The sequence below is a fragment of the Triticum urartu genome, chromosome 1 (assembly GCF_003073215.2).
Source record: "Triticum urartu cultivar G1812 chromosome 1, Tu2.1, whole genome shotgun sequence".
In the NCBI taxonomy this organism is placed as follows: domain Eukaryota; kingdom Viridiplantae; phylum Streptophyta; class Magnoliopsida; order Poales; family Poaceae; genus Triticum; species Triticum urartu.
Window position 1 is genome coordinate 252,256,235 of NC_053022.1, and position 72,089 is coordinate 252,328,323.

Consider the following 72,089-nt stretch of genomic DNA (forward strand, 5'->3'; position numbering starts at 1 on the left):
AATCAAATCCGCCCTCTATGTTCACAAAAAACAACAAATCCATAGAAGCCGCGGAAACCACTCCCGCGGACGAAGAACACAGAACCCAAAATCAAATCCGTTGAAATTAATGACAAATTGTCCACGAAACTCGTACCTACACCAAATTCCCATCATGTTAGAGGTTCTAGAACATCTAGTGAATCCATTAAACTTGTAAACAGAAACAAGTTCATCCGCCCCGAGAGTGATTCCGCCAAAATGCAAAATTACGAATCAAAACGAGCATTTAGATGCAGGTATGGGTATCTGGATTACAGTCACATCCCAAACAACACTACCGACCGGAATAATTCGCGTGGGAAGCCACGGTTGCGAAGATAGCCAAAAGTTCGGGTTCGTACACAGGGAAGTTCAGGCGCGTTACTCGGGAAGTTCAGGTTGTGATCAAAATATTATTTTGATCTCGTGATCAGAATAGTGTTTATGTATGTATATATATATATTCTGTGATGAACTAATAAACAATTAATATATATATATATTATGAATTCCATTTTCTATCTGTTTTTGTATACTAATTTGAATCTAGCTGTTATCATCCACATGTACAGAATGGAAAGCGTATATACACACATTGAAATAGAACATATAAGAATGGAAAACAGAGTACACACATTGAAACAAAGCAATACTATGATTGCTGTGAATAGATTGCTATCCACGTCAAAATGAATTTTCAAAATAAAACGCGTCCATGAGACCATGACCAGCAGCCCTTGCCTACGGTAGCTCTTGGCTCAGCCTGAGCTCGTGCAGGCGTTCGCCCAAGCGGTCGACACACTCGCGGTACATCTAGAGCGCGATCTTGAGCTCCAATTTGGCTATTTCATTGGAGATCACCAGCTCGAGGATGTGACAGCCATGTTTCTCCACTGCGCCCAGGTGGACATCCTGGGCCAAGGAGGCTGTTGAGCCTACGGACCAGCGCGTTGGCATCCAGCGGGCCGCGGACAAGGCAAACGGCGGCACCCATGTGAACGACGCGGCGGGCGTCCGGTGCAAGTATGGCATGGCCAGCCTCTGGTGCAAGTACGGTGCTGAGGGCCTCTTCCCACTCCTGGCGAGGAATGGGGGTACTGACGGGACGTGTACCCAGCTGTGACGCCATGTCGACAGCAGGCAAGCGCCGATGGATCCACTCTTGCTATGCGGCGCACCGCGCCTCTCGCTTTGCGGCACTCCAACGGTCTCGCCGTGCGGTGAGTCGCAGCCTATCGGCGCGGATGCGCCTAGCTTGCTCTGCGGCGTGCCATCGATCATGTGCGCGCACGGTTGTTGGAATAAGACGTGTGCTAACATTGCCTATTGCGGTGCACCCTATGGTGCAAACGCCACGTACGCGGCCAAGAAGGCGTACGTGCCCACATTACGCCTTCCGGGAATAGTGTCGCACTTATAATCATTAGTAAATTTTGAGCATGCGTCCCATCACATTCCAAATTGCAAACCTGTTCACACCGATCAAAACCTAAACGGTTTCCCACTTAGGAGTGTATTACTACTTGGTTATAAATACTACTACTCCAAGATGACTGCACATTCCTCCTCAACTCCTCATCCATAAAAACAAAGTCATTCATCATCGTTCCCTTTGCGTCTGCCATGGCCAGCGTGAGTTCTGGGTCGAGAGATTGCCACCAGGGAGATGCAATCATGGAAGCAGAAGCACGAGAGATGTCCCGCCTCGCTACGAACGCAACCGGCATGTCCCACCACACGGCCGTAGCAGCACAAAGGTCCCACCGTGCCGCTGAAGCAGCACACAGGTCCCGCCGCGCCGACGATGCGGCAGACTGGTCCGGCCGCGCCGTGGAAGTAGAAGAGATGTCCCGCAGCACCGCGAATGCAGCAGAGATGTCCTCTCGTGTCGCGGCAGCCTGGGAAAATGTCTCGCGGGCAGGCGAGGACTCTTACAGGTGCATGCATGTGATCGTCCATAGCCAGATGGATCAGATCTCCAGCTGGGCGAGGTTGCAGGACGACATGAAAACCTCTTTTGCCGGTGTCATCTGGCAACTAAATGAGAGCAATGCGAAGCTGCAGGCCGAGCGCGACCTTCTGAGGGCGAAGATCGTCGGAAGTGCGGAGCAGCAGGAGGAGACCGCTGCCTTGTTGAAGAGGACCGGCGTCATCGTCGAGAAACTTATGGACGAGAATGCCATGTTGCACATCGAGCGTAGAAGGCTGGTGGAGGAATCTGTGGATGCTCTCACGTAGCATCTTGAGGACAAGAAAGAGCTCATCGCCGCTCGCCGCGGAGACTAGTTCGCGCGGCCTGCAGCAACGTAGAGATCAGCGAGCCAGATCGTTGTCTTCCTTCTTCTTTCGCCCTTGTGTATTTCGGGTGTTGCCGCATGTGGCTTTTTTTAATTATGTTCCTAAATATGTAAGACAGTTATTATCCACTGTCATCGTCCTTATATTCATCATGCTTGCTATAAGTCGCAGTCGATGCGATATAGGTCCATCAGATCTTACATCAAGATCCGTGCAAAACTTTCTTTTCAGATTTTCATTTTTCTCTCTTAAATATCAGTCCAGTGAGACACATAGACACGCCGTAGAACAGGGGCTCGGGTGCCATTAATGGAGACGTTGGGATGGAGGTGCGCAGAGGGTAGCGGTCAAAGGGCTCTCCTCCCAATGAGCACGCGCAGGGGTCTGATCACATGCCTCCCGTACTCAAATAGCTACCCCGCACAACACCTCCTAGCCAATAAAAAAGGGGACGCGTGGCGGCACATAAATGGTAAGTAGAACGCCCACGGTTTCAATAATACTTGTGTTTCCGATTTGTAACGTGACAACACTTGTTCCAAAATAACTTTGTTGATTGTTAATGTGTGCGCCTTCGCAAATTGGACAGAAAAATTACCACAGCATGTTGGTGCCATGTCATGACACCATGCCAAGTTTCATGATTTTCAGGCGTGTTTTGGATTTACAGGAATTAAAAAACCAAGTTTCTCAATCTTTCCGGCCGAGCCACGACGCCCAGATGTTTGAATTTCATTCCAATTTCTTGCATGAGACCTAGAAATTCACCCAAGGACACACATGTGATTTTTCAAACAACTTTAGTGCACTGGAGCCTGTGCTGGTAGTTCAAATTTGAATTATGCACATTAAATGCGCAGAAACTCAATTAATGTATAAAAAGGGCCAAACGAACCCGTAATAATTCCAAAATTTAGCATGATACTTCTATTTGGTCTAATTTGCCTGTGTAAAAAAATTAAGGCGGGAGAAGGCAGTGTACGTATCTCGTTTCGCACATGGAGGTGACACATTCCCTCTCGGAACCATGAGCCTTCTTGAGGGAAGCTCCGGTTTATAAGAAGCTTACACCAAAGCTTGTCCCAATTCGGCCTAAAAAATTACCACAGCATGTTGGTGCCATGTCATGACACCATGACAAGTTTCATGATTTTCAGGCGTGTTTTGGATTTACAGGAATTAAAAAAATCAAGTTTCTCAATCTTTCCGGCCAAGCCACGATGCCCAGATATTTGAATTTCATTCCCATTTCTTGGATGGGACCTATAAATACACCCAATGACACACATGTGATAAATTTGAATTATGCACATTAAATGCGCAGAAACTCAATTAATGTATAAAAAAGGCCAAACGAACCCGGAATAATTCCAAAATTTAGCACGATATTTCTATTTGGTCTAATCTGCATGTGTAAAAAATTAAGGCGGGAGAAGGAAGTTGATACGTCTCCGTCGTATCTATAATTTTTGATTTGCTTATGGTGGGCGGTGTGAGTGCTAGAAACACAGACCCGAGTAAGTAGGTTGTTTGCGTATGGGAATAAAGAGGACTTGCTGCTTTATAACGATATGGTTGGGTTTTACCTTAATGATCTTTAGTAGTTGCGGATGCTTTCTAAAGTTCCAATCATAAGTGCATATGATCCAAGAAGAGAAAGTAAGCTAGCTTATGCCTCTCCCTCAAAAAAATTGCAATAATGATTACCAGTCTAGTTATCGATTGCCTAGGGATAAATAACTTTCTTGTGACAAAAAGATCTCTACTTAGACTAACTTAGTTGTTTATTTATCTAAACAGCCCCTACTTTTTATTTACGCGCACTTTATTATCTTGCAAACCTATCCAAAAACACCTACAAAGTATTTCTAGTTTCATACTTGTTCTAGGTAAAGCGAACATTAAGCGTGCGTAGAGTTGTATCGGTGGTCGATAGAACTTGAGGGAATATTTGTTCTACCTTTAGCTCCTCATTGGGTTGGATACTCTTACTTATCGAAAGAGGCTACAATTGATCCCCTATACTTGTGGGTTATCAAGACCTTTTTCTGGCGCCGTTGTCGGGGAGCAATAGCGAGGGGTGAATATTCTCGTGTGTGCTTGTTTGCTTTATCACTAAGTAATTTTTATTTGCTGTTCTAAGTTGTTCTCTATCTTTAGTTATGGATATGGAACACGAAATACCAAAAAAAAATAGGTTTACTTGTTACTCATGGAGATGGTGAACCTCCTAAAACCATTGATGCTCATTATGTGAAAGATATTATGTACTACTTCGATAATCCTGAGAAAACCCCATTCAACTTTATAATGGGAGTAACATTGGATCAACGTGAATACTTTAGGGATTATCGCTTGACTCAAAAAGGAAAACTATTATGTTATCAAATTTATATCTTGCATTGGTATGCTCGGCAACTATGCTTGGATATGATTATACTTGTTGCTCTAGGATGAAGGCTCCACACCTTCCCTTTTCATGTGAATTTAATGATGATGAAAGCTTGGCTTCTTATGCTAATGGTATATATGATTACTATGATGTGGAACAAATACAAGAATTCGTTGCTTTTATGGGTGCTTATGAAATTGAATCTTTGTTTAAAGAGTTCGAAGATTTTGATGATTCAGTTTATAGACCTGAAAATTTAGCTATCCTTAAATAATGCTATGAGAATTATAAATACAATTACGATATTGATGAATTTATTGAGAAAGTCTCCGCTGTCCGAGAACAGACTAATATTTTGCATGAGTCTATGGAAGAAGAAATTGATGAAACTATGAGCTCATTGGATGAGAAAGATGATGAGGAGAGCGAAGAACAAAAGGAGGAAGAGCGGATTAGCTACCCGTTCCCACCTTCTAATGAGAGTAACTCTTCAACTCATACATTGTTTAATTTCCCTTCGTGCTTACCGAAGGATGATTGCTATGATGATTGTTATGATCCCGTTGATTCTTTCGAAATATTCCTTTTTGATGATGCTTGCTATGCTTGTGGCCAAGATGCCAATATGAATTATGCTTATGGAGATGAACTGGCTATAGTTCCTTATGTTAAAAATGAAATTGTTGCTATTGCACCCACACACGATAGTCCGATTATCTATTTGAATTCTCCTGACTACACTATACCGGAGAAATTTGCACTTATTAAGGATTATATTGATGGGTTGCCTTTTACCGCTGCACATGATAATTTTGATGAATATAATATGCATGTGCTTGCTGCTCCTACTTGCAATTATTATGAAATAGGAACTACATCTCCGCCTCTCCATGTTTCCAACACGATAAAATTGCAAGAAACTATTTATACTATGCATTGGCCTTTACTATGTGTGCATGAATTATTCTTTTATGACATGCCGATGCATAGGAAGAGAGTTAGACTTCGTCATTGCTTTATATATGTTGCTTTGTGCTCACTACTAAATCACAAATCATTGTAAATTAAAATTGGCTTTGATATACCATGGGATCCGGGTGGATCCATTACTTGAGCACCTTATGCCTAGCTTAATGGCTTTAAAGAAAGCGTTGCCAGGGAGACAACCCAGAAGTTTTAGAGAGTCATTATTTCTGTTGAGTGCTTTTATATAGTTTAAAAAAATAAAAAATAAAGAGGGGAACCCAAAACTTTTCAAAAAGGAAAGTGAAAGTGAGAGAGACAAGCATTGTTGAAGTGGGGGAGCTCCTTGAACTTTATTCATGCTCACGGAAACTTTGTGAATCTTGATTACAGAAACTTTTCAACAAAAAATAATTATCCCCTTGTACAATTCCATTGTATTATAAAAAATAATGTGCCAAGATTTGCCTTTAGGATGTTTACATTGCTTGTTGGTTTGTGCGGTGTAGAACAGAAACTGTACTACTAAATCACAAATCATTGTTAATTAAAATTGGCTTTGATATACCGTGGGATCCGGGTGGATCCATTACTTGAGCACCTTATGCCTAGCTTAATGGCTTTAAAGAAAGCACTGCCAGGGAGACAACCCGGAAGTTTTAGAGAGTCATTTATTTCTGTTGAGTGCTTTTATATAGTTTTAAAAAATAAAAAATAAAGAGGGGAACCCAAAACTTTTCAAAAAGGAAAGTGAAAGTGAGAGAGACAAGCATTGTTGAAGTGGGGGAGCTCCTTGAACTTTATTCATGCTCACGGAAACTTTGTGAATCTTGATTACAGAAACTTTTCAACAAAAAATAATTATCCCCTTGTACAATTCCATTGTATTTGAAAGTGCTAGTGATCGACTAGAGGGGGGTGAATAGGCGATTTTTATGAAAGTCTTCAAAACATGGAAGTTTCGGAGACAAACGATAGAAATAAACCTATTACCATGCAGCGGAAGGTAGACTACACTAAGCAAGCCATAGTCAAGTATTCAATGAAGTGAAAGCACAACGACTAATAGCAGCTAGGCAATATAGATCAGGTAGGAAGATAGTATGAAGCCAATCAGAACAAGTAGTCACTCAGTGAAGACAAGAGATAATGCAATCATACAATGACTTCACCAGGGCCAACAGTAAGTAAAGGAATGGGAGGGATGAAACCAGTGACTCGTTGAAGACAATGATTTGTTGGACCAGTTCCAGTTGCTGTGACAACTGTACGTCTGGTTAGGGAGGCTGAGATTCAACTCAGAAGACCGCATCTTCACCTTATTCCCCTTGAGCTAAGGACACCTAGTCCTCGCCCAATCACTCTAGTAAGTCTTCAAGGTAGACTTCCAAACCTTCACAGACTTCGTTCACCGGCGATCCACAATGACTCTTGGATGCTTAGAACGCGACGCCTAACAGGCTGGAGGATTCACAGTCCTCAAGTGTAATAAGTCTTCAAATCACACAGACAGGAAGACTTAAGTGATGCCTAACACTCTTTGGCTCTGGGTGTTTAGGGCTTTACCTCGCAAGGAATTCTCTCTCAAAGGCTTCGAGGTGGGTTGCTCTCAAACGACAAAAGCCATGCACTAACTCTGAGCAGCCAACCATTTATGGTTGTAGGGGGTGGGCTATTTATAGCCACTAGGCAACCCAACCTGATTTGTCCGAAATGACCCTGGGTCACTAAGGAACTGACACGTGTTCCAACGGTCAGATTTCAAACACACACGACAACTTTACTTGGGCTACAAGCAAAGCTAACTTATCCAACTCTGAATAAGATTTGCTCTCATAGTCTTCACTCGAAGACATAGGATTTTGGTTAAGCATCACTTCAGTCATTCTGACTGGTTCTCTTGGACCCTACTTAACAGTACGGTGGTTCCTATGACTCAACAAAGAAGAAAAAGAACGACGAAACTGCTAAGTCTTCGCGCTCCATAGTCTTCAAGCGATGTCTTCTCTTGTCATAGTCTTCAATGTGAATGTCTTCACATACCACCTTTGACTTCAATGTCTTCATACATTTTTAGGGGTCATCTCTGGTAGGAAAACCGAATGAATGAGGGACTTCTACCTGTGTTATCCTACAATTCTCACAAATACATTAGTCCCTCAACCAGGTTTGTCGTCAATACTCCAAAACCAACTAGGGGTGGCACTAGATGCACTTACAATCTCCCCCTTTTTGGTGATTGATGACAAACTGGTTGAAGTTTTCAACGGGGAATAAAATATGTGAAATTGTAAAGGATAGGGTATTGTCTTCATAAGTTGTAAAGGCTCCCCCTGAAGATGTGCATATAAGTACTTTGCTCTTGGAATGCAAATGCACATGGCAGGTTGTACTTGTGGAGATCCTCTTCAACCTATGATGACAATTCATCATGCATGATATGATGTAACAAAGATAATGACATGCATAATGGAAAATGGACGTCTGCAAAATGATCTAAGTGCGAAATTTATCACCGCACATGCGGAATTTATCATCGCATCATAGAATAGCAAATAAGTAGCAGACGACCATCGAGTTTAAGTGTTACAACTCAAAGAACCAAATGTATCAAAAACGAGAGTTGTAAGCACTTGGCAAATGTAGCAAAAAGTAAAGCAACCACCCATATGGACCCGCTTGAAGACTATCAACTCATATGCTTCTCCCCCTTTTGTCAGTGAGGACCAAAAAGGTTTGAAGACATAGAGAGCCTACTCGTTCCCATGAGGTGCAGGTGAGGCAGCAGGGTTGTCGTTAAGGTTCGGTGGTGCAGAGGAACTTGGTGCAGTGTCAACATGCGCTGAAGTTGGAGGAGGTGAAGTTGCATCATCTTGGTCATCGATGACTCTGGAATTCACTGTCGCAGCTGAGGACGAGTAGTCAGAGTCTTCAAGTGAGGGAGTCTGACGCAAGTGAGCATTTCTGGGAGGAGTTGAGTCAAACCTGAACCGCTCGGTGAAGCCATCGTCTTGCAGATCAGCTTCAGCACTAAGTAAGGTCAAACTCTTCCACGACCTCCGACAGGTTTCATGAGTGACAAAGGCATTCTTTGTGGCAAGATTGCGAATGCGGTTGACATCCACCAAGAGGCTTTGCATCTGATGCTTAAGCCAGTCGTGATGTTTGTCATGTTTCTGGTGCAGCGCGATGAGAAGCTCTCTGTCATTTAGGACACGAGATCGCCTTCGAGGCCTTTGCGCAATGGTGCTACCAGTGGCGTCAGTTTGAGCGCGAGGGGCACGTGTGTTACCAGCAAGAGGATAAACACGAGAAACTGTCAGAACTCCTTCAATAGGCTGGGTGAAGCTTTGGTGATCAACATTGTGAAGATAAATGGGATCCTTAGCAGGCTCCGAGTAAATAGCTTCAACTGACAGATCAACTTCTGGCAAGAATATAAGATGATTGCGTGCAGATGGCTAATAGTTGAAGGCAGAGTGACGCTTGATAAGACGCATGACCCATGGAGCATATAATTTCAACCCAAAAATGTCCGAGCCAGATGCAGCCAACCGCCTGATGAAGAAGTCTTGAGCATTGAAGCTGATGCCATTGAAGATATAGAAAACCAAAGTCTTCATTGCTCCTTCAAGCTTCACTGCAGATGAATGTCCTTTGACAGGCCATAGAGTCTTCCTGATGATATGGTAAATGGTGCGAGGCAGGTACTCTAGGTCTTCAATAAAGAACTCAGATGGGTATTCAGCGTCGTGTGGCAGAGGCTTCATCATGCTCAGCATTTGACTCATGTTGGGTTATGGCTTCTGAAAGATGCTTTCCAAGGCATTTTGGTGTTGTTGACAACCTGGTTCATAGTATTCACCAGGAGTGGGTAGGCCTGTGAGCTCAATGATATCAAGAGCTTTAGCTTCATGATGAACATTGCCTGTCATCCACTCAAGGACCCAAGTCTTTGGATCCCTGTTGTAGCCTCGAATGTGAAGAGTTGCATAGAACTGTAGCAGAAGCTCTTCATTCCAGTGTTCCTTATCTGTGACAAATTGCAATAGTCCAGCATCTCTGAAGCAATCCAACGCTTCTTCAAGGTAGGGCAGGCCAGCTATAGCTTCAGAGTCGAGGCGCATATGTGGAAATATGCGCCGTTGATTGTATAGGACGCAGGAATAGTAGCTGCACTGCTGATAGCTCCAGAACCGATCTGATGAAATGCGAGGTCTGGTATCACTACAAAAAAAAGACACATCTGTGACATTTTGGGCCGAACGAATTTTTTTTGTCATACATATGACACTTCTATGACGATAATTGTGACAAAACCTGGTATCATCATAGATGTGGTGGGCTCCTACTTCTATGACAAAAAATCATGACAGAAAATGGGCTTTTCCTCCTGGGCGGGCCGGAGACGCAGCTGCATGACATTCTTTGGGCCGTCCATGATGGAAAAAACCATGGTAGAAGCGAGGGGGAGGAAAATTTTGGGGAGTTCCCGGTTACGGTGGGAGGTCGGGGGCCGAGCGATGCGCGTTTCTCTCGTACACGTACGCGCGCGTGTGCAAGGCGTTGGCTCTAACTGAACCCGAGCGAGGCGTTGGGCTCTAACTGAACCCGAGCGATTGCACTGCAGGCTACGCGTTACTGAACCCAAGCGATCGATCGATGGCTGTTAACTGAACCCGATCGAGCGATTCCTTGGCTACTGCTGCTAACTGAAGCCGATCGATGGGATGAACAGTGAGCGTTGCGGGGGGGTGGATGAACAGTGAGCGGTGGCATTGCCTCTGGATGAACAGGACCCCGTGGTGTGGTGGAGGGCTGGATGAACAGTAGACGGTGGAGGGGTGCCCGTGGAGGGGTGGATGAACAGGACCCTGTGGTGTGGAGGGCAGGATGAACAGTAGATGGTGGAGGGGTGCCCGTGGAGGGGTGGTTGAACAGGACCCCGTGGTGTGGAGGGCTAGATGAACAGTAGACGGTGGAGGGGTGGTTGAACAGTAGCCGGTGGAGTAGCGCGCGGTGGAGGCTGGATGAACAGGAGCCCGTGGAGGCTGGAGGAGGTCGACGGTGGATGAATAGTAGCCCGTGGAGGCTGGAGGGGGTCGACGGTGGAGATGAACAGTATCCCGTGGAGTCCCGTTTTGCGGTACGCCACACCCCTCCCGATGAACAGGACCCCCATTTCAACCGTAGCGCTCCAACACAAGTCTGTTTCCTCCGTTTTGCGGTACGCCACACCCCTCCCGATCAACAGGACCCCCGTTTCGACCGTAGGAGGTCCGTTTCCTCCGTTTTGCGGTACGCCACACCCCTCCCGATCAACAGGACCCCCGTTTCGACCGTAGGAGGTCCGTTTCCTCCGTTTTGCGGTGCGCCACACCCCTCCCGATCAACAGGACCCCTGTTTCGACCGTAGGAGGTCCATTTCCTCCATTGTGCGGTACGCTAGGCCTCGTTTCCATTGCCTCTTCCGTCCAACCCTCCCGATGAACATGACCACGCATTCCGTTCCGACCCAGCCGCGTTGCCTGCCGATGAACAAGACGCATTCCGTTGCCTCCCCATGAACACGACGACGACGTTGTTTCTCCGTTCCGACCTAGCCATGTACACGAGCCCTCGCCGTACGTATGCGCGAGTAGGCGTTTGAGACCCCGCCCGTTCGTACACATACGTGGCCATATTTTCTTTCTTGCACCCTGGCCGATGTACGTACGTGTACATGCTACGTGCGCGCCTCTACTACGACACGTGCACGCCTCTACATCCACCAGTATATATGTATGTACACGTTTGCGACCAGAATGACAACGCTACGTACGCTTCGACCAGGTGGGTCTCGACTGTCTGGCACTTCCTTGCGTGCAAAGGTGTAGCTGGTGGGTCCCAGCAGTCAGGGGGAAACGTTTTTTCACGAAATACGGTGGCCCATCCAGTTGGTCCCTGCTGTCAGGTGGAGGAATCATTATTTCCCTCATAATAAGGAGGCACTTCCTTGCTGCCGCCGTGGACCCAGCTGTCAGCCTCTCCACGTACAGTCCACGTCCGATGGAAGTCGTTTCTTGACCACGTTGACCACGCCGCGCCGAGAGCACCAGGGCGGTGGACGACGGTGAGGCCTAGGAAGGGGAGACGGGGAGCCAGGGAAGACACGGCAGTGGAAGCCCCCGCGCGCGCGGAGAGGAGTACGAGGGTTCGCTGGTTCGGCTGTGGTGTGAGGCTGCCGTCGCCGCAGGGCCTGGCCTGCGGTGGGAATAGTAGGGGGCGGTGAGGCCTACGCGGCAGCACAGCCGGCCACGGGAGGCAGGAGCATGAGGCACGACCGGCGCTGCTTTGGGCGGCTGGAGCAAGAAGACCAAAGGTTGAAGAAGCACTACGGCCGTTAGATGGACATCGTACGGTCAATGGAGCTAGAATCATTCATATTGACTAAGTTGACAAAGCCCTTCGTCCCCGTCAACTTAGTAGGCCCACAAGTCAGCCTCCCACCAAGGTGGGTCCCAGCTAGCCGGGGGAGTATTCACTTTTTGTGCGTAATAAGGAGGCACTTCCGGTGGGCCCGAGCTGACAGTAGGGGGACATTTTTTTGTGAAATACGGTGGCCCGCCCGGTGGGTCCCAGCAGTCAGGGGGAAATGATTTTTTTTCGCAAAATACTAGTGGCCCGTCTGGTGGGTCCCTGCTGTCAGGTGGAGGCACTTCCTTGCTGCGGCCGTCGACCCAGCTGTCAGCCTCTCCACGTACAGTCCACGTCCGATGGAAGCCGTTCCTTGACCACGTTGACCACGCCGCGCCGAGCGCACCAGGACGGTGGACGACGGCGAGGCCAAGGAAGGGGATGAAGCGGAGCTGGGGAAGATGCGGCAGTGGATGCCCACGCGTAGAGGAGTATGAGGGCACTGGTTCGCTGCGGTGTGAGGCTGCCGTCGCCGCAGAGTAACAGGGGGTGTGGGTGAGTAGAGGGATGGCCTGGCCAGCGGTGGGAGTAGTAGGGGGCGGTGAGGCCTCCGCCGCATCGCAGCCGGCCACGGGAGGCAGGAGCACGAGGCACGACCGGCGCTAGTTTGGGCAGCTGGAGCAAGAAGACCAGAGGTTGAAGAAGCTCTACGGCCGTTGGATGGACATTGTACGGTCACTGGAGCTAGAATCGTGCATTATTGACTAAGTTGACAAAGCCCTCCGTCCCCGTCAACTTAGTAGGCCCATAAGTCAGCCTGCCACTATACTGGGTCCCAGCTAACAGGGGGGAGTATTCATTTTTTTGTGCGTAATAAGGAGGCACTTCCTTGCGCGAGGATATAGCTGGTGGGTCCGAGCTGTCAGCGGCGGTAACGTTTTTTCGCGAAATACAGAGGCCCTTTCGGTGGGTCCCTGATGTCAGGTGGAGGAATCATTATTTTGCGCGTAATAAGGAGGCATTTCCTTGCGTGCGGCCGTGGACCCAGCTGTCGACCTCTCCACGTACAGTCCACTTGAGATGCATGTCGGTCATTAACCACATTGACCAGGCCGCGCCGAGAGCACCAGGGCGGTGGACGACGGCGAGGCCTAGGAAGGGAACGACACGGAGGCAGAGAAGACTCGGCAGTTGTTTCCCACGCGGAGGGGAGTATGACTGTACGAGGGTTTACTGGTTCGTCTGCCATTGCTGGAGAATAACAGCAGGTGTGGGTGAGTAGAGGGATGGCTAGGCCAGCGATGGGAGTACGCTTGGGCGGTGAGGCCTGCGAGGCAGCAGAGCCGGCCGCGGGGAGGAGGGAGCAGGCAGTCCCGCCGGCGCCTGTTTGAGCGGCTGGAGTAGGAAGAGCAGAGATTGAAGAAGCACAACGGCCGTTGGATGGACATCCAACAGTCACTGCTTGTGCGTCAACCTTTTTTTAGGAAAGCCTCAAATCTATGGAAAACAGGATACAGCCCATCTGCCATTATTTCTAATAATTTTCAGCCCATTTGCTAATTCTTAAGGTTTTTTTGGAGCCCATATTCTTTTTGTTAGCATTACAACCCAAATTGTGGCCACGGTTAAAAAAATATACGAAATTTTGCATATTTCGGTGCGGTCCGAACTGTTTTTAATCCCGAAATTTCGACTCACATTCAAACTGATTTTAAAAATAATTTTATATCAATATAAAATCCAACAAATTCTCCACACATAAAAATTAATGTAATTTAAAATCTTGAGATGAAAAAAAAAAGATATTTGAAACTAGTTGTCGGTTTGATGTGTTTTAAAAATGTACAGCCCATTTCTCATTACCGATGGGCCATTTTCTCGGCCAGCCGAATGAAAGCTCTCCTCGTCTTGAAAGATTTGCAGCCCAACAGGCCTGACAAAGCGACTTACTTGGCAAATCACAAAAAACTGGGCTGTGGCCGTGGACCCAGCTGTCAGCCTCTCCACGTACAGTACTCTTCCGATGGAAGTCGTTCCTTGGCCACGTTGACCATGCCGCACGGAGAGCACCACGACGGTGGACGACGGCGAGGCCTAGGAAGGGGGCGACTTGGAGCCGGGGAAGACACGGCAATGGAAGCCCGCACGGAGAGGAGTACGAGGGTTCACTGGTTTAGCTGCGGTGTGAGGCTGCCATCGCCGCAGGGCCTGGCCAGCGGTGGGAATAGTAGGGGCGGTGAGGCCTCCGCGGCAGCACAGCCGGCCACGGGAGGCAGGAGCATGCGGCACGACCGGCGCTGCTTTGGGCGGCTGGAGCAAGAAGACCAGAGGTTGAAGAAGCACTACGCCCATTGGATGGACATCGTACGGTCACTGGAGCTAGAATTGTTCATATTGACTAAGTTGACAAAGCCCTCCGTCCCCGTCAACTTTGTTGGCCCACAAGTCATCCTCCCACTATGGTGGGTCCCAGCTAGCAGGGGGTAATTCATTTTTTTGTGCGTAATAAGGAGGCACTTCCTTGCGTGCGAAGATATAGCTGGTGGGTCCGACATGTCAGCGGGGGGAACATTTTTTCGCGAAATACAGAGGCCCTTCCGGTGGGTCCCAGCTGTCAGGTCCTCGCAAAAAAAGGGGAAATAAAATCAAAGACTTGGGAAGGCGTACAGAACAAGCTAGTGTACCAGTAAAGAGACGTTGCCGAGTTTTAGAAAAAAGAAAGACATGCTCCTGTAGCTGGTTCGAATCCAAACCTAGACTATGACTATATATGGTGCTATGCTACTCTGCAAGTAATGAAACTGACATATCCAACGTTCGCTTCTCCTCTTCTCTACTTACTCTGCCTAGCATCAGAAGCTCTGGCCGCAGCAACCATGTCCGCTGGCTGCTCGTCCACCTGCTCTTCAGCAGGCAACAACCAGATATGCGCCAAGTCGCAACCCGTACCATCGCCTGTGGGTCTCATCACACCCTCGCCGACACGCGCACCGCAGCCGATTGCTCATCGCAACCCGCTGCCGTTGGTGTGGTGCACTGCTGCAAATCACGCAGAGTCATCTGTCGCGTCTCAACCACAATCCACAACCCTGGCCGAGTCTTCTACAAATGCCTGAATCATGGGCTAATAATATGTTTAAGTGTTGTTCTGCTGCTCTCAGTTGCTGATTTTTTTTAATAGTTTGGTTGATGATCTACCAATTTGATTCATGCAGAAAAGGGAAGATTCGTGTGATTTGTATTTCTGGGAAGTTGCTGATGTGGGGGAATGCAACTATGCTGATTATTTGGTTAGCCGAGGAATCCCAATACCAGTAGGTTGGGGTGTTGGACAAGTAACTAAAGGGACGGCAGAAGAGGAAGATGCAGAGCAGAAGGTTAAAGATGCGGTTCCTCTGATCATGGCCAAGCAATAGCTGCTGGACGACCTTGACAGCAATGAGGAGATGAAAGAGCTTGTGAAGATAATGGGCAAAATCGATGTGCTCTGTAGGATGATTGTCTCTTTATTTGCAGTGTATGTAGCACTCGTGATGTATTCAGTGGCTACGACATGAGCACTTTGCTGAAACTAGTAATGAATGAAACCTGTGTAGCAGGCTGGGCGTAGTGTTTTGAACATCTAATGATTTCTATTAACGGAAATCAGGGGTATCCCCTTTTGCTCATATAAATAAATAAATAGCAGAGGCCCGCGGGTCAGCTTTGTTCTCATTCTAAGACGTCGAGCAAATTGTAGTCCAATAGCAAACTATGTCATCAAATTCAAGTTTCACAGCCAAATATGAGTACAACTAAACAACAATGTCATCATGTTTTAGTTGTCATACAATCACCAAACACAAATCAGCATACATAACAAGTGATGTTCTCACAGCAAAATACTAAACAACATGTTCATCAGGTTTCAGTTGTCATAGCAAACACGATTTCACATAGTAGATAAAAAACGTCTTCTGACAGGAAAATATGACAAAAGCAATGTAATCATCATCCGCAACAGCAGCGTCAACATCTTCGCCATGTGTATCAGTCTGAATCGTAATTCCCCACGGTGTCATCTTCTTCTTCGTCCTCAACGTCCTCGAACATTGGCTTCTTCTTGATCAACTCTTGTATGTCCACAGCACGACAGGCAATATTTTCGCTGGCATCATCGACGTGATGGTTCTCAAAGATATTAGGAACATCTGTGTTATCTTGTACATCAGGAGCAGTGTAAGCATCATCTTGTTGTGCAACTTCATTAAACGAATTCCTCTACTCAAACATTTGCAATACTCTCTAGTCATCGCTATGTGCAAATGTGTCTTCCAAGAAAAATATTTGTGTTGCTTGATTTGCCAAAATAAAAGGCTCGTTGGTCTGGTACGCCGCCTTGACATTGATGGATTTGAAATAATCATCAGCTCTGGGTTTTGCGATCCTGGAAAACAGGTTATACCAATGACAGCACAACAGAACCACACACCGATGATCCTCGAAACTGGAGATATACTGCAACTGAACAATGTCTGTTATGTTAGCATACATTTCAGCTGTCTCTTTGTCATACGTATCCGTGCTCATGATGGCACTGTTTTGTGTCTTCCTGCCTTCGTCTCGTGCAAGGGTGTTGTAGCGCACATCTCCAACAACGCAAGATTCATAATGTCTTACCCGAGTATCAGGACCCATTGCTAGTGAGTAAAGGGCATCATCAACTGCCTACACATCCTCCCGCATCTTCTTAACCTATGGTTAGAAAATAGACAAGCTGATAATCTTATGTACTCAATATATTAAAAAAAAACTGACAGTGCACTTCAAAAGCTTACATGGTTCTTGAACCATTTCGCAAATCCTGTCATAACCAGTTTGTCAATGTTTCTTGGATTTTGCGGCAGTAACTCCTCTTTGTAGATGCTGCACAACATAGTGATCGCGTCAAACATCTAAATATATAAGAATGTGATGCAAGTTTGGTAGATTACGATGTATAAGCTGCAGTACTGCACTTACTTGATATAAGGTAATATCTCAGGACAGTTATTCAACACATACCAAACCATTTTGTCCAAATCTTTAGGTTTGTCCTCTTGTCGACTCTTCCCTGTAACTCGAACATAATAATCGAAAACATTGAGCCCGGGATTGTCTTCACCCACCTCTTTGCTAAGCTGATCAGCTGTTTCAATGTATTTTGAGCAGAATGTCAACGCTTCTGTAGCAATGTAGGCCTCTGCAATGGAACCCTCGGGTCTAGCTCTGTTCCTAACATAGCCCTTGAAAGTGCCTAGCCGCCTTTCAATAGGGTACATCCAGCCATACTGTATTGGACCTCTAAGTAGTGCCTCATCAGGTAGATGAACAGCCAAATGCACCATCACATCAAAGAAGGCTGGAGGATATATCTTCTCAAGGTCGCATAGGATAGTTGGTATCTTGTCTCTAAGACGCTCCAAAGCATCTATCCTGATATTCATACTGCAGAGTTCCCTGAAGAATTGTCCCAACTCTGCAACTGCTCTGTATAAGTCAGGGCGGCCCAATCCTCTAAGGATAACAGGTAAAACCCTTTGAAGTAGGACGTGGCAGTCAGGAGTTTTCAACCCTTGTACCTTGTTTCCATCTGCACTGACTCTCCTTCCAGGGTTGGAAGCAAATCCAAGGGGGGATCTCACACGTGACAGGACCTCACAGAATTCTTTTCTTTTTACGTTGTCCAAGACGTACACAGCTAGTGCCATATCCCGTGGTTTACCTTCATCTTGCACCTGCAAATCCTGTCTGATACCCAGGTGTGTTAAATCAATCCTAGATTTTAAGGTATCTTTCGTCTTGCCTTCAATATTAAGAAGTGTGCCGATAATGCTGTCACATATATTTTTCTCGATGTGCATCACATCAAGATTATGTCGCAGATCCAAATCTTTCCAATACTCCAAGTCCCACAAAGTGGACCTGCGGGTAAACAATAATCTCTCTTCTGCCCTGCCACGCTTCCTTTTCCCGCTACCATTATTAGGATGGTTTCGTGGTGTAATATGCTTGGCCTTCTCTAATTCCACTTGCAACCCATCGGCGGTGAGCCTCTTTGGCGCATCACGGTTTTCATGCTTTGCATTGAACACATGTCTTCGGTATTTTCTAGGAAGCGGCTTGTCCTTGGCAAGGAAACGGCGGTGTCCAATGTAACAGATCTTGCTAAGTATTGCGTATGATAGCGGATTCCTGTCACAGCAAACACATGCATTATAACCATGTGTCGTTCGCCCTGACATAGTGCCCAAAGCCGGATAATCATGGATGCACCAAATTATAACAGCACACAGAAAGAAATCAGCTGGTGGGCTGCTATATAGGTCTCGAGTGAGAACACCCTTCCATAGCTGTTGAAGTTCCTCCACAAGAGGCTCCATGAACAAATCAAAATCCTTTCCAGGACTTTTTGGACCTGGGATGAGCAAGGCCATCATGTAGTTTGATTCTTTGGTGCAGACATTTGGAGGCATGTTGTAAGGGATAATAAGCACTGGCCACATGCTATATGTGGCGCTCTGGTGGCCAAATGGGTTAAATCCATCTAAAGCTAAGCCAAGTCTAATATTTCTCGGGTCAGCAGCAAACTCTTTGTGTTTATCAATGAAGCTTTTCCACTCACTACCATGAGATGGATGGCTCATTACATTCTGATCTCTGTACTCCTGGTTCCTAGAATGCCACAGTACATCCTCTCTTGTTTCAGCATCATGAAACAACCTCTGCAATCTTGGTGTTATTGGAAAATGTCTCAGAACATTATGAGGAATCCTCTTCACAGCATCGCCATCTTTCCATCTTGATGATTTGCATTTCGGGCATTCACTTAAGTTGGCATAATCCTTTCGGAACAGAACACAATTATTCTTACAAACATGGATCATATCATATCCAATTCCAACTGCACGAAGGAAATTCTTCATTTTACTGTAGGTGTGTGGCAGCTCAGACGCATCTGGGAAAGATTCGCGGAAAGCAACCAACATGGCATCGAATGATTTGTTGGTCATCCGCTCAGATGTCTTCACCTGAAGAAAGGTGACCATCGCTGAGAATACTGACAGCTTATTTCCTGGGGTGACAGCAACGTTGCATTGTTCCAACATGCGGGCCCACCATTTTTCTTCTGCAGGTGAAAGTTCACAGAATGCACGAGCATTTCGTAGCATTGTTTCAATGTTGGTCAAACTCACTGGCTCCGCCACCACCACCTCCTCCTCCTCTTCCACCTGAGCATCAGGCAGATCAAGATGGTGATCTGCTGCTTCCACGTAGTCAATAACATTGACGTTCACAGCTTCACCATGATGAACCCACCTAGTATATGTGACCGACATCCCATACAAGTGTAGATGATTTTGCACAGTTGACTGGGGTCTTGTAACTGAATTCATACAACTGCTACATGGGCAGAGCACATCTGATTTCGGACCACTGTACTCAGCTTTGATAAAGTTCATGAAGTTTTCAACCCCCTCGACATATGCAGCGGAGAATCTTCAAGCAGAAGTTATCCAACTCCTGTCCATCTGTTAGACATACAAATTAGTTCTTCTACTAGATATTACAGGAAAAACATATATGCTTTTTTATGAAGTCCAGAAAAAATACCTAGGTCCATGTCTAAAGCTTTGGCAAGATATTTGGACGAGCAGATCTAAGTAACGAAATATATGTAAAGCTAATTCAGCAAACAGATTTGAGTGCCAAATTATGGTAGGCTGTTTCAGCAGTCAATGAGGCCGAGCAAACAACCATCGATCTATCGAAGGCCATCGCAGCAACAAAGATCGAGTATAAAACGATGTAGAGCTATTTCACCTAATAGATTGGCCACTAGACCATGGAAATCTACGTCACAATAAATATATGGCAGGATATTTTAGCAACTAATCGGCCTTGGCATGCCATCTCAGCTAAGCAGATTGAGTGCAGAACAGGGCAAGGAAGCTTCTTAAGCAGAGCATATTGACAGTAAACTACTTCGGCAAACAGTGAGATTAATAGTGTCTATCAGCTAACATTCAGCGCTACACCGACATGAACGGGGCCTTAGTCTAGAATGCGCGTACCGTGGGAGACGCTGACCGCTGTGCGTCTCCACACGAACGTCGCCAGCGGTGGTGGCGCTGGCCGCCGTGCGCCTCCACAAGAACATAGCCAGAGGTGGCGGCGCGGCTAGAGGACGACAGTCTACGAGAGCGTACTGTGGGAGCGAGAGGATCGCCAAACCGCGGCGCCGACGTATCGGCACGGCGGGGAGGGCGGCTTTGGCAGAGCGAATGGAGTGGAGGGGGGACAGGGGGGAGGGGGTTTGGGGAATATTATTGGCTAGTTGGCCGAAGGGCGGTTGAATCGGATTTGGGGGGAATTTTTGGGTGTGGGGGGGAGGATTCTCGCGCGGTGGGCGGGGGAGTTTGGTGCATGGTCGGTTTCTCCAAGTGCAGTCCCACGTGACAGTGAAGAGGCAAGCCGAAGCGCGTTCCATTTGCGTGAGCCGTGTGCAGGACCGAACGTGTGTGGCGTGCAATGCGACTGCGACAGGAGTGCTGTGAGTGTACCACATTTTTTCCTTTTAAACTAGGTGCTTCGCCCCCACAAAAAAATATGTTGCTTCGCGCGATCCATCGATACTACTACTAGTAATCCGGTAATCCCGACTAAAACGGCGCGGCCGGGTCTTTTCCTGCACGATATGCTGGGAGGTTGGCTTAGCTGGGTTTTTTAGGACGAGTAATGCTACACCTACGTAATCCCAGTTACGTAATTAACGTAATATGAAACGTGTGAGCTGTTGATTGTAGATTGGGGGGAGGGAGGGGCCCACCACCATGAAAATTAGGGGAGGAGAGAGAGAGGCAATTTACGTAAACCCTTTCGTAGGTTCCTGTAGATGTAGAAAGATGTGTCCGATCCTGCAATATAGGCCGTCCGATCTATATCTAACAGATAGGAAGGAAACTATGACAATTTACCCGCATTCCTCTCCACATTTGCAGATAAGGCTTTCCCTCGTTCATCCTTTTCTCCCACAAGATCTTGATCTTCCGTGCAACGCACGGGCATCTTGCTAGTACTCCTACAATATGTATATTATTGTGAAAGTTCATATACACCGGCCGAGATTAATGCAAACATGGCAGATTTTCATTACATTTCGAACTTTTATAGGACAAAAAAAGAAACCCGACCCTAAACCTATTCTACAGCGGCGACCGACATCCTCCATCTGTGATCTCCATGTACGGGGGCGGGGTTCAAGACCCATGAAGTGAAGGTGCGGTCTCCGGCGAGGAAAAGTAGAACACGGGAGACGGACCGGCCAGTTGGCACACCATGCCCTGCCGCCTCCCATGCCCTACTCATCCTCGGAGGAGTCCCCGACCTCGGCGGTATCGGACGTTGGACGGCGGCAAGTAGGACGCGTGGCTGACGGTGCTCCCGTCGTCGGCCGCCAGCGTGGCCACCGCTTGTGCGGCGACTTCAGCGAGGGCGGCGACCTCGAGCTCCATCCCCGAAGACAAGCTCTCCCGCAGAGCGTTCGCGCTTGCGGTCATGGAGGATGTGGTTCCAGGTAGGAGGATGATGCGCTATGGTGTGGAGGTTAGCTGGGCATTGCCGCTTTAAGTAGCGCATTCCGGTGAGGCCAAGCGTCCGGGTGCGTCATTAAGTCGCCGGAGTTGTTCCTCGGGCAACGAGCCTCTTAATGATGACATACGAACGAACGGCATGAATGCGGGCAGCTGGCGCCGGCTGGGAACACATCGTGCGATGGTGCGAGGGACGAGGGTTTTGGTGTGCCAGGGTAGTCAGCTACGGTCGTGGCAACGTTGGAGATGCCCTTTGCTCACATGCGATCCCCGCATGTCATTGAAAAAGCAAGACGACCCGGCATGGTCTCAGGTCCAGAGGATGCAGTTGGCCGCGCTACACCACTCCGCGGACGCGTCGCGGTGCCCCGTGCATCCTCGACGAGCCGGGTGTTGGGGTGTGTTTGGATTGTGGCCAAAGTGCACCTTGCCAAAATTTTGGTCATGACCAAAAGATTTGTCTTTGTTTGGATGGTTGCCATTTTTTTGGCATGCCAATGAACTCTAGCCAACTGTAGTTCATTTTTCTTGCCAATGTCGGCCAAATCATGGGCAACCAATACCACAACCAAAATTTTGGTCATGACCCAAAGATTGGTCTTTGTTTGGATGGTTGCCATTTCTTTGGCATGCCAATGAACTCTAGCCAACTCAAGTTCATTTTTCTTGCCAATGTCGGCCAAATCATGGGCAACCAATACCTCAACCAAAATTTTGGCTACCCAATGCTTTGATGGGGCAACCTTGGGCACAAACCAAATATATCGTTGGTCGTGCCACAGCACTAACGCCACCCTCGGCAAACTGAAACCGACCGTGTCTAGCGACGATATGAGTGTGTCGCTCACCGCGGTCGCCGTGTCCAGAGGCGGTGCTGGAGCTGCGCCCCGTTGTTGGCCCCAACGACCCACATGAATGGTTGTCAGTGGCGAGGAGGTCGTGGGCCATCTCCTCCATTGGACTAGTCTGCGCTACGTCGTCCGGACGGGTGTGCCCCACATGTCTGTTTCCCTATTTTCCCGGCCATATTCGAGCGTCAGTGCTCCGCGTTGCACATCAGGCCTTTCACTATGTAGGCCAAGCAAGACAACTTATTGTTTATTTGAGCCATTCAAGTATAATCATGTGGTGTTTGCTTATTTCTCATTCCTCTCCAACCCTCTTCTCCATCGATCATGTCGCCCTCCAGTCGAGTCGAACCTCCCGCATGCCTCATTTGAACATTCCGCCAAGTATCATTCGCATGTACCCACCCTAGTCCTCTTTCAATAGATCTCCAGACCCCGATAGGGAATGAGTGGGGGCACGTGATACCTAAGGCGGATTCAAAATTTTGAACCGGTGATCATAGCATCCACAAATCATATATAAAGGGTACTCAATGTTCATTTCATTTTTGAACGTACAATATACTCCCTCCTATCCTTTCTACTCCCTCCTTCCATCTATATTGGGCCTAATGCATTTTTCAAGAACGCCTTTGACTATTGACAAGATTAATAGTACATGACATGTATAATGCGAAAATTATATCATTGGAAGCTCCTTTCACATACGAATTTGATGGTATGCTTTATTTAAGTTGCATGTCATATATTATTACTCTACCTTTTGGTCAAAGTTAGCCTCGAAAACGCATTAGGCCCTATACAGATGGAAGGAGGGAGTAGTTTACATATAAGTTTTATGTGTAGTCAAAGTATATCTACTTTGATAAAAAAAAGGTATCAACATTCAACAACGCCCAATCAATATTGTTATATTCGTACGTACTCCTAGATTTGTACTCGAGATGGTTTCCAATTTGACTATTGACAAGATTAATAGTACATGAGATGTATAATGTGAAAATTATATCATTGGAAACTCCTTTCACATACGAATTTGACCGTATGCTTTGTGTAAGTTGCATGTCATATATTATTACTCTAACATTTGGTCAAAGTTAGCCTCGAAAAACGCATTAGACCCTGTATGCTTTGTGTAAGTTGCATGTCATATATTATTACTCTAACATTTGTGTAAGTTGCATGTCATATATTATTACTCTAACATTTGGTCAAAGTAGTATAGTGGAAGTGGATCCTCTGACGTAGGTATCCCTGCCTTACCCTCCCTTTCGGTCACTTACTGGCGGACCCCATGATTACTAGCCCCGCATGTCAGTTACTCAATGGGTTCGGCCACGTCAGGGGATCCTCATCCGTACTAATACTCCCTCTGTTTTTATTTACTCCGCATAAAACGGAGGGAGTGGTGGTATAATAAATGATGCGGGCGGGGGAGGGGGAGGGACGTCGGTTTGCTCTCAACTGCGGTCCCACAAGCGAGCGAAAACGCAAGACGAAGCGTGTTCCATTCGATGGGTGACGTGGAGGGTCCAGTGTGCCGGGCTGCAACGCGAATGCGACAAGAGCGATGTACAGTCAAAACCGATTGACCGGTCATCACCGGAACCACTATCCACACCAGAACCTTCGCTGCTCGGCCTACGCCAGCCACTGCCCTAAAACCACACCAAATCTCCAGCCCATTCCCCCACCTTTCGATCCCCTAGCCCGCATCAAGCGTCCCCTAGTTCACCGAAAAGCCATGGTGCGCCGCAAGATCACTTACTACAAGATGCTGACGCCGGAGCGCCATGCAGAAATCGCGGTGGCGGTCGGCGCCACAGACCTCCGTTCCCAAGCTCGCTTTGCGGCGGGCCAATCCCCGAGTTCTCTGGAGCCAAGCTACGAGGAGGAGGAAGCCGATCCAATGTTCATGGTGGAGGTCGCGGCGCAGAAGGCCCCTGATGGGTATGAGATGATGGACGTCGACTTCGTGCCGGCATCTGAGTCCCGCATGGTGCAGGCGGACCAGCGGTACAACATGGCGATACTAAAGGAGGACCGGGAGGTAGAGGCTCAACTCGACGCGGAGCGCGCGCATGCCGCTGCCATCGAGGCTCTCCTGCAGGCGGAACCAGATGTCGTGGATGTGAACCGGGCGGCGGAGGCTCAACTTGAGGCGGAGCGCGTGGATGCTGCTGCCATCAAGGCCCTCCTGCAGGCGGAACCGGACGTCCTGGACTTGAACCGGGCGGCAGAGGCTCGACTCGACGCAGAGCACGCAGATGCCGCTCTCATCGATGCCCTCCTACAGGCGGAACCGTACGTCCTGGACTTGAACCGGGCAGCGGAGGCTCGACTCGACGCAGAGCACGCGGATGCCGCTGCCATCGAGGCCCTCCTGCAGGCGGAACCGGACATCCTCGACTTGAACCGGATTGTGCTCTCATCCGTGCAGACCGCCCGCATGCTCCGCTTGAACGAGTATGTCGGAGTTCTGGGAACGGGGGTCCCCAGACTTGCCTGCCTGCGGCGTGGCTCAAAGGGGGGCCCAGCACGGCCCATCTTCACCAACACAAACTCAAGACCCTCGCGAGGGGCCAAGCCTCGCGGGGCAGACGACACGGAGCTTCCTCAGGCACGGCCTCGTCAGGCTGGCTCACGAGGAGGCGGAGAGATCAAGGCGGGGTACCTCGCGAGGTGCCCGTGATGCAAGCCATGACGACTTAGGGCGCCAGGCGGGTGCCAGCCCGCGCAGCGTCCTCCTTTCCTCTTGGGTGCAAAGGGGGCAAGCGCAGCCGCGGAGTACCGAGGCATCAGGAAAAGGTTGCCATTTCGGTGCAACGAGACCAAGACCAGGAGGACTACGAGACGGAGGTCACCATGGGGCCCAAGACGGCGTCATCACCAGAGCTTTGCGCAGGCGAAGACTACTTTTGTCAGGATAGCTGATACTTGCTGTCCCCTTTCAAATTAGCCCGCCATTGTTGGCTCCCTTCCCACTCAATATTTGGGAAGAGGACCAGGGCCTCTATAAATAGGACCAGACACCCACATGGCAAAGGGTCGACCAGTTGGAAAGAGGGAGAGAGAGAGAAAGGTGGCTGAACTCCTCCCAGCAGTTCATCGCCCCAGCCAAGAATAGACCCTCGCGAGGCTGTTCTCCCTTGTATTGTTCATCATCATCAGCCCAAGAGGCAATCCACACACCACACACTGGAGTAGGGTATTACACCACAACGGTGGCCCGAACCAGTATAAACCCTGTGTCCCTTGTGTTGTTCTTTTCATAGCTTTGATCCTAGCGCGGAGGAGGGGTGCAGGTAGGTAGGAGGCGAAGTCTCCGCGCGCACCCCAGTGTTCGAACCTCAAGGGTCTGCCGGAACCCGAAATCTGACATTTGGCGCGCCAGGTAGGGGTGCGCCAGAATTCGTCTTCCACCGCTCCGCTCTCCTCCGACCATCACGCTCATGTCTGACGCACGTCGGGCCCGCGCAGAGCATCGAGCCGCCCTCGCTTCCCGCGTCACCCAGACAGCCCCTATCGGCGGGCGTCCTCGCCGTTCCCCGTCACCTGCCGTCAACGCCGCCACCGGCCCGGCGGGGGACGAGCAGCAAGCATCGTCTCAGCATCCATCCGTGCGCCAAGACGGCCGCACCGCGACTCCCTCACTCGCCCCGGCTGGATCTTCGTCCCGCGCACGTCGCGTGCCCATGGAGGCTTGCGCTGCACTCATCGCGGCAAACGAGCTCCTGCGCTACCGTCCCGTCGACGACGTCTACGAAGAATGGCTCGACCGCGTCGCCAAACTCGTCGCGCCGCAGGGGGCTCCTCTGCGCCGTCCGATCCGCTGCACCGCACCCCGCCCCGCGCGGGCGACGAGGCTCCGGCGGCGCCCCGGCTGCCTCCCCCTCAAGAAGACGCCATGGCTCCAAGACGCATGGCCCCTGGGCGGAACCCGCTCCGTCAGGTGCCAGCGCGGCAAGAGTAGAGCTGCCAAGAAGTCCCTCGCCCGCCAGAAGCTGCCCGGGCGCTCCCTGCTCCAGCACGTCGCGACCATCCTCCTGCTCCGGCGCGTGGGGACATGCCAGACCAGGCTCTCCATCACCCAAGGCCTCCCGTGGCCACGGCAGGCCGCCACGCCTACACCACCGAGCTGCACAGCATCGCGTGGCCAGGCAAGTTCAAGCCGGACCTACCTCCTCGCTACGACGGCACGGCCGACCCTGCGGAGTTCCTCCAGCTCTACGAGCTGGGCATCGAAGCTACCAACGGAGACGAGAAGGTCATGGCGAACTGGTTTCCCATGGCGCTCAAGGACGGGGCCTGCACCTGGCTCCTGAACCTGGCTCCAGGCACAATCTCCTCCTGGGAAGAGATGCGCACCCGCTTCATCGCCAACTTCCAAGGTACTCGCGACCGGCCACCCGCCGTGAGCGACATGCGCCGCATCAAGCAACAACCCGGGAAGACCCTGCAGAAGTACATCCAGCGCTTCAACAATGCACGCCTCAAGATTCCCAAGGTGACTGAAGAGGCCATCATCTCAGCCTTCTCCGACGGCGTGCGCGACGTCAAGATGAAGGAGGAGCTGGCAATGCACGAAGACCTGTGCACTTCTTTGGAGCTGTTCAACTTGGCGAACAAGTGCGCCAGGGATGAGGAAGGGCGTCTCTCCCTCCTTGAGCTGCCTGCCGCAGACCCAGAAGAGAAGAAGCTCAAGGCCAAGGAAGTGAAGTGCAAGGGGGCTACCGTGCTCGCGGTAGAACCAGACACCAAGCGGGGCAGAGATCAGCCCGAACCTCCCAAGGGCGGCCGGTACTGCGTGTACCACGATCTCCACACCCACAACACCAGCGAATGCCAAGAACTCCAAGCCGTGCGTGAAGGAAGGATCGGCCGTCACCCTGACCGTGGTGACCGGGGATACGGCCGAGGAGGAGGAAGGAACGCAGGGCGCTAGGAAGACCGTGGCCCGCACCAGGGGTGGCGCGACCAACCTCGTGAGGATCGCTGGCAAGACCCACCTCGCGAGGGAGGCTGGAGGGATCAGCCTCGCGAGGATCGCCCGCAAGGCAACGCAGGCCTCCCACCGCTGCCGCCACAGCCAAGGAGGAACGAGGTCCGCCACCAGGACGAGGAGGCTGGGGGCTTCCAGGAGCCGCGCGCGATCGCCTGCATCCTGGGCGGAGCTCAGGCCCCAGCCTCTCAGCGCATCTTCAAGCAGTTCGCCCGCGAAGTGAATGCAGCCCTCCCCAGGCTCGAAGCCACGCGCCCTCTCAGGTGGTCGGCGTGTGCCATCACCTTCAGCTCAGCAGATCAACTCAAGTGTGCGGCTACAGCCGGAGTCCTCCCGATGCTTTGTTCCCCAATCATCAGCAACATGGTGGTCACCAAGACCCTCATCGATGGCGGGGCAGGGCTCAACGTCCTGTCCGTAGAGACGTTCAACAACCTCCAAGTGCCCTACAACCAGCTTCAGCCAACCAAGCCCTTCTCCGGTATCACCGACGGCTCCACGGTCCCGATCGGGCAGGTCCGCCTCCCCGTCACCTCCGGGGCATGCGACAACTACTGCATCGAGCTCATCGACTTCGACGTCGCTCACATCCGCCTGCCATACAATGCCATCCTCGGGTACCCGGCGCTGGCCAAGTTCATGGCCGTGACTCACCACGGCTACAACATCCTCAAGATGCCAGGAAGCGGCGGAGTCATCACGGTGCCCTGTGAAGAGAAGGACACAGTGTGTTCCCTGGAGCGAGCCTTTCAGGCCGCATCACTGGAGGACCCAGATCGCGGAAGCAGGAGGCTTCCCGAGGCCGCCCCCAAGAAGAAGAAGACATTGTCCGGCCTGGCCCCTCTGGGCCCGTGCCTGCCCAGGGGGAACCTCCTTCCATCGCATAGGAAACCGCGCCCGGCGCCCTCCTCAGGCAGGGCTCGGGGGCTCTCCCCTGGAGGGCCACCGACCTAGCAAGGGTCACGAGGGAGGCGCTGGGGCACCACATGGAGGCCTGTTTCGAAGCACGTTTCCCTCAAGAAGGAGCAAGGCAAGGAGATCCACACCCACAGGAGTTCGTCAGCAAGGCCATTCAGGAGCTACAGGAGTCCAGAGTCATGAGAGGCACCCGCCGCCTACCAGCAGTGGCTCCCCATCCCGGCGAGGATGGCGGGCTGCGCGTCTACGTCGGCGTACTAGGGCTCAACCAAGTCGCCTCCCTAGAGCGCCTCTGGCCCTCGCGAGTGGGGCGCTGCGGAGGTCCACCCCACAGCTACGTTCGCATGCCTTACAGCTTGCCGAGCGCAGCTGACGCGTACCAGCACCTCATGAGGGGCATCGCGGAGGCACAAGAGGCCAGGTGCTCCGCAGCCCTGGTGGAGATGAAGATGGCCCACGAGGAACCGCCAGCGCCTCCGGAGCCTCCCGAGGCCCCTGGGCCTGGGGGCTCATGAGGATCGGCTTCCGCAGCCCACCGAGCCGGCTACACCAACACCCCTTCGTCTTCAGTGTCATCAGGTGACATCTTTCAAGTTTCACTTCCGGCTGGGAGCACCCCCAGGGCTGCGTTATTCCCAGGCCACGTGGGTTCGTCCCTGCGGCATGTATCCCTTTTATTTCGTGTCGTTAGCTTACCTTGTTGGGGGCGCCCCTCGGGCTGCATGATCCCCAAGCCGCTCGGGCCAGGCTCGGCGGCACGTACCCCTTTTGCATTCATTTCTGGTTATGCGTTAGAACTGCCATGCTTGATTATTTGATGCCGGTCCGCGGCGCCTCCTCTTCTCCATGTTGACCACTTGCACGTTAAAGGGGGGGTACCTGAGCATCGCGACTCAGGGCTCTTACTGGCTCTCCAGCCCTCACCCTCTGGCATTGACCATGACATCGTGACCTGGCATACCAGCGACGGCTGAGACCAGATCGAGGGCCGGGACCCGAGAACGTAGAGTGCAGGCATCTAACCGAACTTGCAGGGACACAACACAAGATAAGGCCCAGTGCCAGGCGCAACCCGCCAAGAGGTAGGGCCCCATGAGTCCCGCGCTGGCTCACGGGTGCCCAGATACACCTTGTCAGGCCCTACCGTGCCAGCCACGTGTCAGGGCGGGGCTGTACACGCCCCGGGGGCTCCTCCCGGAGGGGGCCCCCTCCCACGTACCAGTGGAAGCACCATGCTCCGTGCTGGCTGACGACACTGCCGAGGAGAGGCTATGCCCGTAAACATATGGTAGCACTATGCTCCGCGCTGGTGATAAACAACTGAGGGTGGCCCTCGGGCCGCATTAACCTCAGGGAGCCCAGAGCTCAGTGTCTAGCCTCATTGTAACGCCTCCCCTCGGGAGTGCCGCGCGAGGGGGCTGGGCACGGGGGCTGCGCCTGGGTCACACCCGGACGCACGCCGCCCGGCCAGGTCCCCCCCGGGCCTGGTTCGTCGCACGTCTCTCCCCGAGCGGAGCCAAGGTACGAAGGACGTTTGAGCGTCAAGGGGGACTCTTGAGCATCGCGACTCAGGAGCCTAACTGGTCACGTAGCCCCTCACTCCATGGCCCCATCCTGGTTTCTGGTCCGGACCATCGCTGGGTGAGGCACGCGCGCGGCCAGGCCCTGCAGACGTATAACGGTGGATCCACCCACATCACACCTCCCTACTTGTTGTTCGTGTGCCAAGGGGGACTCCTGAGCATCGCAACTCAGGAGCCTAACTTGTCACGTAGCCCCTCACTCCTTGGTCCCGTCCTGGTTTCCGGTCGGGGCTATTGCTGGGTGAGGTACGCGCGGGGCCGGGCTCTGCCCGCGTAGAACGTAAGCGAGTAGTAAGGAAAAGCACAAATTTCAAAGGAATTCGAAAGCAAATATTACAGTCCACACTGTTATCCCAATATCAGGCGCAAGTTTAAACGCCTCCCTGAGGCATGATACATGTGCAGCAATTAAAAGCAGGACAGGAGCCACGATGGAGTCACTTGGCGGCGGGGGAGCAGCGCGGCGTGGGTTCGCCTCACGGAGCAGCGGGGTCGGCAACGCCTTGCCCCGGCTTGGTGCTGAAGGCCCGGAACTTCCCCAGCAGAGCCTCTGCGTGACCCTTCACGGCCTCGGCAGCAGCCGCCGCACGCTTGCTGCTCACGGGTTCCAGTAGGCTGTCGAGGTCGAACCCGGGATCGCGAAGGTGGATGTGGGTGAGAACCCGCGTCAGTGCTGCAGAAGACAGAACACGCGCCTCGGCCTCGGCCGTGGGGCCGAGGCCAAGGGCGACATCTTCAAGAGCGTGGACCAAGAACGGAAGCAGCTTGGAGGGGCCGTCCTCGACGCCGGCCAGCGGGCTCTCCAGGCCGCTGTCGTAAAGCGTCCTCAGCGAGGAGCAAGCCTTCGCCTCCAGCTCCGTGAAGGCCGCGCGGTCTTCGGCGAGGACCAGGGCCTTGCCATCCAGCTCGGCCTTCCTCGCCCCCAATTCCTGCTCCGGCATGCCTAAGCGGTCGCGGCGTTTCTTTAGCTTGGCCTCCCGGCCCTCGACGGCCGCCTCGCGAGCCTTCACACCTTCTTCCTTCTCTTGGCGACGGCGAGCCTCTTTCGCGAGCTGATCCCGCAGGCCCTGCAGCTCGTCCTCCAGCACCTTGCAGCGACCATGGACGTCGACCACCTCTCCCAGGGCTGCATCGCGAGCAGCCTTCGCCTCAAGGACGGCCTGCTTCTCCTCGTTGCATGCCGTCGAGGCCTGGACCAGCGCCGCCCGAATCAAAGCGTCGGAGCGAACCCATCCAGAAACCAGCTCCAAGCGCCCGGCCACCAGGCGAGGGTCGGCGTCGAGAAGATCCTGCCGCAGCCGGTCTAGCTCAGCAACAGCGCGGTCCAGAATGGCGGAAGGAGTCGGGGAGATAGCAGCCGGTGGAGTAGGAGGAGAAGGCGGCAGCACGGCCGCAGCATCCTGAGGCAGAGTCTGCCGCGCCCCGACAGCTGTAGCAGCGGCGGCAGACGGGAGCACCTCGGGAGCCACTTGGGCCATGGGTGCTGAGCTCGCCCCAGCCGGCTCAGTCAGGCCCCGCGAGGACGACCGGGCGGGAGAAGCTTGTGCATCACGGTCACCTTCCTTCAGGGGCGCTGTCACGAACGGAACCTCAGGAGCCCCCTTTGACTTCTTTGCTGCGGGCGCCAACCTATCCAAAGATGCGGACGTCAAGCCTCAGAAGCAGAGCAAGAGATAAAGACAAGAATCGAATGCTTACGGGTCGTCGCCAGTGAGCTCAAGCGGCCTCCGGCCAAACTTGAAGCCTGAAAGCCGGCTGGAAGGGTCAACCTCGGGAAGCCTGAAAGCCCGAAAGCCTGTTTTTCGTACATATTCCATCCTGGTATCATGTGTTTGCCTTACATCAAAGTAGTGATTGTCAGTATCATGCATGAATGAGTTCTGAAGAGACAATTTTATTGTTTTTTCTTGTCGGTTTTACTTCACAATTCAAAATCAATAAAGCGAAAGGAAGTTAGCAAGGCAGCGGATAAAGGTGCTCCTTCCGAACGGAGGGCCTCTATAGTTTCTACTCCTCCACACCCCCAAAATGATTTCCAAGACAACACATGCTTAGACACTCAACAAAGTTGTGTTTATGATGAGCACGTCTCCCCTAGTGCAGCATCACCGGTGCTCCCTCTAACTTGGCACTGTTATATGTGGTTGCATGTTATGTGTGATGTATAGCTTGTATTGCTTCTAATTTTGTTGAATTCCATCTGCTTACTTTACACATTATACTTGAGTAAGACACGTGTTCATGTTTCTAGAACATACAATATTTGTCTATCACACCATGTTCTTACATCATATTACTACTGTTGTGTAACCTGCAACAATCACTTATCATAAGACACGTTTGACTTCGGAGTGTGATATAGGTTACATCTCACATTCTTTTCTAGCTTGTACTACTAATTTGTTGAAATGGCACTTATGACGCGACAGTTTTAACTTGGTAGAGTGATATTCGTTGCATCTTTCATATGGTGTCTAGCTTTCATTGCTTCTAATTTGTTGAAATGCCTTCTCCTTAGTTTACACATCATAAGCTGTGAGTATGCAATGTTGTGAATATGCAATGGCACTAATGACGAGAGACCTCTAACATGGTAGTGTGATGTTGTTTGCATCTTGCATATGATTTATTTCTTGTACTGCTTCACATTTGTTTAAACGCCATTTATGATAAGACATTGTCAACTTGGCAGAGCGATATTTGTAGCATCTTTCATATGGTGTCTACCTTCCATTGCATTGCTTCTAATTTGGTGAAATGTCTTCTTCTTAGTTTACACATCATAGTTCTGGTTATCTCTTATGTCCTGTTTTTCATACATATTACATCCTCCTATCATGTGGTTCTCTAACATCAAAGTTCAGTTCGTCTGCATCACACATCAATTTGTTCTGAAGAACTAAATCGTTATTCATTTTTATTGTCGGCTTGACTTAACATGGCACAGAGAAAGAGAAAGAAACACAGAATGGTAGGGAATGAGAAGCGGATGAATCCTGCAGATTCTGCTGGTACTGATGGTGCAATAGAAGGTCAAAGTCCAGCAGAAAATTCTACAAACACGACATCCCATGCTACACGAGTTGCAAAAAAAGACAAACAGAAACAAATAGCTGCCACCAAACAAGCAGAGACAGCCCTAGTTCTTGCAACACCTACCATAGTACTACCAGCTGCACGACATACTCGTGCGTCAACTGAGCTAGCAGCACGTTCCCAAGCTCCCTTGCCACCTGACACTACTTCCCAAGCACTCTTGACACAAGACGAGTTGGCAATATCAGATGAACCTTGTGAGCTTCAACAGCAAGAAGGTAGTTGCTGGAGTCAAGTTACAGTTGCATGCTTCTTTATATGTAGTCTCACAGTTTGATGTACACTAACACTTCCTATTTTTGTTGTTGGACTAGCACCTAGGCGCAAGAGGAAACAAACATCAGGGATAATGCTCGATAGGTTAACTAAATCTAGAGGAGGAAGAATGGAGATCCGTTTTGTGGCAGGTTTAAAAAGGCCACGTGATGCTACAGAGTCAGCCAAGTTAGTATCAAAGGCAGCGGTTGCTGTTAGGTGTCATGTACGTATCCTCCCAACATGGATTCAGTACAGGAATGACAAAGACGAAACCCAGTTCAACACCTTCCTCGACCATTTATCTGTAAGTATGGTTATGTATGGAAACTAGTAATATCGTCTTGCTCTGTACAATACTTTCTAGGTTGCTGATAATGAGACTCCCATAATTTTCAACAGATGAGGTTCAAGTTGGATAGCCAAGATGATGCAACCAGACAAGCTTGCACCCATGTTTTCAAGTCTGCTCTACGACAGTATCGGTATAACTTGAGGAAAACTCACTTTGAAGGCAAGGCTAACAGTGAACTTGCCCAAACATCTCCAGTGGAAAATATATCTGATGAAGACTGGAGAGGCCTCATTAAACATTGGTCTGATCCGAAGTATAAGGTACATTATATATGTCATCAGATCACATGTTGAAGTCCTATTTACGCATGTGCCATACAAATCTATCTTCTTGTAGGTGAACTGTTCAAAGAACAAGGCCAACCGTACGAAAGTGAAATTCCAATAGACGACATGATCTCGTAGCTATATTGCACACTGCGAGGCTCTTGTAATTAGCTGTTGTTTCACTCTTTTCGCTGTACCATATTATCAGATCTATATTGACTTGTTCCAAATGCAGAGGAAAGCCCGCAAGGACCAAAAAGTACCTGAACCAAATGCTGTGGAAATCTTCAAGGACTGTCACACCAGCAAGAAGAAGGGCATGACTACACCAATCAAACCGTTGTTGTAAGTCCTTAATCCTCATGCCTTTTAACTACTACTTACTCTGACTTGTGCCTTGAACTGCATGGTTTGCAGCCAATGTCTATTAATCTTTTCAATTTTATACACAATTGTCTCAGCGTATCATTGCACCTTACAAGGTTTAAAATAGAGGTGTCATGTTCCTTTCATCTTGACCCGTAATCTAGTTCCGTGCTGGACTTGTCCACACAACGCTACAATTGCCTGTTTGTCTGTTCTCAGTTGTTTTGTGATATGAATGACGTCATACTGTGCTTACCGTATTATAAACTTCGTCTCTTCATCCTTAGCCCTCAATACAATGTGAAGAAATAGACAATACATTAGTGATGGTACATGGTCATATGTTTGGAACCTGGTTTTATTATGTACTTTGCAATAAAATACAACTAATATTTTACATGGGTTCACCAGAATAAGTTCTATATATAGACCAAAGCTATTTTGTTTGGTTTTTCTGCCTCCTTAATATCTTCTGTTCTGGTACTACTAATGTAAAACCTCAACTTTTCCGCGAGCTAAGGAAAAAATGGTGGAACCGCCACCTTCTGAAGGTGGCGAGGCAACTATAACCGCAATGTCAGCTCTTGCTGCAGTGGGTCAGTACCTGTCCACTAACAGTGCCAAAAGCACGTTCCTGCGTAATACTGGGTTGGTTGTTAACGCAATATCGTCCAAACTACCTCATGATCAAGATATGCAAGCTCAAAGCAATGTTGTATCTGCGCTCCAGACACAAGTCCATTCCCTAACAGAGACCCTTTGTGAAACAAGGAGAAACATTGCTCAATGTCGTCAAGATATGCATGGTTTTGAAACCAGACTATCAGACATTTGCTATGTTGTTCACGAGCCTAGGGGAAATGAAGGCGAGGGTTATGGTGCTCCATCGGACAATACAACATGAAAATGTAACAGTCAGGTCAAATGAACTGAGCTTCTGAACTTCTGGTGGTGCATTTATCTGCTAGACTGTTAAGTTTTATGCCAACCTTCCTTTTGTTATATAGTTATAATTTGTTTTGGTGCGATACAAAATGTATTCTTAACGTGCAGCCACCGCCTGAAGAAAACAACAAGCCATTTTTGTATAGTGTAGGGTGTTCCCTATATTTGCACTGGTGGCGATCTTTGATGCCGAGTGGATGTAATCTGTGCAATCGCCTTAATAGCCTAGCGTTAGTTTCGGCCTTATTTATTTCCTAGTCTTCTTTTTCCCTGGTTTGCTAGTGGCCGCAAATACCATGGGCCATATACGGGCCGTAGGATCCATGGGTCACCTACGGGCCGTCGATAAATGGGCCTGTAATTGGTGGGCCTCGGGCCGTCGGATAAATGTGTCTACATGGGCCATAATCAGGCGTAATTGGTATCGGCCCAGCACGGTAACAGGCCGTAGGACAGCAAAGGCTTAATTCTGTCACAGGCATAACAGGTCGTTAATGGGCCAGAATATAGGACGGGCTGGAAACGTGGCAACGGGTTAACAGGCCAGAAACGGGCCGACTCTTGCCATGGGCCGATTTTGGCCCATTAGGGTAACAGGCCAGTAACAGGCCGACTCTTGCCATGGGCTGAATTTGGCCCATTAGTGGAACAGGCCAATAACGGGCCGGAAGTAGTCGAGGGCCGAAAAGGAGCCCAAGAACGTCTGGGCCGTCAATAGGCCGAAAGCTAACACGGGCTGGAAATGGCCCATGTAAATCATGGGCCGTTAATGGGTATAAAGAAAATTACTGTTCATTATGGGCTAGATTCACCGTGGGCCTGTAATGGGCCGAAAGATATGAAGGCATCATATGCGCCGAAAGACGTCGTGGGCCATACATGGGCCGAAAGTGAAATGGGCTGGTATTATATTCGACGGCCAACATGACGTTGTTGGGCCGATTTCCTTTAGGGCCTAACGGGTCGTGAGTTAACGGGCCGTAAAATGGGCTATTTGCGAAGAGACCGTTAACAGGCTTTTCATGGGCCAGCCCGTTAACTTTTGACCAAGTCAAACGGGCCGGCTTTGTAAGCTAAATGGGCCACTGTTGGGTCGTGCCATGTTTCGACATATCATAGGCGCCTATCTGACCCACTGACGAGCTGACACATGTTTCGTCCAGCCAATAAGAATTTTACACGTGGAAATTTCCCATTGGTCGGGGCTGTTAACGGGTTATCGGATCCAAAACCCGACCTGATAGCTTAACGGCGTTCCGTTACGGTGGATGCCATGTGTCGGTCACCCTTGACGAAAGCACTTCTGTGACGCGCAATTTATCGTCATGGAAGTGGACACTTCCGTGATGATAATTTTGGTAATGTCATGGAACACTTCTACGACAGCACAGGTATGACTATCTTGATTCTGTCATAAATTTGTCATGGATGTACATGCATGACAAAAAATGCGACCTACTATGACAAACACGTATCATCACAGAAGTGTATTTTTTTGTAGTGTATAAGGGTTCTTGGAGCTGTTGAAGAAGGTGTTATGTGCCACGAAGCCATTCACATTGAAGACCCCAGGTGAAGTGGCAGTGCCTGGGAATCGTGGAAGTCTTGGCTTGGGCTTTTGGACTTGAGGTCTGTTCTCGACATGATACTCAAACTGTGGACCCACAACAGGTGGAGGAACCAGAACGGGCCAGCGGACCATAACAGGATGACCGCGATCAAATGCCAGCTCAATTGTATGAGGTCTTGGAGGGGGAACAGGAGCATTGGCATTGTCTTCATGGGCTTCAGGGGCCACATTGGTTTCGGGTGCTTGTACCTCAGGTGCTTCAACATCGGCTTCGGGTGCCGCAGTGGCTTCAGGTGCTTGGACTTCTGGCACCGCAGTAGCTTCAGGCGCCGCATTAGCTTCAGCCATGACGACGTCATTGGCTTCAGCGGTGATGTTGGTGGCCGCCTCAGGGTTGTTAACCTCCACTTCAGGAGCTGGAGGGTCAGACACGTTCTCCTCGAGAATAACATCTTGGTGGGACGGGGATGTAGCAACTCTTGGTGCTTCTTCTTCATCGGCTGATGCAGCCGGAATATCTTCAGCCATTTTGGCTTTGGACTCAGACACATGCATAGTGGGAGTGACTTGGGGCCTTGGTCCTTTGCGAAGCCTGCATAATGATGGCGACGCTTGTGGAGATGGAGTGTGCTGGGCCTCAAAGTCATCATCATCTAGCACTGGTGGGGTAGCTTGCGGTTTGGGAGAGCTTGGAGTGTCTTGTCGTTGTGGGTGATCAGCCCACAATGCATCTTGAGCAGTTGGCGTCAGAGGACGACCAATCCTGATGAGTTCGCTGTGCGTGAGCACAGGCGATGATACCAATTGGTGCTCGATCTGAGGAAGGACTTCATCATCTTCAATATTGTCGTGAGGACCAATGTCTTCAGCTGCGGTGGGGTCAACAGCTGGATTGTCTTCAGCTTCAGGAGCCACTGTGGAAGCAGGCTCATGAACTATCAACTGGCGCTCTCGATGTTCAGACGCAGGAAGAGCCACTGAGATTGGCTCGACATTAAGGGGCTCTGTGGGAGCAGCCCGATCTCTCTTCTTGGTTTTGCGTTTCTTGGTTGGAGGAGCATCATCAGTGGTGCCCTTGGTTTTGCGTTTTCTGGCTTCAGCTTCAGCAGCCCTTGTTTTCTTCAGTTCTGAAGCCACTGTGGGGACCTTAGGCTTCGAGCCTGTCATACTGGCTGGGAAGACAATTGGATGTACTTCCTGCCTTGGTGCTTCGGGTTCTGCCACAACTGGCTTCTTCTTCTTCTTGGCCGCCATTCTGTGATCGATTCCTGGTCGCCCCAAGGCCTTGCGCTTTTTAGCCTCATTGTATCCTTAGACACATTTAGCATCAAGATCCTTCATGCGCTCACGAGAACCTTTGGCTTCTTCGCGTTTGGTTCGGAATGCTTCCTTAAGCTCATGCATCATGGTCTGGAAGTTCTGAATGTCTTCAACATTGAGCTTGGCCATATGCTTCTTGAACTGAGCTTTTTCATAATCGATCTTATGCTTCAGCTCAACAATCTTCTGAGCTAGAGCCAGCTCAGCAGCAATGGCTCCATGGAAGGCGACGCGGAGGCCAATGGGAAGCTAAAGATCATCAAAGCTAACATTTGGGCTGTCAAACCACTCATCAATGAATGTGTTGATGATTTCAACATCAAAGAGAGGAAGGTCATTGAAGATTTCTGCCTCTTGCTTGCTCTTGATCAACTGCTCAAGAGCATCATCGCCAAGATCGTCCTCGCTGGACAGATCAATGGCGTCATTGCGCAGAATAGCAGTAGCGGTCCGTGCTTGGCTAGTGGGTTGCAAGGGCATCTTCACTTGTGAGGGCTCGGAGATGCGTGACAAATCTTCAGACTGCACACTGTGTTCAGGAGGTGCAGTGGCCAGAGGCTTCGCCCGTGAGGCCTTTGGTGCTGGGGAAGGCTTCGAAGCTTGAGGTTTCTTCGGCTTCCTTGGCTTCGGTGGTGCAGGCACTTCGTCAGAATCAGCGTCGTCTGCAGGTTCATCCACGGCTGTCCCTTGAACCATAATATGAGTGATGAGACCTTCTAGGTTGTAGAAGGGCACAACAAGATTGGGTTCAGCTTCGCATGAGCCATCGGCACGAGGAGCAGAGGTCCCCGGATTGAAGTCTAATCCCCGTGACTTCTTGTTTTCTTTGGCCGAATTCTTGGCAAAGTGGAAGTTGCGCTTGAATAGATTATCATCACGGCACCATAGTAATGAAGATGGGTCTGCATCTGCAGGCTGTGGTCCACGGACCATGTAAGGATAGAAGCCTTGTTCAATGGCTTCAGCTCTGGACCTGGGTTGAAGATTTCTGTATAGGATCTCTTCCCATGGTCGTTTGATGGCATTCTTCTCAGCATATTCCTGGGTTACGAACCTGTACTTGAACCATTGTTCTGCCCAATATCTTCGAATCCATTGGATTCGAGTTTTCCGCTGATTGTAGTCCTCCTCTGGATCTGTCTTGTACAGCTCATAGAGGTCAGGAGGCAAATCTCTTGAGGTGTTGCCACGACGCTGTCTGCCACCCTTCCTTGCAAATTTCTCTGGTGCCATGAAGTTTAAACTGAAAGGCTTCAAAACTGATAAAGTCTTCCGTCTACTGGTCAGACAAGAACTGGCTTCGGGAGAATTTATATGATGTTGTAAGAATTCTGCAAATGAATGCAGACTATGAGAACCAAGGGATTCTCCCACGGACATGTACCTATGACAGCATTAAGGTGCGAGGGAAGGGGAAGAGGTCATATGCATTCTCAGAAGATTTTGAAGATAAATCAGTTTAGAAGACATTGACCTCATAGTGCGAAGACATTCACTCACAGATAGAGAGTTGGTTCCAGATTTGTACGAATCCACGAATAAGTACAAGTGAGGAATCTAACTACTTTGTGAAGCATAAGTGAACATACTAGGCATATTATGAGATGCAGTATGAAATAGATCCAACTTGTGTGAATAGAAACTACTTGTGGTAGAAAATGATGAATCTATAGGATCAAAGGGGCCGTAAAAAGGAGGTTTTATTTACCACATGAAGAACTGCTAGACGGAGTGGGAGAGGAGGCCGAGCAATTCGATCTTCCGTGCCCTAACTTGGCGACGGAGGACACCTACGGCGACGGCGGAGAAGACGATGTCCGCGGCCGGCGTGAAGACGGCGTCGGTGAGGTTGCAGTAGCTAAGCACTTCGTCGCCGGCATCGTCGAGGGCTAGCGGTGGCGCTAGGGTTTGTGCGAGAGTGGAAGAAAGGATAATGGCTGTGGTGAGGCATGTATTTATAGGGACAGGGATGGCACAGTGTTATTACACAGGTGCCCCTGGTGATTCACATCTGAAGGACATGTGGCTATCATGCAACACATCGGAGGTTGTTCCATGTTCCCACGCATGCATGGATTGTCGGGTGGTCGTTCCCACTTCTCCGGGTTTCAGGTTGAAGGATTTAGCATTGAAAAACAGATTAATGTTTGTCTTTGTGTCTTCTGCTGACAAGGACGCAGAGAAGACAGTTTGACAGTGTCAATTGAATGCATATGATTTGGATAGATAGACTTAAGATAGAAGCATAGAGGGGTTAGGGTCTGATCACATTCACTTAGGTCAAAAGATTCAATCGTGAAGACATAGCTATAAGTGAATGCTATATAGGACAGAAACCAAATTGAAGATAAACATGAGGCCATGTTAACATTGAAGACAAACAAAATGCGAAGACTTTGCAAATGTAACGCCATGAGAAAAAACACTTCAAAGGGAAGAATTTTTGTGGTGGCGTTACCCATCGTATAGGAAGTATTAGACCCAGACACGGCACACAATTATCATGGCGCTCCGAAGTCAGATTCCATTTTAATATATTCACACTCAGAATGTAAGTCTTCATTGATTGAAGATATACTTTACTTCGTCTGTTGCACATCTAAGTCATCAACATGCGTAAGTGTTAGGATGTGTGCCTGATCATAGGACATTTGAGGATTCCAAGATATTTAGCTCACACCGTAACTTGCAAAACCTCTTCTCAACCAATTGCTCTTCAGTGTTGACGTGTATGATATCAATATCTTCCTTCATAACATGATCTCTGAGGAAGTGATGACGAATTTCAATGTGCTTTGTCTTCGAGTGCTGAACTAGGTTGTTAGCAATCTTGATGGCGCTCTCATTATCGCAGTAGAGTGGCACTTGCTTCAGATGGATGCCATAATCTTTGAGTGTTTGCTTCATCCATAGAAGCTGAGCGCAGCAAGATCCAGCAGCAATGTATTCAGATTCAGCGGTGGAGAGAGATACACAGTTCTGCTTCTTCGAAGACCAACATACAAGTGATCGTCCCAGAAAATGACATGTGCCTGATGTAGACTTGCGATCCACCTTGTCACCAGCATAATCAGCATCCGAGAATCCAACTAGATCAAACTCTGAGCCCTTTGGATACCATAATCCTAGTGTTGGGGTGTGAGCCAAATATCTAAGAATTCGCTTCACAGCTAAGTGATGTGATTCCTTTGGTGCCGCTTGGAACCGGGCACACATGCAAACACTAAGCATGATATCTGGCCTAGATGCACATAAATAAAGCAAAGAACCAATCATGGAGCGGTATACCTTTTGATCGAACTCTTTACCATTGTCGTCGGGACCCAGATGGTGTTTGGCTGGCATTGGCATCGTGTGGCCTTTGCAGTCTTGCATTCCAAATTTCTTCAGGCAATCTTTGAGGTATTTCTCTTGAGATATGAAGATGACATTGCGTTGCTGACGTATTTGAAGACCAAGGAAGAACTTCAGCTCACCTATCATGGGCATCTGATATTGCTCTTGCATCATATATCCAAACTCTGCACTGTATTTCTGGTTAGTGCAGCCGAAGATAATGTCATCCACATATATTTGGCACATAAACAGTTCACCATCATATGTCTTCGTGAAGAGAGTGGGATCCAGGGAACCAGGTTTGAAGCCTTTGCTTTTCAGGAAGTCTTTAAGTGTGTCATACCAAGCTCGAGGGGCTTGTTTAAGGCCATACAGTGCCTTGTTGAGTTTATAGACCATGTCAGGATGTTTTGGATCTTCAAAGCCAGGCGGTTGTGCAACATACACTTCTTCTTCAATCTTGCCATTGAGAAAAGCGCTCTTCACATCCATTTGATACAGAAGAATGTTATGATGATTTGCATAGGCCAACAGTATGCGTATAGCTTCAAGCCTAGCCACAGGAGCAAATGTTTCATCGAAGTCAATTCCTTCAACTTGAGTGTATCCTTGAGCAACGAGGCGAGCTTTGTTTCTAACAACTTGACCATGCTCATCTTGCTTGTTGCGATATATCCATTTAGTGCCTATTATATTGTGCTTACGAGGATCAGGACGAATATTTTGCTCTTGCTGATCATTGTCATCATTAGAAGGATTGTCTTTAGGCTGAGCAGGTGCAGAGATGATAAGTTCCTCTTCAGGCTGAGCTTCAGATGGTATGATTTCTCCAGTTCCCATAAGTTTGATTGATTCACTGGATGGAACTTCATCTAGCACATTTGGCAGGTGCTCTCTTTGCGAGCCATTAGTCTCATTGAACCGCACATCCACAGTTTCAACCACTTTATAGTGAAAGAGGTTGAAGACTCTGTAGGAGTGCGAATCCTTTCCATATCCAAGCATAAACCTTCATGTGCCTTTGGTGCAAATTTTGAAGTGTGATGTGGATCCTTGATCCAGCACTTGGCACCAAATACTCTGAAGTAACTGACATTTGGCTTCTTGCCAGTAAGGAGCTCATAGGATGTCTTGTTCAGAAGCTTGTGAAGATAAACACGGTTGATGATATGGCATGCAGTATCAATGGCTTTAGGCCAGAACTTTCTTGGAGTCTTGTATTGATCGAGCATCGTCCGGGCCATCTCAATAAGTGTTCTGTTCTTGCGTTCCACGACGCCATTCTGCTGCGGCGTGTATGGAGCTGAGAATTCATGTGTGATGCCCAAAGTATCAAGATAAGTGTCTAGGCCAGTGTTCTTGAATTCAGTGCCATTGTCACTTCTGATGTGCTTGATCTTGACGCCATAGTTGTTCATGGCTCGATTGGCGAAGCGTCTGAAGACATCCTGCACTTCAGTCTTGTAGAGGATTATATGCACCCAAGTATATCTTGAATAATCATCAACAATGACAAAGCCATAGAGACAAGCAGTAGTAGTAAGAGTTGAGTAATGAGTGGGACCGAAAAGGTCCATGTGGAGCAGTTCGAAGGGTTGAGTCGTTGTCATGATTGTCTTCGAGGGATGCTTGGCCCTCGTCATCTTTCTTGCTTCACGGGCACCGCATAAGTGGTCCTTCTTGAACTTGACGTCCTCGATGCCTATGACATGCTTCTTCCTTGCAAGAGTGTGCAAGTTCCTCATGCCAGCATGCCCTAGCCTCCGATGCCAGAGCCAGCATTCTGAAGCTTTTGCTAGAAGACATACGACAAGCTGTGGTCCGACTGAGAAATCTACCATGTACAAATCATCTTTCCGATACCCTTCAAAGACTAGAGACTTGTCAGATTCCATTAGAACAAGGCAATGATATTTTCCAAATATCACAATCATGTTTAAATCGCAAAGCATTGAGACAGACATTAAGTTGAAACCAAGGGATTCAACAAGCATCACTTTATCCATGTGCTGATCCCTTGAGATTGCAACTCTACCTAGACCCAATACCTTGCTTTTACTAGTATCAGCAAATGTGATGTGACTTTTGTCAGATGGACGTAAAGTTGAGTCCATGAGAAGACTTCGCTTGCCAGTCATGTGATTAGTACACCCACTATCAATAATCCATTCTGAAGCAGCTCTTGTCGTACCCTACAGTGTAGTTAGGGGGATAGGCTTCACGAAGAGAATTGTGAAGCATAAACATTTGACGAGCAAGTGGATTATGAAAGCTTAGGTCGAGGTTAGGACTGATAGGGCAAGTAGCAAGCGACTCAGGAACAAAATACATAATAAGACCATCTTGGCATTTGATCTTGCGCCCTACAAGATGTTTAAGGTCCCCAGCAATAGCTTTAGACGAATTTGATTTTCGGCTGGAGACCTTTCCCTGCAAAAGAGAATTAAGCTTTCTTAGCCACCCACATCTTCAAGGGTGGCTTCGAAGCAATGAGTCTAAGTGCAGCATCTAAGAACTTTGGCTTTGGAGCCCTAGCAAAAAGTCTTGCAGGTGGACAATAGTACTCATAAGAATAAGCAGAGTAGTTCTTGGTCTTATGAACATGGCGCTTTGATAAAACGCGCTCATATTCATAGGCCTGAGTATGGCTTCCCTGTAAAACATTTGCATTAGTGCGACTCAGGTGAGTCCTTTGTCTGTATGAAGCCTTTGGACCATATGAAGCCTGTGGTCTGGGGTTTGTCTTCTTTACTTGTGGTGTCATCACGACATTCACAGGAAGATTCTCCAACAACCTTTTCGGCACCCAGACTTTCTTCATAGGTGGACCATTCCTGCAGTTAGTACCAATATACTTGGCAAACACTTCACCAGTCTGATTCTTAAACAACTTATAGTTTGCATCAAAGGATTCATCAATAACAATGGGATTAGCACAAGTGAAGCCAGAAAGGGTGGATGGATCCACTGAAGTTTCCTTTGCAGCAACCCATGTGGTTTTGGGGTACTACTCAGGTTTCGAGTAAGAGCCATCAGCATTCATTTTCCTTTCGAACCCAAGACCCTCTTTCCTAGGGTTTCGGTTTAGGATCTACCGTTTGAGGACATCACATAGTGTCTGATGCCCTTTGAGACTCTTGTACATCCCTGTTTCAAGCAATGTCTTCAACCTAGCATTTTCATCAGCAATAGCAGTGGTATCCTCAGCAGAGGGGTTAGTTACCACATCAACAGTTGAAGATATTGCAATAGTAGCAGCAGTAGAACATCTAGCAACAGAAGTAGCATTGTCACGCTCAATGCATTTAAGACATGGTGGTTCAAATCCTTCCTGAGCGGAACTGATCTGTTTGGCGTGAAGTGACTCGTTTTCCTTTTGAAGATCTTCATGAGCCGCTCTCAATTTCTCAAGATCTTGCTTCCTTTGAAGATAATCATAGGAAAGATTTTCATGAGTTGTTGAGAGCATTTCATGACGACTTTCAAGTTCCTCATACATAACATGAAGATTTTTTATGTCTTCAATTAAGGACTGAGATCGAGTCATTTCAGTCTCTAACAAGTTATCGCTTTTATCTAACAGTTTTTGAATATGTTCCATAGCTTTCTGTTGTTCAGTTGCAATTTTAGAAAGTGTTTTGTAGCTGGGTTTGGAACCACAATCAGAGTCATCTTCACTTGATGTTTGATAGTGAGTAGTGCGTGTGTTTACCTTGGCACCGCATGCCATGAAGCAGTAGGTGGGAGCGGAGTAGTCCTTGTCATTTGCATCGGTGTCGGTGATGAAGTCATTGTCTTCAGTGTTGAAGATGGACTTGGCAACGTATGCTGTAGCCAGACTTGCAACGCCAGAATTGGACTCCTCCTCAGACTCCACCTCCGCCGCCTCAGAAGCGGACTCCTCCTCTGAATCCATTTCCTTGCCAACGAACGCACGAGCCTTGCCAGATGAGCTCTTCTTGTGTGATGAAGACTTTGAGGAAGACTTGGAAGAGGACTTTGAGTATTTCTTCTTCTTCTTGTCATCAGAATCATACTCCTTGCTCTTCTTCTTCTTGTTGTTCTCATTGTCCCACTGCGGACACTCAAAGATGTAGTGGCCATGTTTCTTGCACTTGTGGCATGTTCTCTTCTTGTAGTCATGAGCAGAAGCTTCATCATTTCTTGAGCTTGATCGTGAAGACTTTCTAAAGCCTTTCTTCTTGGTGAATTTTTGGAACTTCTTCACAAGCATAGCAAGCTCCTTTCCAATGTCTTCAGGATCATCAGAACTGCTGTCAGATTCTTCTTCAGATGAGGAGACAACTTTTGCCTTCAAGGCACGAGTTCGCCCATAGTTGGGACCGTAGATGTCTCTTTTCTCAGAAAGCTGAAACTCATGTGTGTTGAGCCTCTCAAGTATGTCAGACGGATCGAGTGTCTTGAAGTCAGGAAGTTCTTGAATCGTCAGGGCTAAGGTGTCAAATGAGCTGTCAACTGATCTCAGGAGTGTCTTCACGACTTCATGCTTGGTTATCTCAGTAGCGCCGAGGGCTTGAAGCTCATTTGTGATGTCAGTGAGTCGATCAAACGTGAGCTAGACATTCTCATTGTCGTTTCTCTTGAAGCGGTTGAAGAGGTTGCGAAGGACACTGATTCTCTGATCTCTTTGGGTTGAGACGCCTTCGTTAACCTTGGAGAGCCAGTCCCAGACTAGCTTGGATGTTTCCAAAGCACTCACACAGCCATACTGTCATTTGGCCAGATGACCACAGATGATGTTCTTGGCAGTGGAGTCCAGTTGAACGAACTTCTTGACATCAGCAGTGATGACAGCTTCACCCGCCTTGGGAACGCCATTCTTGATGACATACCATAGGTCGACATCAATGGCTTCAAGATGCATGCGCATCTTATTCTTCCAGTAGGGATATTCAGTTCCATCGAAGACTGGGCACGCAGCAGAGACTTTGATTATCCCTGCAGTCGACATAGCTAAAACTCCAGGTGGTTAAACCGAATCACACAAAACAAGGGAGTACCTTGCTCTGATACCAATTGAAAGTGCTAGTGGTCGACTAGAGGGGGGGTGAATAGGCGATTTTTATGAAAGTCCTCAAAACATGGAAGTTTCGAAGACAAATGATAGAAATAAACCTATTACCATGCAGCGGAAGGTAGACTACACTAAGCAAGCCATAGTCAAGTATTCAATGAAGTGAAAGCACAACGACTAATAGCAGCTAGGCAGTATAGATCAGGTAGGAAGATAGTATGAAGCCAATCAGAACAAGCAGTCACTCAGTGAAGACAAGAGATGATGCAATCATACAATGACTTCACCAGGGCCAACAGTAAGTAAAGGAATGGGAAGGATGAAACCAGTGACTCGTTGAAGACAATGATTTGTTGGACCACTTCCAGTTGCTGTGACAACTGTACGTCTGGTTAGGGAGGCTGAGATTCAACTCAGAAGACCGCGTCTTCACCTTATTCCCCTTGAGCTAAGGGCACCCAGTCCTCCCCCAATCACTCTGGTAAGTCTTCAAGGTAGACTTCCAAACCTTCACAGACTTTGTTCACCGGCGATCCACAATGACTCTTGGATGCTCAGAACGCGACGCCTAACCGGCTGGAGGATTCACTGTCCTCAAGTGTAATAAGTCTTCAGATCACACAGACAGGAAGACTTAAGTGATGCCTAACACTCTTTGGCTCTGGGTGTTTAGGGCTTTATCCTCGCAAGGAATTCTCTCTCAAATGCTTCGAGGTGGGTTGCCCTCAAACGACAAAAGCCGTGCACTAACTCTGAGCAGCCAACCGTTTATGGTTGTAGGGGTGGGCTATTTATAGCCACTAGGCAACCCAACCTGATTTGTCCGAAATGACCCTGGGTCACTAAGGAACTGACACGTGTTCCAACGGTCAGATTTCAAACACACGCGGCAACTTTACTTGGGCTACAAGCAAAGCTGACTTATCCAACTCTGAATAAGATTTGCTCTCATAGTCTTCACTCGAAGACATAGGATTTTGGTTAAGCATCACTTCAGTCATTTTGACTGGTTCTCTTGGACCCCACTTAACAGTACGGTGGTTCCTATGACTCAACAAAGAAGAAAAAGAACGACGAAACTGCTAAGTCTTCGCGCTCCATAGTCTTCACGCGATGTCTTCTCTTGTCATAGTCTTCAATGTGAATGTCTTCACATACCACCTTTGACTTCAATGTCTTCATACATTTTTAGGGGTCATCTCTGGTAGGAAAACCGAATCAATGAGGGACTTCTACCTGTGTTATCCTGCAATTCTCACAAACACATTAGTCCCTCAACCAGGTTTGTCGTCAACACTCCAAAAACAACTAGGGGTGGCACTAGATGCACTTACAGTATTATAAAAATAATGTGCCAAGATTTGCCTTTAGGATGTTTACATTGTTTGTTGGTTTGTGTGGTGCAGTACAGAAACTTTGGGTGTAGTGCGCGATTTTAGATTTTTTTTACTGGAACGTCAAACGGTTCTGAAATTTTTTGCAATGTCTTTCTATACAAATTTTTATTTTTCCTAATTTTGGCAGAATTTGTGGAGTACCAGAGGTATGGTGAATGTTCAGTTTACTACAGACTGTCCTGTTTAAGACAGATTCTGTTTTTGATGCATAGTTTGCTTGTTTTGATGAAACTATCAATTTCTATCAGTGGATTAAGCCATGGAAAAGTTATATTACAGTAGCTAAAATGAAAAAACAAAATATGAATTGGTTTGCAACAGTACTTAGAGTAGTGATTTGCTTTATTATACTAACAGATCTTACCGAACTTCCCGATAAGTTTTGTGTGATTGAAGTTTTCAAGTTTTGGGAGAGATCACGATGGATGAAGGAATAAGGAGTGCAATACCTAAGATTGGGGATGCCAGAGGCACCCCAAGGAAATATTCAAGGACTCCCAAGCAACCAAGCTTGGGGATGCCCCGGAAGGCATCCCCTCTTTCTTCTAACGACCATCGGTAATTTCACTTGGAGCTATATTTTTATTCGTCACATGATATGCGTAAATCTTGGAGCGTCTTTTGCATTTAGTTTTCACTTTTCTTTGATGCACCATGCTGGTATGAGATAGTCCTTGGTTTATTTATAGAATGCTCATTGCACTTCACTTATATCTTTTGAGTATGGCTTTATAGAATGCTTCATGTGCTTCACTTATATCATTTGAAGTTTGGGTTGCATGTTTCTCTTCACATAGAAAACCGCCATTTGTAGAATAGTCTTTTGCTTCACTTATATTTGTTAGAGCATGGGCATATCTTTTGTAGAAAGAATTAAACTCTCTTGCTTCACTTATATCTATTTAGAGAGATGACAGGAATTGGTCATTCACATGGTTAGTCATAAAATCCTACATAAAACTTGTAGATCACTGAATATGATGTGTTTGATTCCTTGCAATAGTTTTGCGATATAAAGATGGTGATATTAGATTCATGCTAGTGGGTAGTTGTGGATTGTAGAAATACTTGTGTTGAAGTTTGTGATTCTCGTAGCATGCACGTATGGTGAACCGTTATGTAACGAAGTTGGAGCATGAGGTATTTATTGATTGTCTTCCTTATGAGTGGCGGTCGGGGACGAGCGATGGTCTTTTCCTACCAATCTATCCCCCTAGGAGCATGCGCGTAGTACTTTGTTTCAATGACTAATAGATTTTTTGAAATAAGTATGTGAGTTCTTTATGACTAATGTTGAGTCCATGGATTATACGCACTCTCACCCTTCCATCATTGCTAGCCTCTTCGATACCGTGCATTGCCCTTTCTCACCTCGAGAGTTGGTGCAAACTTCACCGGTGCATCCAAACCCCGTGATATGATACTCTCTATCACACATAAGCCTCCTTATATCTTCCTCAAAGCAGCCACCATACCTACCTATTATGGCATTTCCATAGCCATTCCGAGATATATTTTCATGCAACTTCCATCATCATCATATACATGACTTGAGCATTTATTGTCATATTGCTTTGCATGATCGTAAGATAGCTACCATGATGTTTTCATGGCTTGTCCGTTTTTGATGTCATTGCTACGCTAGATCATTGCACATCCCGGTACACCGCCGGAGGCATTCATATAGAGTCATATCTTTGTTCTAGTATCGAGTTGTAATATTGAGTTTTAAGTAAATAGAAGTGTGATGATCATCATTATTAGAGCATTGCCCCATGATAAAAAGAAAAAAATAGAGGCCAAAGAAGCCTAAATAAAAAAGGGGGCCAAAGAAGCCCGCCAAAAAGGGGGGCAATGTTACTATCCTTTTACCACACTTGTGCTTCAAAGTAGCACCATGTTCTTCATATAGAGAGTCTCTTGAGTTATCACTTATATACTAGTGGGAATTTTCATTATAGAACTTGGCTTGTATATTCCAATGATGGGCTTCCTCAAATGCCCTAGGTCTTCATGAGCAAGAAAGTTGAATGCACACCCACTTAGTTTTCAGTTTGAGCTTTCATACACTTATAGCTCTTAGTGCATCTGTTGCATGGCAATCCCTACTCCTCGCATTGACATCAATTGATGGGCATCTCCATAACCCATTGATTAGCCACCTCGATGTGAGACTTTCTTCCTTTTTGTCTTCTCCACACAACCTCCACCATCATATTCTATTCCAACTATAGTGCTATGTCCATTTTTTGACACCTGAAACAGTAGGAGGGGCTCCTACTGTATGTATTAAATTGAAGTATCAAAAAGTTCTTACAAAGGCATAACCTTACATCCATGGCCATTGTAAATAGAAAGTAAAGTTAGGAAACCAATCTAAGTACTAGACTAAGGGACAACAAAGGATTGGGCAAAAGAGGAAATAAATTGTATGTGCTTCTCTTTGGCTCTATGTATGAGTAGAGAGAGGTCTTCTTTGAATCTTCTTGCCCATGAGCCGACAGTGGGGTCTATCCTTAGGAAGTGCTTGTTATTTCTTTCTTTCCACAAACTCCAGGAGGCATACAAAAAGATCTCCATAAACATTGGGTTGTTCCATACTGTTTTGGCTTCCTTGATCCAATTTAGACGATCTCCATTAGTTGTCCAGTGGATGTTCAAAGTGTCCCAAGAAGCCAAACTGAATTGACAAGTAAAGATCATGTGTTCGATCGTTTCTTCCTCGGTGCTTCCACACAGTATGCAACCATGATTGTCACCAATGTTATAGTGCCTTCTCTTAAGCATGTTTCTGGTGTTCAGACGATCTGAGAGTAGTAGCCAACCAAAAACCTTGATTTTCATTGTGGCCGAAGATTTCCAGAGCCATTTGTAACTATTGTGTGCAGTGACCTCCCGAAAATAGAATTTGTAATATCTTTTTGCAGTGTAAATCTCAGAGCCCCACTCATATACCCAAGAGTCCATGTCATCTCCCGCATCATTGCCAACATGTGCTGTGATCTCCTGGATATCGCGCAACTCATTGTGGGATTGCATGGAGAGGGGTAGGTGGGAGGTTTCATTGAGGTTGGTGCAACCAAGAAAATCCCGGACCGAAATATCTTCAAGTTTAGCATAAGAAAACGCACGGGGGTGTGAATCTGCAAGAACATCATCCAACCAGAGATCTTTCCACATAAGCGTAGTATCTCCTCTGCGAGCGATCACATGTGAGATGCTTCTATAGATACGAGTAAGTTTGAGCACATCTTTCCACAAGAACAAACCGCATGGGTCTGAGGCATGTGGGATTTTTTTGGTGTAATATGTGGACCAAATCAAATCAACCCACGGCAGATCCCAATGGTTATAGAACTTGTGTAGGTATTTCATGAGCAAAGCATCACTTTGAGTTTGTAAGTCAAGCACCCCGAGTCCTCCACACCCCTTGGGTCTGCAAACCATTTGCCATGAAGCTATAGAGTTGCACTTGTCCCCATCATCAGTCTTCTTAGTCCAAAGGCATTGCCTTCTGATTTTATCCAATAGTTCAATAATCTTCTGTGGCAGTTTGAGGGTGCAGAGCGCAAAGATTATAAGGGATGTGATGACCGAGTTGAGAAGCGATAGTTTCCCTCCATAGGAGATCATTGACAACGTCGATGAAAGTCTTCGTTGAACTCCACAGACCAAGGGCATGAGATCCTACACTGTCGGTTTTGAAGTGCCCATTGGCAACCCAAGATAGGTAAAAGGTAGCTTTCCCACCACACAACCGAAGATTTGTGCAATATGTTGAGCGGTTGCAGCGTCACAGTACATGGGCACGAGAGTTGACTTGTGGAAATTAATCTTTAGCCCAATATAAGTTGCATAATCAGTGAGGATGTTTTTGACAAGAGTAGCTTGGTCAATACACGCCGGTAATAATATGATAGTGTCATCAGCGTATTGAATCACCGGGTAGTCTGATTGGTTGGGACGGTAGAAGGGAAATTGAAGATCATTTCTTCGAAAGGAGTCATTAATTGCAACCTGCAATAAAGCTGCCGCCAAGACAAAGATTAGAGGGGACAGAGGGTCACCTTGTCGTACTCCACAAATGCAATTAAACTGTCTGCTCGGGACGCCATTAAGGAGAACTGAAGATTTGGCGGAGGAAAAAAGGGTTTTGATCCACCCCAACCATTTATCATTCAAACCCATGTGCTTCATGATTTCCAGCATAGCATCATGATCAATGGTATCAAACACTTTTGCAAAATCCAATTTGAGAATAACCATTGGATTTTTAGAAGTTTGGCACTGATGTATGTATTCAAACTGCCCATGCGAGGCTGTCGGATGTGGGGCTCCAGCAAACCCTTAAGGTTCGAACACTGGGGTGCGCGTGAAGTCTTCCCCTCCTACCGATCTATGCTCTAGCTCACTAAGATCTTGCAGACGAACTCGACGAAATCACAACACAGAAAGACACAGGGTTATACTGGTTTGGGCCACCGTCGTGGTGTAATACCCTACTCCAGTGTGGTGGTGGATTGCCTCTTGGGCTGATGATGAACAATACAAGGGGAGAACATCCTCCTGAGGTTGAGGTGTTCTTGCGCGTGTGAGCTTGTGGTGTGTCTCTCGATCTCTGATGATCTCCTCTAGGTAAGATGAGGTGATCCCCCATCCACTGTGGTGGCTAGTCCTATTTATAGAGGCCCTGGTCCTCTTCCCAAATATCGAGCGGGATGGGAGCCAACAATGGCGGGCTAATTTGAAGGGGGACAGCTAGTACAAGCTATCCTGACAAAAGTAGTCTTCGCCTGCACAAAGCTCTGGTGGTGACGCTGCTTTGGGCTCCACGATGACCTCCGTCTTGTAGTTTGTGGTCTTGGTCTTGTTGCACCGGAATGGCAACCTTTGCCTGATGCCTCGGTACTCCGCGGCTGCACGTGCCCCCTTTGCACCAAAGAGGAAACAAGGACGCTGCGCGCGCTGGCGCCCGCCTGGCGCCCGTCTGGTGCTGATCGTCATGGCTCACATCACGAGAGCCTTGTGAGGTTCGCCTTGCCTTGATATCTCTGCTCCTCGTGAGCCTGCCTAGCTAGGCCGCTCCAGAGGAGGTCTTGCATCGTCTGCCTCGCGAGGCTTGGCCCCTCACGAGGGTCTTGGGTGCTTTGTTGGTGAATACGGGTCGTACGACCTGCTGGCTCAGCTATGCCGCGGGCCGCAGGCAGGCAAGTCTGGGGACCCCCATTCCCAGAACACCGACGGTAGCCCCCAGGCCCAAGGTACGCGCGGGCTTGACTTCGTGGCGAAGCCAAGGGTCAAGCTCGAAGCGCCGCGGGCCCCAAAAGCCTGCGGCCTTGGTTGACGCGTGGCGGTTGATTGGATGTGGGCATATCCACTTCCCCATGCTGCCCCGATGACTGCACGACTTGACAAGTCCCTGCGATCGTGGAAGATGCCGGTTGGCCTTCTCTTGCTATAAATGGGGAGGGGTGGAGCCCCCGTTGCCCATCTCTTCCTCGCTTGTTCGCTTCTTCTTTGCTTCATTGCCTGCAGCGCCTCCGATGGTGTCACGAAGGAAGTTCTCTGCCGCCAAGAAGGGGAAGGCCCCTCGCGAGGGCCCCGGTTCCCCGGCGCCCAAGCGCGGTCGTGGCCGTCCGCGCAAGCACGTTGCGACCCCCGCCGTGGCCCACTGTCAAGGCGGCGCCGCGGCACATGGAGGGGACCGTCCCGACCATGGCGGTCCAGCTGATGTGGTGAGGCACGCGATGGTGGCGAGGCCTCCCCGCCCACGCTTCCATTCAGTGGAGGCGTCACCGGAGTTCGTTGTCTGGTCGGAGAACCCAGCCGGCAACTGGCTCCAGCTTCCGCGCTTCCTTGTCGATGAACTGCTGGCCCCTGGTCCAGGAGGGCTCTGGTTGCAGGCGGATGGTTGCTGCAGCAAGGCCTCCTGGGTCGCGGTCAAGACTTCCGTCATGGGCAACATAGCCCTGGCCCACGGCTAGCAGACGTTCGCCCGCGCGCGTGGCCTGGGCAGGCGGTGCACGCTCCACTTCAAGTATGACGGTGAGTCGACCCTCTACGTGAGGGTGTTCGGGGAAGATGGTCGCGGCGCCGGGTGCTACCCCGAGACAAACGACAGTGAGGAGGTGCTCGGCCTTGGTGATGGTCGCGATGAGGGTGAGGGCGAGCCTGCCCTCGGCAGCGACCGCATCTCTTCCAGCTACGGCGGCTCTTCCTCCAGTGACAGCTCCAACGGCGATGGCTATGACCAGCCGCCGCGCCAGCTTCGAAGGAGGCAGCGGGTCATCTCGTCGTCGTGCCTCCGTGAAGCGCGAGGAGGGGTCTGGCTTGGCTCGGGCGTTGCTAAGGGCCCACCCCCATGGATTGCTGAAACGCCGCTTTGTTTAGCTTTTTCCCTTTCCTACATCAGAAAATGAAACTAGTATGGGCCCAGAGGGGCGTGTATCGAACTGTGGTTCTTGGTTAATGCAACGTGTGTTTTATTCCCATGCCCTGTTGTTATTTTGCGCAAAGATAACCTAACCTGGCGCGTTTGGGACGCCCTTTCCTTCACAAGATGTCTGCGTTTGCTCAGGAACTACAAAAAATTTGTTAGGGGTGCGCTAGAGGATTTGCGGTTCACCTTGACTTGGCGCTTTGCATCGCGGTACCCGAGGGGCACGGATTAGGAGAGATGCGCCAGCTTCCAGGCTCGAACGAGGGTGACTCGCGAGAAGGCAAAGAGAAGAAAAATGCTCGCGAGGGCACCTGCCTAGCCCCCTCGCGAGGTATGCGAGAGAGAGATCATGAGGAAATTAGAGCCAAAAAACGCGGTAAAAGGCGAAGGAACCAAATCAGCAAGGAACGCCAAAGGCAAACTCGATTAAGGAGAAGCAAGCCAACTACAGAAAGCAAATGAAAAGCCGCGTCCGGCACCTAATCTAGTCTTCAAGTCTTCTCACCAGCGCGGAGCTAAGTGATGTCCACTAGGCGTGGGAGGGAGCCCCGGGGCCTAAGGCCAGTGTCATGAGACTCCGGGGCGTGTACAGCCCCAACTCATTATTACGTGAGAGTGTCACGGGCGGCGATTCTTCACAGGCACTGGGCCTTGCTTCACAGGCTCTGGGCCTTGCTTCACAGGCTCTGAGCCTTGCTTCACAGGCTCTGGGCCTTGCTTCACAGGCTCTGGGCCTTGCTTCATGGGTAGAACTTCCAGAGGTGTTGGATATTCCACGCGTTTTGGATAGGTGTCCCCTCTTGCGTCTCCAAGCGCACGGTGCCAGGCCTGGAAATGTGGACGACCCTGAACGGGACCTCCCACATGGGTGAAAGCTTGTGCAACCCTTCCCTTGAGAGGACCTGCCTCAGGACTAGGTCACCCGTCTCGAGCGTCCTGGAGCGAATGTTGTGGCAGTGGTAGCACGGTAGCGCTTGCTAGTACCTTACCGCCCTTAACGCAGCTTCGCGACAACGTTCCTCCCCTAGCACGAGATCCATCCCCCGCATGGTGTCCTGCTGCATTTCGTCGAACGCCAGGACCTGCGTGGAGCGATGCTTGACCTCATGAGGGAGGACTGATTCATCTCCGTAGACGAGGAAGAACAGAGTCTCGCCTGTCGGCTTGGTAGCGGTGGTGCGGATGGACCACAGCATGGACTGGAGCTCGTCGTGCCAGCCCCTGCCGCAGGCCTCCAGCTTCTTCTTGAAGGTCCTGGTCTTGAGGCCCCTTAGGACCTCAGCGTTGGCGAGCTCAGCCTGACCATTGCTCCTGGGGTGGGCTACCGAAGCGTAGCAAATCTGCGTTCCAAGGATAGCACAGTAGGTTTTAAAGAGGTTACTAGTAAACTGCGAGCCGTTATCTGTGATGATGCGGTTGGGGACCCCGAATCGGCTCACGAGGCCCTTGATGAACTTGACAGCAGAGCCGGCTGGAATGGTTCGGACGGCCTCCACTTCCGCTCCAATACAAAAATTTACGCGGTTATCTACTTTAAAATATAGTTCGTGTTGTTTTCTCGGGGCCACCGCCAGTGCCTTCTAGTGATTTGTCCTCTGTGATGTTAATATGCAATCTGATGTTCAGTTAACAGTTTGGTCCTCTGAAATGTAATGTTCTGTTAACACTTTGGTCCAACAATTGCTACATTTCGAAGTACTGTTCTCAGGCATTCTTTGTTTTGTTAACTGTCTTATCTTCTAGTACATGTTTCTATTCTGCAATGTCGTGCTCAGTTAACTATTTTGGTTCATTTGACCTGATGTCCATTTAATTGTTTGGTTCAGTTCTGCAATTTGATTTTCATTTGCCGTGGGTACAATTTTGTATTGTTATGCATGTGACACCAACCGAATTTGGTTGTACTCAATACATATTCTACTGATAGTATGGCAACTCTCAGTTAACCTGATCAAGATCTTCCTTCTGTGTGTTGCAGGGAAACAATGGGAGACACTGCGGTTTACCATCGAGGTTTGTTCAAGCAGGGTCCTTTGGCTAATAGCAAATTATTGTGCAGTTGCAGGAATCATTCTAATATTTAGGTTTCTTACAATTTGGTCTTGCACATGTAGGTCCTGCTGTCAGAGGCTTAGACCCACTGTTCGGCCCATTTTACATGGGGAAATGAGATGTCCATGAATATCAGTCAAGTCAAGAAACTCAGAAAGACTGTTAGGATGAACAAACTCGCGACGAATAACAGCAAGATCTTTGTTTGCACAATGAAGAAGACATCAGTCAACTATAGGATGGTACCAACTCTTTTACCTTGTTTTTACCCCTTGCGCCATTTCAAAATTTACAACAGCAATTTATGCATAGCTTTGTCTTCAGTACTTTTCAAAGCAGTTTACCGATGATTATCTCTCAAACCACTTGCATGGTTAAGAGGCGAGGAAGGTATTCATTCAACACCCACGGTACAATATTGAAGTCTTGCTGAAGAGGACATTCAACATCACTGAAGGCTCAATATTTGCCTTCTGCTTCTGCAGTTTCCCAGATGAGATTCATCTTTCTATTTGCCATGTATGATGCTACTTTCCAAAGGTTTTTGATGCTGCATGTGAAACTTGGTGGTGTTGTGTAATGGCGTAACTAAGTGCTGAAGCTATCTGATGTAATTGGATTACGAAATCCTGGTTGCTTTTATACAGATATGAAATATCTGGCGTGTTTTATAAGAAATATCAGTTTGATTAGTACATGGATTATCAATAATAGGCTAATTACCCTGCTTATTGGGTTTTCTATTGCAGACAGTTACTCAGACAACACCGTGGGCTATGAACTCAACCCACACGGTTTATAGAAAGTAGGCGTGTTCGATCAACTAATAACCACACACGGCTTCCAGCAACGAACTGTTTGCGTTAGGCCACCTTGCACAAACGTTTCCACACAAAGAACTGTGTGTGATATACCCTACCTACGGAAATGTTTTTTCTAGGATTCACCATGTGGGATGTACATACCTACGGAAATGATTTTTGGGGATTCATCGTGTGGGATGTACATACCTACGAAAATGATTTTCTGGGATTCACCGTGTGGGATGTACATACCTACGGAAATGTTTTTCTCGGATTACCGTGTGGGATGTACATACCTACGGAAATGATTGGGTTTCGATGCCTCGCCCGATCGCACACGGGCCCAGCCCGTGTCCCAGGAGGGCCTATCCCCAACGATTTCTGGGTCGCGTGGGAAGGACCCCCCTATCGCCCACACTCACTTGGAGACGGTTCCAAATGCCGTCGCGGAAAGGGGTTAAAAACCATTTGTTTAGCACGTCGTTGTACCAGTGACTAACTCGATTACATGATGAATCTCATCCAACTCCTCACCGACCAGCGAGCCTACGAAGGAATTACTCACTCCCAGTGGGGAGCATCATGGAATTGGTGATGGAGAAGGGTTAGTGATGACGAAGAATGAAGATTCCCCTTTCCAGAGCCCCAAACAGACTCCAGATCTGGCCTCCCGATGAAGAATAGGAGGTGACAGCGTCTCCTTCTCGTGGATCGCAATAATTCTTTCTCCCTGATTTTTTTCTAGAAAATAGGATTTTATACCATCAGTTTCAGGGTATGCGGGGCCACCAGGTGGGGACAACCCACCTAGGCACGCCAGGAGAGGGGGCGCGCCCTGGTGGGTTGTGCCCACCTATGTGCCCCTCTCCGGTAGGTCTTGGCTCCAGAAATTCTTGTTTATTGTATAAAAATTCCTCGCAAAGTTTCGTTCCATTCCGAGAAGTTTTATTTCTACACAAAAACAACACCATGGTAGTTCTGCTGAAAACAACATCAGTTCGGGGTTAGTTTCATTCAAATCATGCGAATTAGAGTCCAAAACAAGAGGAAAAGCGTTAGGAAAAGTAGATACGTTGGAGACATATCGCTACTGCGTGTGTTTGAAATCCGACCGTTGGACACATGTTGGTTCCTTAGTGACCCAAGGTCATTTCGGACATATCATCTCGGGTTGCCTCCTGGCTATAAATAGCCCACCCCTACACCATAAATTGGTGGCTGCTAAGAGTTAGTGCACGGGTTTTGCCATTTGAGAGCAACCCACTGCTACCTCTTGAGCTTGCGTTGGTTTTTCCCTTGAAGAGGAAAGGGTGATGCAGCAAAGTAGAGTAAGTATTTCCCTCAGTTTTTGAGAACCAAGGTATCAATCCAGTAGGAGACAACGCAACAAGCCACCAAATACCTACACAAACAAACACCAACTTGCACCCAACGCGATAAAGGGGTTGTCAATCCCTTCATGGTTATTTGCGAAGTGAGATCTGATATACATGGATAAACGGTAAAGTAATATTTTGGTGTTTTTGGTTTATAGATTGGAAAGTAAAAGATTGCAAAGAAAGTAAATAGGAAACTAAAATTGTAGATCGAAAACTTATATGATGAAATAAAGAACCGGGCGCCATAGGTTTCACTAGAGGCTTCTCTCAAGATAGCAAAATGTAGTACAATGGGTGAACAAATTACTACCGAGCAATTGATGGAAAAGCGCAAAGTTATGACGATATCTAAGGCAATGATCATGAATATAGGCATCACGTCTATGTCAAGTAGACCAAAACGATTCTGCATCTACTACTATTACTCCACACATTGACCGACTCCTACCTGCATCTAGAGTATTAAGTTCATAAGAACAGAGTAACGCATTAAGTAAGATGACATGATGTAGCGGAATTAACTCAAGCAATATGATGAAAACCCCATCTTGTTATCCTTGATGGCAACAATACAATACATGTCGGTTCCCCTTCTGACACTAGGATCGAGCACCGCAAGATAGAACCCAAAGCTAAGCACTTCTCCCATCGGAAGAAAAACCAATCTAGTTGGCCAAACCAAATTGATAGTTCGAAGAGACTTGCAAAGATATAAAATCATGCATATAAGAATTCAGAGGAGATTCAAATAATATTCAAAGATAAGGTGATCATAAATCCATAATTCTTCGGATCTCGGCAAACACATCGCAAAAGAGTATTACATTGAATAGATCTCCAAGAACATCAAGGAGAACTTTGTATTGAGAATAAAGAGAGAGATAAGAAGCCATCTAGCTAGTAGCTATGGACCCGTAGGTCTATGGTAAACTACTCATGCTTCATCGGAGAGGCAATGGTGTTGATGTAGAAGCCCTCCGTGATTGAATCCCCCTCCGGCAGGATGCTGAAAAAGGCCCCTAGATGGGATCTCATGGGTATAGAAGCTTGCGGCGGTGGAAAAGTGGTTTCGTGGCTCCCTGGAAGTTTTTGGGATGTTTGAGAATATATAGGAGGAAGATCTAGGTCAGGGGGTCACCGAGGGGCCCACAAGGTTAGGGGCGCGCCCTCCACCCTTGTGGCCGCCTCGTGGCTCTTCTGACTAGCACTCCAAGTCTCCTGGGTGTCTTCTGGTCCAACAAAAATCATCGCGACAGTTTCATTCCGTTTGGACTCCGTTTGGTATTCCTTTTCTGCGAAACTCTAAAACATGGAAAAAACAGAAACTGGCACTGGGCTCTAGGTTAATAGGTTAGTCCCAAAAATCATATAAAACAGCATATTAATGCATATAAAACATTCAAAATAGATAATATAATAGCATGGAACAATCAAAAATTATAGATACGTTGGAGACGTATCAGGCATCCCCAAGCTTAATTCCTGCTCGTCCTCGAGGAGGTAAACGGTAAAAAAACAGAATTTTTGATGTGGAATGCTACCTAACATATTTATCCATGTAATTCTCTTTATTGTGGCATGAATGTTCAGATCCGTATGATTCAAAACAAAAGTTTAATATTGACATAAAAACAACAATAATTCAAGCATACTAACAAAATAATTATGTCTTCTCAAAATAACATGGCCAAAGAAATCTTATCCCTACAAAATCATATAGTCTGGTTATGCTCCATCTTCATCACACAAAATATTCAAATCATGCACAACCCTGATAAAAAGCCAAGCAATTGTTTCATAATTTTGATGTTCTCAAACTTTTTCAGCTTTCAAGCAATACATGAGCGTGAGCCATGGACATAGCACTACATGTGGAATAGACGGTGGTTGTGGAGAAGACAAAATGAAGGAGATAGTCTCACATCAACTAGGCGTATCAACGGGCTATGGAGATGCCCATCAATAGATATCAATGTGAGTGAGTAGGGATTTCCATGCAACTGATGCACTAGAGCTATAAGTTTATGAAAGCTCAAAAAGAAAACTAAGTGGGTGTGCATCCAACTTGCTTGCTCATGAAGACCTAGGGCATTTTGAGGAAGCCCATCGTTGGAATATACAAGCCAAGTTCTATAATGAAAAATTCCGAATAGTGTATGAAACTGACAATATAGGAGACTTTCGATCATGAAGATCATGGTGCTACTTTGAAGCAGAAGTGTGGCAAAAGGATAGTAACATTGTCCCTTCTCTCTTTTCCTCTCATTTCTTCTTTTTCTCTTTTTTTGGGCCTTCTCCTTTTTTTTGGCCTTTCTTTTTTTATTTCCTCACACAGGACAATGCTATAATAATTAAGATCATCACACTTCTATTTACTTACAACTCGATACAAGAACAAAAATATGACTCTATGTGAATGCCTCCAGCGGTGTACCGGGATGTGCAATGAATCAAGAGCGGCATGTATTAAAAATGATGAATGGTGGCTTTGCCACAAATACTATATCAACTACATGATCATGCATAGCAATATGACAATGATGGAGCGTATCATAATAAACGGAATGGTGGAAAGTTGCATGGCAATATATATCGGAATGGGTATGGAAATGCCTTAATAGGTAGGTATGGTGGCTGTTTTGAGGAAGGTATATGGTGGGTTTATAGTACCAGCGGAAGTTGTGGGGTAAAAGAGAGGCAAGCAATGGCGGAAAGGTGAGAGTGCGTATAATCCGTGGACTCAACATTAGCCATAAAGAACTCACATACTTATTCCAAAAATCTATTAGTCATCGAAACAAAGTACTACGCACAAAAGAGCCCCTCTCCTAATTCACCAATTTGTAGGAAGCTATTGAACTTTTGGATTTGAAAAAAGTTTCAGAAGCATGCTCCTAGGGGGATAGATTGGTAGGAAAAGACCATCGCGCATTCCCGACCGCCACTCATAAGGAATACAATCAAAAAATATCTCATGCTCCAACTTCGTTACATAACGGTTCACCATATGTGCATGCTACGGGACTCACAAACCTTAACACAACTATTTCTCAAATTCACAACTACTCACTAGCATGACTCTAAAAAAGATATAAGTGAAGCACTAGAGCAAAATTGCCTAGCTCAAAAGATATAAGTGAAGCACATAGAGTATTCTAATAAATCACGATTCATGCGGTCTCTCCCAAAAGGTGTGTACAACAAGGATGATTGTGGAAAACTAAAAAGAAAAGACTCAAATCATACAAGATGCTCCAAGCAAAACACATATCATGTGGTGAATAAAAATATAGCCTCAAGTAAAGTTACCGATAAACGAAGACGAAAGAGGGAATGCCTTCCCGGGGCATCCCCAAGCTTAGGCTCTTTGGCATCCTTGAATATTACCTTGGGGTGCCTTGGGCATCCCCAAGATTAGGTTCTTGCTACTACTTATTCCATAGTCCATCAAATCCTTACCCAAAACTTGGAAACTTCACAACACAAAACTTCAACAGAAAATCTCGTAAGCTTCGTTAGTATAAGAAAATAAATCACCACTTTTGGTACTGTTGTGAACTCATTCTTTATTTATATTGGTGTAATATCTACTGTATTCCAACTTTTCCATGGTTCATACCCCCCGATACTAGCCATAGATGCATCAAAATAAGCAAACAACACCCGAAAAACAGAATCTATCAAAAATAGAACAATCTATAGCAATCTGGATATTTCGAATACTTATGTCACTCCAATTTTTTGAGAAATTAGTAAGTCCTGGGAAATTTGTTTATTAATCCTCTTCAAAAAGAGCCAGTATTTTATCGTGCTTCTGTTAAAAATGAAAACTAATCTCCTGGGTGCAAAAGTTTCTGTTTTTCAGCAAGATCAAATCAACTATCACCATAGGCTATCACAAAGTTCTTGGCACAAACACTAACTAAAACACAAAACCACATCTAACTAGAGGCTAGATGAATTATGTATTGCTAGACAGAACCTAAAAATCAAAAACAAAAATAAAATTGGGTTGCCTCCCAACAAGCGCTATTGTTTAACGCCCTTAGCTAGGCATTGATAATTTCAATGATCCTCACATGAAAGACAAGAATTTAAGCACAAAGAGAGCATCATAAAACATGTGACAAGCAAGTTTAAGTCTAACATCCTTCCTATGCATAGGGATTTTATAAGCAAACAAATTATCAAAACATGCAAAAACTACCATATGCAAGGAAGAAGAAAGAAACAATAGCAACCTCAACATAACGAGAGGTAATTTTGTAATATGAAAATTTCCACAACCATATTTTCCTCTCTCATAATAATTACATGTAGGATCATAATCAAATTCAACAATATAGCTATCACATAAAATTTTCTCTTCATGATCCACATGCATGCAAAGTTGACACTCTTCCAAAATAGTGGGATTAACATTAACTAAAGTCATGACCTTTCCAAACCCACTTTTATCAAAAACTTCATAACATTGAACATTATACAAATATGTGGGATCTAAAGTTGACATCTTCCAAACCCACTTTCAATATTATTGCAAACACTATTATCAATCTCATATTCATCATGGGGCTTAAATAAATTTTCAAGATCATAAGAAGAATCACCCCGATCATGAACATTGCAACAAGCAGTGGGCATAGCAAAACTAGCATCCCCAACCTTGGGGTTTTGCATATCATTAACACAATTGACATTAATAGAATTTATAATAAAATCATTGCTATCATGCTTTTGATTCAAGGAACTATCAAGTATGGGTGCAATAGCAATAATCTCGTGTTCAACATAAGGAACTATAGCAATTTCATGTCCATAAATATTGGCATCATGGTCATAGCCTAGCAAGCATCATGTTCATTAAGGGATATTTCAATCAAATCATCGGAATCGTAACTATCTATAGATTCATGCATATCATTATTTTATTCCAAAGCAACGGTCATTCTCTCAATAATTTCTTTGACATAGGCGTTATGAGCATAGTTTTCATAGCAATATTTAAGTATGTCAAAAATTTCAGATTTGTACAGAGTAATATCATACTTTTCAATCAAAGAAGCAACTTCATAAGCACCCTTAAAAGCAACAAATTCTTCAATTTGTTCGATATCATAGTAACTGTAAACACCCTTTTCATAAGAAGATAAGATTTCATTATCATTAAACTCACATAGGTAGGGAAAGTGTTTTTTTAGGGTTCTTAGAGAAACAAGTAAAATCATAAATTTCACAAAGATTCCAAGCATAGCATAGCAAACAATTTATTTGATTCCATAAGAGCTTCCTTTTTCACACAAACGATGACGCACAAAATGAGCATGCTCATCTAAAGATCTTCCCTCAACTAAACTAGTTGGGGTTTCACCATGAGCCCATATGGATCGAAGATGATCCAGGTAGAAAACTTTGAGTGGATCCATATCAATAGATTTTTAGCAAGCAAAGATGCAATAAAATAGAAGGCACGTGGAAACACAAGCAACATAAGATCGAACGAAAGAGGGGCAGAGAAAAGGCGAATCTTTTCGAAAATCGTTTTAGAAGTGGGGGAGAGGAAAACGGGAGGCAAATGGCGAATAATGTAATGCGAGGGATGAGAGTTTATGATGGGTACTTGGTATGTCTCGGCTTGGCGTAGATCTTCCCAGCAACGGCGCCAGAAATTCTTCCTGCTACCTCTTGAGCTTGCATTGGTTTTTCCCTTGAAGAGGAAAGGGTGATGCAGCAAAGTAGAGTAAGTATTTCCCTCAGTTTTGGAGAACGAAGGTATCAATCCAGTAGGAGACAACACAACAAGCCACTGAATACCTGCACAAACAAACACCAACTTGCACCCAACGCGATAAAGGGGTTGTCAATCCCTTCACGGTTATTTGCAAAGTGAGATCTGATATAGATGGATAAATGGTAAAGTAATATTTTTGGTGTTTTTGGTTTATAGATCGGAAAGTAAAAGATTGTAAAGAAAGTAAATAGGAAACTAAAATTGTAGGTCGGAAACTTATATGATGGAAAATAGACCCGGGGGCCATAGGTTTCACTAGAGGCTTCTCTCAAGATAGAAAATAGTATGGTGGGTGAACAAATTATTGCCGAGAAATTGATAGAAAAGCACAAAGTTATGATGATATCTAAGGCAATGATCATGAATATAGGCATCACGTCTGTGTCAAGTAGACCGAAACGATTCTGCATCTAATATTATTACTCCACACATCGACCGACTCCTGTCTGCATCTAGAGTATTAAGTTCATAAGAACAGACTAATGCACTAAGTAAGATGACATGATGTAGAGGGAGTAACTCAAGCAATATGATGAAAATCCCATCTTGTTATCCTCGATGGCAACAATACAATACGTGTTAGTTCCCCTTCTGTCACTAGGATCGAGCATCGCAAGATAGAACCCAAAGCTAAGCACTTATCCCATATTCCCATTGCAAGAAAAAACAATCTAGTTGACCAAACCAAATCGATAGTTCGAAGAGACTTGCAAAGATATCAAATCATGCATATAAGGATTCAGAGGAGATTCAAATAATATTCATAGATAAGCTGATCATAAATCCACAATTCATCGGATCTCGGCAAACACACCGCAAAAGAGTATTACATCGGATAGATCTCCAAGAACATCGAGGACAACTTTGTATTGAGAATCGAAGAAAGAGAAGAAGCCATCTAGCTGCTAGCTATGGACCCGTAATTCTATGGTAAACTACTCACGATTCATCAGAGAGGCAATGGTGTTGATGTAGAAGCCCTCCGTGATCGAATCCCCCTCCGGCATGATGCTGGAAAAGGCCCCTAGATGGGATCTCACGGGTATAAAAGGTTGCGGTGGTGGAAAAGTGGTTTCGTGGCTCCCTGGAAGTTTTGGGGATATTTGAGAATATATAGGAGGAAGATCTAGGTCAGGGGGTCACCGAGGGGCCCATAAGGTCGGGGGTACGCCCTCCACCCTTGTGGCCGCCTCGTGGCTCTTCTGACTTGCACTCCAAGTCTCCTGGGTGTCTTCTGGTCCAAGAAAAATCATCGCGAAAGTTTCATTCCGTTTGGACTCCATTTGGTATTCCTTTTCTGCGAAACTCTAGAACAAGGAAAAAACAGAAACTGGCACTGGGCTCTAGGTTAATAGGTTAGTCCCAAAAATCATATAAAATAGCATATTAATGCATATAAAACATCCAAAACAGGTAATATAATAGCATGGAACAATAAAAAATTATAGATACATTGGAGACGTATCACCCACCTCTAAAGCCTTTGAGAGAGAGATCCTTGTGAGGACAAAGCCCAAAACACCCAGAGCCAAAGAGTGTTAGGCATCACTGAAGTCTTTCTGTCCGCGTGACTTGAAGACTTGTTACACTTGAGGACTGTGCATCCTCCAGCCGGTTAGGCGTCATGTTCTGAGTAGCCAAGAGTCATTGTGGATCACCGATGAATGGAGTCTATGAAGGTTTGGAACTCTACCTTGAAGACTTACCAGAGTGATTGGGCGAGGACTAGGTTTCCTTAGCTCAAGTGGAATAAGGTGAAGACACAGTCTTCTAAGTTCAGTCTCAGCCTCCCTAACCAGACGTATAGATGTCACCAGGGTTGTCAGAATCACGATTCTATTATACGATTCTACGACTTTATGATCCAAACTAACCCCTCTGATTCTACGAGTTTAGTTCATAGAATCTACGTTTCTACGATCCTGATAGTGAAGATCCTACGATTTGTGATCCTACCATCGGAGCTCCGATCCTATTCAAAATCATGATTCTGACAACCTTGGATGTCACAGCAACTGGAATTGGTCTACCAAATCCTTGTCTTCACCAAGCTACTGGTTCTATCCCTTACCTTCTTTAATTTTCAGTTTGTCTTCGTGAAGTCATTGCTTGTTTGCCTGATTTGTTTGACTTCACTATGCAAAGACTATCACCTGTTTGGCTTCATAATGTCTTCCATTCCGGTCCATACTACCTAGCTACTATTAGTCTTCGTGCTTTCACTATATTGCTTACCTGACTATGGCTTGTCTGGTGTAGTTCATCTTCCGATGCATATCATATAGGTTCATACTAATAGTTTGTATTCATAAAGATCGCCTATTCACCCTCCTCTAGTCGATTACTAGCACTTTCAGTCCTACCGGTAGTTGGTGAATTGCTATGATTGGTTTAATTTGCTTGTGGTTATGTTGTTGTCCTTTGGTGCCCATCATATGAGCACGTGTGTGGATCACACCATAGGGTTAGTTTTATGTTGATAGGACTATGCATTGGAGGGCAAGGGTGACAGAAGCTTCTTCCTACCATAGAAATTGATGCATACAGGATTGAAGGGGGGCTAATATATATCTTAATGCTATCATTGGGTTATACCTTAATGAACGTTAGTAGTTGCAAATGCTTGCTAATAGTTCCAATCATAAGTGCATAGAATTCCAAGTAAGGGACGACGTGCTAGCAATGGCCTCCCCCACATAAAAACTTGCTATCGGTCTAGTAACATAGTCAATTGCTTGGGGACAATTACACAAATCCTACCACTACTAATCCACACTCGCTATACTAATTTAATTGTAATCTAATTAGAACAACACCTACTTTTTATTTTTCACATTCTTTATTTTCTTGCAAATCTATCCTACCACACCTATAAGGTACTTTTGGTTTTATTCTTGTTATAGGTAAAGCAAATGTGAAGTGTGCGTAGAGTTGTATCGGTGATCGAGAGAACTTGATGGAATATTTGTTCTACCTTTAGCTCCTCGTTGGATTTGACACTCTTATTTATCTAAAAGGTCTACAAACAATTGATAACCCACAAGTATAAGGGGTCGCAATAATTTTCGAGGGTAGAGTATTCAACCCAAATTTATTGATTCGACACAAGGGGAGCCAAAGAATATTCTCAAGTATTAGCAGTTGAGTTGTCAATTCAACCACACCTGAAGACTTAATATCTACAGCAAAGTATTTAGTAGCAAAGTAGTATGGAAGTAACGGTGGCAAAAGTAACAGTAGTAGTTTTTGTAGCAATCGTAAAAATGGCAACAGAAAAGTAACTAAGCAAAGATCAATATGTGAAAAGCTCGTAGGCAATGGATCAATGATGGATAATTATGTCGGATGCGATTCCTCATGCAACAGTTATAACATAGGGTGACACAGAACTAGCTCCAGTTCATCAATGTAATGTAGGCATGTATTCTGAATATAGTCATACATGCTTATGGAAAAGAACTTGCATGACATCTTTTGTTCTACCCTCTCGTGGCAGCGGGGTCCTATTGGAAACTAAGGGATATTAAGGCCTCCTTTAAATAGAGTACCGGACCAAAGGATTAACACTTAGTGAATACATGAACTCCTCAAACTATGGTCATCACCGGGAGTGATCCCGATTATTGTCACTTCGGGGTTGTCGGATCATAACTCATAGTAGGTGACTATTGACTTGCAAAATAGGATCAAGAACTCACATATATTCATGAAAACATAATAGGTTCAGATCTGAAATCATGGCACTCGGGCCCTAGTGACAAGCATTAAGCATAGCAAACTCATAGCAACATCAATCTTGGAACATAATGGATACTAGGGATCAAACCCTAACAAAACTAACTCTTACATGATAAATCCCATCCAAGCCATCACCATCCAGCAAGCCTACGATGAGATTACTCACGCACGGCGGTGAGCATCATGAAATTGGTGATGGAGGAAGGTTGATGATGATGATGATGATGATCATGATGATGATGATGATGGCGACGGATTCCCCTCTTCGGAGCCCCGAACGGACTCCAGATCAGCCCTCCCAAGGAAGATTAGGGCTTGGCGGCGGCTCCATATCGTAAAATGCGATGAATCCTTCTCTCTGTTTTTCTCCCCGAACGTGAATATATAGAGTTGGAGTTGAGGTCGGTGGAGTCACAGGGGCCCACGAGGCTGGGGGCGCGCCCTGCACCCTCGTGGACAGGGTGTGGGCCCCCTGATGCTGATTCTTTCGCCAGTATTTTTTATTTATTCCAAAACGTGTCTCCATGGATTTTTAGGTCATTTCGAGAACTTTTATTTCTGCACAAAAATAACACCATGGCAATTTTGCTGAAAACAGCGTCAGTCCGGGTTAGTTCCATTCAAACCATGCAAGTTAGAGTCCAAAACAAGGGCAAAAGTGATTGGAAAAGTAGATACGTTGGAGACGTATCAACTCCCCCAAGCTTAAACCTTTGCTTGTCCTCAAGCAATTCAGTTGACAAACTGAAAGTGATAAAGAAATACTTTTACAAACTCTATTTGATCTTGTTGTTGCAAATATGTAAAGCCAGCATTCAAGTTTTCAGCAAAGATTATGAACTAACCATATTCACAATAACATTTAGGTCTCATGTTTACTCATATCAATGCCATAATCAACTAACGAGCAATAATAATAAATCTCAAATGATAACACTTTATCAAAACAAATCATAACATGATATAACAAGATGGTATCTCGCTAGCCCATTCTGAGACCGCAAAACATAAATGCACAACACCCCTGAAGATCAAGGACTGACTAGACATTGTAATTCATGGTAAAAGAGATCCAGTCATAGTCATACTCAATGTAAATTAATAGCAATGCATGCGAATGACAGCGGTGCTCTCCAACTCGTGGTTTTTAATAAGAGGATGATGACTCAACATAAAAGTAAATAGATAGGCCCTTCGCAGAGGGAAGCAGGGATTTGTAGAGGTGCTAGAGCTCGAATTTTGAAACGGAGATAAATAATATTTTGAGTGGCATACTTTCATTGTCAACATAACAACCAAGAGATCTCGATATCTTCCATGCTACACACATTATAGTCAGTTCCCAAATAGAATGGTAAAGTTTATACTCCCCCACCACCAACAAACATCAATCCATGGCTTGTCCGAAACAACGGGTGCCTCCAACTAACAACAATCCTGGGGGAGTTTTGTTTGTAGTTATTTTGATTTGAGCATGGGAGATATAGACAACCCTAGTTGATACATGAGCTATTCGAGCATACAAAACAGAATTTCATTTGAAGGTTTAGAGTTTGGCACATACAAATTTACTTAGAACTGCAGGTAAATACCGCATATAGGAAGGTATAGTGGACTCATATGGAATAACTTTGGGGGTTTTGGAAGTGGATGCACAAGCCGTATTCCCTCTTAGTACAAGTGAAGGCTAGAAAGAGACTGGGAAACGACCAACTAGAGAGCAACAACAGTCATGAACATGCATTAAGATTAATCAACAATGAGTGCAAGCATGAGTAGGATATAAATCACCATGAACATAAATATCGTGGAGGTTATGTTGATTTTGTTTCAACAACATGCGTGAACATGTGCCAAGTCAAGCCACTCGAATCGTTCAAAGGAGGATACCACCCTATCATACCACATCACAACCATTTTAATAGCATGTTGGCACGCAAGGTAAACCATTATAAACTCCTAGCTAATTAAGCATGGCATGGGCAACTATAATCTCTAATTGTCATTGCAAACATGTTTCATTCATAATAGGCTGAATCAGGAACGATGAACTAATCATATTTACAAAAACAAGATAGGTCGAGTTCATACCAGCTTATGAGTCCATCATATATCGTCATTATTGCCTTTCACTCGCATGACCGAACTGTGTGGATAATAATAATAGTGCACGTGCATTGGACTAAGCTGGAATCTGAAAGCATTTAATACAAGGGAGAAGACAAGGTAATATGGGCTCTTGGTTAAATCAACAATAATGCATATGAGAGCCACTCAACATTTTCATCATGGTCTTCTCCTCTCGACCCCCAAAGAATAAGAAAATAAATAAAACTATTTACACGGGAAAGCTCCCAACAAGCAAAAGAAGAACGAGAAATCATTTTGGGTTTTCTTTTAATTACTACTACTACAGGCATGGAAAGTAAACTAGCTAAAAGCTACAACTAATTTTTTGGTTTTTTCTTAAGGTTTTTCAAACACACAAGAAGGCTTAGAAAAGAAAATAAACTAGCATGGATAGTACAATGAAAAAGTATGAGCACCGACAACTAGAATGAGTGTGTTAACATGAATGTAATGTCAGTGAGAAATACGTACTCCCCCAAGCTTAGGCTTTTGGCCTAAGTTGGTCTATGCCCAACGATCGAAGCTACTCTCTCTGGTGTACTGAGGAGGATCCTCAGGGTGCCACTAGTTGGCGATCTCCTCTGGATCCCACTGATAAACAGACTGTCAATAAGGGTCAAGTGGTGGCTCAGGCTCAGGATCTAGGACTTGTGTCAGCCTCCACTATGCACAAATGGCCTCGGGTAAGATGAGGTACGTGCCTGAAAGTATGTTAAACAAAGAGGGTGCAGGCAAGGTAATAATCTCACAGTGAGTTTTATCAAATATTAAATTATACTTAAGCATCTTCTTCTTATTTTTAACAATAAAATCATGTGTTACCATACTCTTATAATCTAGAAAAATAGGGGGCAGCAACTTTTCCTCTTTCTCATAATGCCTAATAGGTATCTCAAAGTGTTCAGCAAGGCGTGAAGCAAAGACGCCTCCGAAGATGGGGCCCTTTGTATGGTTCAGATTTAATCGTTTAGCAATAATAGCGCCTAAGCTGAAATTTGTATCATGAAACAAAGCATGGCGCAAAATGACAATATCAGGAGCACTAAGATTTTTCCACTGTTCCCGCGACCAATTAAGCATCTACTAGCATATATCGCAAAGTAAAGTAGAACAAGAAAATGTATACTAGTAATTCTTGCATATGAAACTTTCCTCGTTTCCCCTACAGCAATTCTATCAATAAATCCATCCACATCACTACGATGTGGTTCCTCTATGCTGCCTACAAAGGGTATCTTGCAGACCCGACAAAAATCATGGAGTGACATCTCCTTAACCTCATCATATAAGTGAAACTCCACTGAAGGTGGTGATTTCTTAGCATGGAGATAAAAATTTTGCACAAAAATATTAGTGAGTAGGAGATACTATTCGCGCTGGTCATGGAGGAAGTCGGTGAGGCCTGCATTCTCAGCCAAGTAATAAAAGTCATCGTAAATTCCGGCGGCTCTCAAGAACGCATCAGAAGGCCATTCGCATGGCCGAACCTCTGTAGTACGAGGAAGGTTGTATTTGGGCCTTTTATTCTCCTCATTCTGCTTATCCCTTGAGCTTCGCCTCGAAGGGCCCTCAACAATCTCTTCATCATTTTCTTTCTCTGAAAAATTTCTGAAATTTTTAGTGACTAAAATAAAAGTGAACCAAACTCAACAAGATTGATAGCAACTATTCCCACAAGTGCCTAGAGGCTATATCATGCATTAAAACTACTTTTCACCATATAAATTTGACATGCAAGCTCAAGAACAGGGTCACCTAAGCAGCAAAAATTTGCAATAAATAAA